General features: G+C 51.5%; 3 protein-coding genes and 3 pseudogenes across 3 annotated transcripts; 3 read left to right on the plus strand and 3 right to left on the minus strand.

Moving 5' to 3' along the window:
- The first annotated feature begins 19,338 nt into the window (after positions 1-19,338).
- LOC139008414 (annexin-2 receptor-like) lies at positions 19,339-19,914 on the plus strand. The gene has a single exon (XM_070411695.1). It carries the CDS (start codon positions 19,339-19,341, stop codon positions 19,912-19,914), a length of 576 nt encoding a protein of 191 aa, XP_070267796.1.
- Positions 19,915-20,102: 188 nt separating this feature from the next.
- On the minus strand, positions 20,103-20,846 carry LOC139008415 (egl nine homolog 1-like; annotated as a pseudogene).
- Positions 20,847-22,692: 1,846 nt separating this feature from the next.
- LOC139008416 (annexin-2 receptor-like) lies at positions 22,693-23,268 on the plus strand. Its single transcript, XM_070411696.1, has one exon. It carries the CDS (start codon positions 22,693-22,695, stop codon positions 23,266-23,268), a length of 576 nt encoding a protein of 191 aa, XP_070267797.1.
- A 186-nt stretch (positions 23,269-23,454) lies between these two features.
- LOC139008417 (egl nine homolog 1-like) lies at positions 23,455-26,080 on the minus strand (annotated as a pseudogene).
- Positions 26,081-48,908: 22,828 nt separating this feature from the next.
- On the plus strand, positions 48,909-49,633 carry LOC139008418 (egl nine homolog 1-like; annotated as a pseudogene).
- A 186-nt stretch (positions 49,634-49,819) lies between these two features.
- On the minus strand, positions 49,820-50,395 carry ANXA2R (annexin A2 receptor). The gene has a single exon (XM_070411697.1). The coding sequence runs from the start codon at positions 50,393-50,395 to the stop codon at positions 49,820-49,822; it is 576 nt and encodes a 191-aa protein (XP_070267798.1).
- Between the last annotated feature and the right edge of the window lie 19,773 nt (positions 50,396-70,168).

Genomic DNA, 70,168 nt, shown 5'->3' on the forward strand with positions numbered 1-70,168 from the left:
ATCTTGCTAGATACCCTCACCACCCCCTCACTTCTTCTTGGGTGGCATGCTGCTTTGGGTCGGGGTGAAACACTGGCCCACCAAGTATGCAATGCAACATCCTAAAAAACAACCCTAAGTGCACAGGAGTTAGCTGCCTGGGGGTGGCTCAGAGGCCCGGGGTTGCGAGTGTAGAGCGGGCGAGCTGGGAACTGGAGCAGGAAACCTGGGGTTGTAGGTGGGGTGATGCCAAGAGGTCTGCCAGGGCCTGGAAATATTCTGTGTGATAACCAGTCTCGTTTCCTGGGAGGGTAATTATACTGAGAACTGTGGACTGGAAGGCAACATATCTGTGCCCGAGTATGGACATCACAAAGAAGACGGCTAGAATGTTACATTCAGAGCTTGATATAAATATAGTAACACCATCTAGCCAACACTAAACATTCAGGAAGGCTGTTTTCAGGGCGGATAGCAACAATACAGGACGGATGAGAAAGGATCTAGCGAGCTCCTCTAGGCTTACTTTTGCTGGAAGCCACAGAAGGGGTCTGCCAGTGATGGCGCAATGTCGCGTCCACATCTCGCCTGCCTGAAACAGGGACCCATTCGCAGCCAGACTCTTCCCCGGCATCCGCAGGGGGAATCTGACCATGTCGTCTATTCTCCACACGGCAAGCTGGTCTTTTTAAATAAAAACAGTTCTATTTTGGTTACACTGCTGATCAAAACCAAAAAAAAGAAAGAAAAACCGTATGTGTTTTTCCACTGCTCTTAGGGTAAAATCTGAAACCCTTAGTAAAGCTCACAGGCACCCCAGCGTCTAGCTCCTGGGTGTCTCTCCAGCCTCTGCTCCTGGCTCGCAGGCCCAGGCGCTACAGTTAAGTTCCCTGAATTAGCCAAACACACCTTCCAAGCTCCGTGGCATGGGCTGTCCCCCACCTGGGCTTCTCCCCTTTTCCCTGCATCACTTGGCCTGCGAAGCCGCCTGGACGGCCAGGTCCCCGTCTCTCTCCCATGGCCCCTGCAGCTCCCTGAGTGACTTCATGTCCGTCTGTCCCGCCGGAAGCTAGGCTGCATGAGCTCAGGGATGTCGTGTGATTTGCTGACCATTTATCTCCAGCGCCTAACGTAAGATTTAATCACTGAATGAATGAAGGAGCGTGAGGTTTGAAAATCATTCAATTGGCTTCCTCAACTTTGGTGCGTAATCATTGGAAATAGGATGATGGGACAGTATTGGACATTTTGTTTTACATTTTTGACAAATGCTGCCAAATGCATACCGGGGCATATATTTACTTTAATGTGAATTTTGGGGAGTCAATCAAAATAAAAAGCCTATACAGGGGGGAAACTCTCTTTCATGCTTGCATGCTCCCAGAAGATTTGTTGAAAATAATTAGTCAACTCTTCTGAAAACGCATTCACACTATGTCACCTCGTTTGGGTCTCCACTGTAGACTAAGCCAGTTACTGTTTTGTTTCTTATCTTGTCCCAATGATATGCTCCATGAAAGCAGGACCCAGTCTCTCTTGTTCCCTGTATTTCCAGGACCAGCAATGTGTCTGATACACAGTAGGTGCCTAATGAGTCACAAGTGAATGACTGTTGTGACAATGTAACTGCACTGAACGGGAGGCATCTGATGCTGGCTGGGCCCCAAGCACAATCCCCAACAAGGCATTTTCCAAGAGGCATCAGCCTTTCCTGTCGGTTCCCTGCGAAGGCCAACGCCCAGCTCCTCCTGCTGGCACTTTTCCTTCCTTCTGGTTCCCCTAGACTTGAGCCTCTGTCTCAGGCCAACGAGGCTGTGGGGAGAGGAAGGGGGACTCGGGTTAGAGAAGCAGGAAAGCTTAAGAGCTGCTGAGCTCGCAGACTCAGGGCAAAGCAGATCGCAAACAGAGGCAGCAAACTCTCACCAGCCACGCAGCTCCACAGACAGAGCCTGGAGCACAATTCTCTACCTTCCTCGGCCTCCGGGTGTCGCTCCAACCCTGCCTCCCCCAAAGCAACTCTAACTTAATTCACCAGCGGTTTCCAAACTGCTTCGTGTGAAATGGTGGTGCCGAGGTCTGAAAACACTCCATCCCGGGAAATTGTTTTGGTAACATTTTATTGAAAAACTTTGAAGCCATCTAGGAAAAAGGGTGGGGGACCAGGAAAGGGATCAGCTCTCATCCTCATTTGGAGGGAGCAGGTCCGGCTCCGACCTCCGCGTCCAGCCCTGGACGGCGCTGCTCACAGCGGAGCCCGGGGAGAGCTCTGCGGGGCGGGGGGGCGGGGGGGGGGGGTTGCGGCAGGTGTTCGGGTTCCTGGGAGGTTCCCACGGCCACGTTCTCGCTGGTTCCGCGCACGTCCTCGGCGGAGGGCGCCTCCCTCGCGGCTGCCTGGGGATCCCCCTGGGTCCAGGCTGGGGCTGGGGACACCCCTGGGCGGGTCGCGGCTGTCCCCGAGCAGTTCCCGCGGGACAGCCCGCAAAAGCAGCGGAGCGCGTCCAGGGAGCCGGACCGCGCAAAAAGGGATCGCCCGGCGCGGGGGTAGCGGGGCAGCGGCCGGGGCCCAGGGCTCCGCGGCAGAATCCAGGCGCGCTTTCTGCAGGAGAAGCGGGGTGGGGGGGCATCACTGCGGCTCCGGCCTGAAGAAGCCTCCTTTTCTCCCTCCTCCCCAGCGGCGCTCCCCCTTTCTCTCTCTCTCTCTCTCTCTCTCTCTCTCTCTCTCTCTCTCTCTCTCTCTCTCTCTCTCTCATCCTTGACTGGATTTGAGCCTCAGGCCCTTCAATCCCCAGGCCGATGCAGTAGCCACTGAGCCAAACCAATCTGCACTCTTCTCCTCTCTTTTTTTTTTAGGGCCTAAAGTAGAGGGTTTCAATCACCTTCTTTTTCCTGGTAGATTCAACTAAGACCACTTGTTGACCTTAAAGCACTCTCATTTGCCTCTTGTTGATCACTGAGAGAAAGAATTCTAGGGGGCCCCTAGAGTTACATTGTGAAATCCCTACATGAGGAGAGAGAAAAGGAGAATATGTCATTTTTTTTCCATGTCTCTAATAGTCAGAAATATTGGGGAGAAAATTGGGGAGAACAGACAGGGAATAAGGTTATGGGTGCCTAGCTCCTGATAAGTCTTCTCAAACTCTGAAAGAGTAACAGGATAACTCCCTGTGGACTAAAAGGCATCTCTGGTCAGCCTCGGTCTTGAAGAAAGTCTTGGCTTAATAGTCCTTTTCCAGAGAGCAGGTTGCCTAACTTGGTGAAGAAGTTGCACCAGCCCTAACCGGTTTGGCTCAGTGGATAGAGCGTCGGCCTGTGGACTGAAGGATCCCAGGTTCGATTCCGGTCAAGGGCATGTACCTAGGTTGCGGGCACATCCCCAGTGGGGAGCGTGCAGGAGGCAGCTGATGGATGTTTCTCTCTCATCGATGTTTCTAACTCTCTGTCCCTCTCTCTTCCTCTCTGTAAAAAATCAATAAAATATATTTTTTTAGAAAAAGAAATGGGCCTTTGTAGGCATTTTCTTTCAGTGACCTAATAAATTTGGCAAGCATTCCAGCATCTTGCTCAAGTGTGTCCCTGCTTTTGGAGGATAGGGAAGGACTAAGCCAGGGTCCCCACAAGTCGCCTGACTTTGGGGCTGGTCAGGCGGTAGGGTCTCCTGTACACACGAGGTGAGTCCTGGGCCTCCAGGAGGCAGCCAGCGGTCCTGGGAGCACCACTCAGCCCACAACCGCTTCAGCTCCCGGGCCCCGCCCCTTTCCTCTGGGCTCGCCAGTTTCAGAACCCACCCCACCCCAAACTGGTGACTTACCAAAGCTTGTCCTTATCTCTGATAAAGAACCAAAATTCAACTCAGTAAATTTAAAGATTTAATTGGCTTTATTAAAAGATTCATGAACCAGGTAGCATCCCCTCCAGCAACTAGAACAGAACTCCCAGGGGCCACACAGAATGAAAGGTTTTAAGAGGGAGAGGCTGAGCCAAAGGTGCTATTAGCAAATGACAGGGTTATTTTGACTCAGACCACCTTCTGTGGAGGGGGAGGGGGAAGAACAGCAGGGGTTTCCTATGCAGATTGTATTTTGCGGGGAGGGTATCAGAGAGATGGAGAGGCTCCATGAGACAGATTACCTACCTGGTGCTTGACTGGAAAATTCCAGTCTGTTTCTGGGGGAGACTGAAATTGCCCTTAAGTCAGGTATTAAAGCTAAGTTCGGTATCATGGGATTTTAGCATGAGTGGTGCCATTTGGGGCCTGTGTGTGCTCTTTAACATGACCAAATAGAGCAGAACTATTTAATCCAATGTATCTGGGGTTGAAACCAGGCAATGCTTTAAACAAAGTGTAAATGCTCAATCCATGTCAACCAGAATTATTCTTAGAATCACTCAGCTCCTGTGATTTCTCTGGGTCAAAGGAATTCACTGAGATTGAACTCACAGGTGTCTCAACCTGTGACTTTCTCCCTCAGAAGCCAGTCCTGTGACCCTTCACCTCAGCTCTCTGGTCGCTGGCATCCCACCAGCCCACCCTTTCCTGCTTCCTGTTGGGATTCTAAGTGTCACTGCTCCACAGAGAGGAACGCTGAGGCTCAGCCACTGTGAAGCCCTGCCCTGTCCTCAGGAAATTGCAACTTTTTCTCAATGTCGACATTATCTTGTTGACAGTGCCCCTATTTGCACCAAAAAGGATTTTTGTGGTTCGCAACACCAGTAGATTCCACCACTTGTAGATGCCAGTGCCGCTCACTCTTTTCACCAAGTAAAAATAGTCTTTTTTTTTTTAAATCTTTATTGTTGAAAGCATTACAGATGTCCTCTTGTTTCCCCCATTGGCCCCACCACCCTGCTCCCGCACTACAGTCTGTGTCCTTGGATTAGGCATATAAATTCTTTGTTGGTCTCCGCACAGCCTGTGTTCCACGCCTCCATCTTCCTTGTGGCAATACCACTACTCTCACCGAGTGGGCCACTTCTCGGTAACAGCACCTCTGATGGCAACTCTGGCCCAGGAATATGCTGCAGGTTTCCGCGTTCCAAGGAGCAGAGCGTGTCTTCGTGGCAGCAGGGCCGGCAGTGGCCAGGCCTGGGTTCTCCTTCTGTCCTTTTGCTGGACACCTGCCCTCCCCCCAGCTTTCTCTCCCACAGCCCTGACAGCTTGGTCAGAAGAGTGTCAGTGGTTGAACAACATAAACATGAACAAAAATAGATCCAGAGACACAAAAGCATGGAGCAGACTGCAAACCTCAGAGGGAAGGCAGGGGAGGGTGGTGGGTGGGAAGAGAACAACCAATGAACTTGTATGTAAATATGCATAACCCAAGGACACACACAATAGGGGTGGTGAAGGCCTGAGCTTGGGGCGGGGACAGCCTGGGAGAGGTCACTGGGGGGAAAAGGGGACATATGTAATACTTTCAACAATAAAGAATAATAATAATAAAATAATAATAATAATAAAAAGCAGGACACCAGTGGTCTCTCTGCCACAGGACAGTGTGATTTCCCCACATCACTGATTTCTTCAGCTTAGCATTTTCCAATTAAAGGTATGGCACTGGCCCACTGCTATCTCTCCACCTCTTACAAGTTGGGAGAGAGCCTTCAATGTGAAGTCTCAGCCACAGCAAATGCTGTGCATGGCAAGTGCAGGCTTAGGCCTGACCCCAATTTCTTTTTAAAAATATATATATTTTAATTGATTTTATACAGAGAGGAAGGGAGAGGGATAGAGAGTTAGAAACATCCATGAGAGAGAAACATCCATCAGCTGCCTCCTGCACACCCCCTACTGGGGATGTGCCAGTAACCAAGGTACATGCCCTTGACCAGAATCCAACCTGTGACCCTTCAGTCCCCAGGTTGACGCTCTATCCACTGAGCCAAACAAGCCAGGGCTGGACCTGGATTTCTTAGTCCTTGAGGTCAATGTTTAGCCCTAGCATCAGGGTTTGATGGTGCCACTTAGATTTCTGAGTCTGGGGATATCAGGGTTAGCAATTCCTTCGAGTGGCAAGTGAGGATTTAGTCCAGCCAGAGATTCTTAGTCTAGCAAATTCTGGTTTTACAATAACAACTCTTGGTGGCTCCTGGGTGGGGTCACCTCTAGAATCACTTCCTTTGGAGCCCCACCCCACCCCTGTGTCATCTCTGTCAAGTCCTGGCACAGCCCCTGTCAGTATCCTGATTGGCAGCAATGCTCCTTATACCCCCTTGCAATTCCCTTAGTGTCATTAGAAGGCCCTTTTTTGGGCACAACTCAGACATTACTCCACGAAGGCACCATTCACTCCTCTATTGAAAGAAAGTGTGGCCCAATCAGTGTGGCTCAGTGATTGGGCAATGACCTATGAACCAGGAGGTCACAGTTTGATTCCCGGTCAGGGCACATGCCTGGCTTGCAGGCTTGATCCCAGGTAGGGGGCCTGCAGGAGGCAGCAGATCAATGATGCTCTCTTATCATTGATGTTTTTATCTTTCTCTGCCTCTAAGTTCCTCTCTAAAATCAATAAAAGTATATTTTTTGAAGATACGGAGAACTTTACTAGATATGAATATTTCATTGAGGGAGAAACAAACTGTTCTTGAACCTGATGTCTCAAAGCCAAGTCTAGTATGAAACTCAAAGGCCAAAATTAATAACTGAAAGTAATACTTTTAATATATTTTTATTACTTTTAGAGAGAGGAAAGGAGAGGGATAGAGGGATAGGAACATCTCTGAGGGAGAAACATTTACTGGCTGCCTCTTGCATGCTCCCCACTGGGAATAGAACCCTCAAATCTGGCAGGTGGCCTGACCAAGAATCGAACTGTGATCTCCTGGTCCATGGGCCCATGCTAAACCACTGAGTAAAACCAGCCAGGCAAAAAGGAATACATTTGAAAGAAAAATTAAATTAAATAATAGATTTAACTTTAATTAGTTCAAAATAAAATATCCTTACTCAGGATAATATAAAACATATAATTATATTACTACTAGAGGCCCGGTGCACAAAAATTTGTGCACTCGGGGGGGAAGAGGGGGTCCCTCAGCCCGGCCTGTGCCCTCTCGCAGTCTGGGACCCCTCGGGAGATAACGACCTGCTGGCTTAGGCCTGCTCCTGAGTGACAGAGGGCAGGCCCAATCCCTAGGTGCAGCCCCTGGTTGGGCTCAGAGCAGGGCTGATTGGGGAGTTGGGGCGCCGCCCCCTGTCATGCACAGAGCAGGGCGGATTGGGAGGTTGCGATGCCACCCTCAGTCAAGCTCAGGGTAGGGCTGATTGGGGGGTTGGGGCACCGCCCCCTGTCACACTCAAGGCAGGTTCAATGGGGAGGTTGGGGCGCCACCCCCTGTGATGCACAGAGCAGGGCCAATCAGGGGGTTGGGGCGCTGTCCCCTGTCACTCACAGAGCAGGGCCCATCAGGGGGTTGGGGAGCTCCCCCTCTCATGCACAGAGCAGGGCCCATCAGGGGGTTGGGGAGCTCCCCCCTGTCATGCACAGAGTAGGGCCGATAGGGGAGTTAGGGCACTGCCCCCTGTCACACACAGAGCAGGGTGGATCAGGGGGTTGGGGCGCCGCCCTCTATCACCCACAGAGCAGGGCCAATCAGGGGGTTGGGGCACCACCACTGTCACACTCAGGGCAGGGCTGATGGGGAGGTTATGGCTCTACCCCGTCTCACATAGAGCAGGGCCCGTGGGCGGGGGGAGGGGGGTTGGGGCACCACCCCCTGTCACACACAGAGCAGGGCTGATCAGGGGGTTGGGACGCCACACACTGTCACACACAGAGCCGCAGGGTGATCAGGGGGTTTGGGCGCTGCCCCCTGTCACGCTGATCTGGTGCCAGGAGGCCTCGTGGCTCCGCTGATCCCTGTGCTGGGAGGCATATTACCCTTTTACTATATAGGATAGAGGCCTGGGGGCTGGCTGGTTTGCCCTGAAGGGTGTCCTGGATCAGGGTGGGTTCCCCACTGGGGTGCCTGGCCAGCCTGGATGAGGGGATGATGGCTGTTTGCAGCTGGTCACACACCCTTCAGGGTGGGGGTCCCCACTGGGGTGTCTGGCCAGCCTGGATGAGGGGATGATGGCTGTTTGCAGCTGGTCACACACCCTTCAGGGTGGGGGTCCCCACTGGGGTGCCTGGCCAGTCTGGGTGAGGGGCTGAGGGCTGCTTTCAGGCTGGCGGGAAGCTCCCAACCGCTCCTTTTTTTCTTTTTTTCTTTTCTTCTGGGCCAGCTTTAGCTCTGGCTCTAGCTCTGAGGCTTCCGCTGCTGGTTTGTTTGCCGTTCTATAATCGAAACAATGTATAACTTCAGCTCTGAGATCCCAGCCGGCTATATTTGTTAGAATGTTTCAAACTGCCAGCTCAGAGTCCGGCAAGGCGGGGAACGTTGGAGTCTGCAGTCACGGGAGCAAGCAAGCCTCACGTTTGCTTCCAGCTGCCTGGCTGCCGGCCGCCATCTTGGCTGACAGTTAATTTGCATAAGGATACGCTGATTAGCCAATCGGAAGGGTAGCGGTCATACGCCAATTACCATTTTTCTCTTTTATTAGTGTAGATACTACTGACCTGGTGCACAGATTCATGCACATTGAAAGGAATTTAATTCGAAGGTGGCTGGCAGGGCTGGACTGGGTGAAATGGGCCAGACACGCCCTGGAACCAGCCTCCTCCGGTCCCTCCCTGGCCACTGCATCTGTGCGTCCAAGGCTGCACGGAGCACCAGGGCTCCAAAGGTGTCTGTGAAGTGAGTGGGGTCCCTCAGGCAGGTGGGGTCTTTCAGCCTGGCCTGCGGAGATTGGGCTGAAACTGGCCCAGAGGAGTCCTGGAGTTGGAGAGGGCACTCTGCAAAGTTGCTGTCCTACAAGGTGTGAAACACGAACGCAAGTGTGCAGTAAACCAGATTCAAAGCCAACAGTGACCCAGCAACAACATAACCCACGGTCGAAGGTAGAATCCAGAGGCATCCGGCTCCCTCATCTTTGGTTTCAGGGTGCATCACCCATAACCTCTGCTGCCAAGTCACTGCAGCTCAGCAGCTCCTGCGTTGAGCATCTGCCCCCTGGTGGTCAGTGCACGTCATAGCGACCAGTTGGACAGAGGGAAGGACACTTAGCACATTAGCCTTTTATATAGAGAGATTACATTTTATGTGGTTGTAGTTATATTTCCTTATAGTATTAAATAACTTATTGTGCTTCTTATGTCTTATAGGGATGGGGTTGTCCCCTCATCTGCTGGGGTTTCAGGACAATCCCACGCCCCCTGTTGGAGGAGAACATAATCCTGGGTTGCACCTGAAGTGGGCTTTTTCTCACTGACCTAGAGGCCACTTGCTTCTCCTCCGTCCTTCACCTTGCAAGGAGCGCTACTTGCACTAAAATCTAAAATCCTCCCATTTTCATCCCTTTTGTTCCCAGGACAGGGGAACAGGACAGGGGTCAAGGCAAAGCTCTCTGAGGCAGAAACCCTTGATCTCCAGTGTTGACTGGGTCCTCCTATCACCTGTCTCCCCAGGGTCTCCCAGTATCAGCGTCCAAGGCTGCACGGAGCTCCCGCTGTGAGCACTGTGGCTTGTTGGGGAGCCTTTGAGCTGATGCAGGGGCCAAGCCTTCCTTTGTACCAGCAGCCTCAAGGGTCATCAAGGGTCCTGGGCGATGCAAGCCACAGACCTAGCAAAACACCCAGGAATTCAAAGCGCAGTTACCAGTTCCCCACCCCTTAACAAATTCAAGAAAACCAGCAGACCCAGTGCAATACCAAAAATGTCACAGCTCCGACAGTCATTCCGACAGAACCACGAAGCGAGAAGCAATAGCAACCCGAACCCAGAGCTACCCACAAATCACAGGGCCAGCGGCAGGGCTGGCGGCGCAGGGACCGCGGGAAACCGGGGGTCTCCGTGAAAGCGCGCAGCCTCTGCCTTCTGGAGCCCAGAGCCCCGGGGCTGGAGAGAAACCACCGTAAGCCAGCGAGCGCTGGCAGAGAGCCAACAGCGGTGCGATTGCCAAACTCAGGGCGAGCAAGTGCGCTGCCCCAGGCGACCCACCCGCACTGAAACGTGCCGGTGCGCGGGGCACAGCGTCTGCGGGAACTGACCCAGATGGATCGGCCTCTGTACCAGGAGAAAAATGCAGTCCTCGCTGCAGTCCTCAGAACCGAGGCGGGTGCTGCCCCTCCCTGTGTGACAGCTACGGGGCGGGCTCCGCAACCAGCCCAAGTGCTGGCGGCGGGAGCAGGGGGAGCTCCGCGCAGCCGCGGCCCTGAACCTGCCAGACCACCGCGGAGACCGGCCGCGCGAGGACCGGTCAACACCGGAGACCAGGGGTTCCGCCTCGGGGAGCTCTGCCTGGACCGGTCCTGGTGCTGTGGTCACCATTTTTATTTTCCTGCAAACAGCGCTGTTTGCCCAGAAAAGGACGGAGGAGAAGCGAGTACCTGGAGGCCACGTTCCTTGGTCCCACCCCAGTGCGACCAAAGGACAGGGAACCAGGGGGCCTCCAATCCTGAGCCTGGAGCTGGTCCAGAAACACTGGGCGCTGCAGGTGCTGGGATGGGGGGGGCGGGGGCGGGGTTGGGATGGCTCGGGGGAGGGGTAAGCTCCAATCAGAGACTCCCCTACAAACCACCGCCCTGAGCACTTCCCACCACTGGGACCAGCCAGCTCCCCAAGAGGCCACCCGCTCTGCTACCTGGAGAAACACCAGGTGCCTGGGAGGCTGGATGAAAAAACAAAAATACACGGATTAAAATGCATTCCCACCCCTTTCCCCATGTCAATGATTTAAGGGTTTTTTTAATTACATTTCATTTAATTGTAAAAAAAAATTTTCATTGACTTTAAAAAGACGGATAGAGCGTCAGCCTGCGGACTCAAGGGTCCCAGGTTCAATTCTGATCAAGGGCATGTACCTTGGTTGGGGGCAGAAGTGTGCAGGAGGCAGTTGATCGGTGTTTCGGCAGTCATCAATGTTTCTAACTCTCTATCCCTCTCCCTTCCTCTCTGTAAAAAATCAATAAAATATATTTTAAAAAAATAAAAAGACTAGGGAGCGGGGAGAGAGACAGACAGACAGACATCCATTAGCTAGCCCTGCGGATTGAACCTGCCGTGCAGGTCTGGGAATCCAACCCAGGACCCTTTGGTGCTCAGGCTGACGCTGTAACCACTGAGCCACAACAGCTAGGGTGGTTTTCTTTAACTTCTGCACCATAAGGATTCCCACAGAGAACCCATTTTGGAGTAATTTTTGTCTTTTATATTTATATTTTTTTAAATATATTTTATTGATTTTTTACAGAGAGGAAAGGAGAGGGAAGAGAGTTAGAAACACTGATCAGCTGCCTCCTGCACATCCCCCACCAAGGATGCCCCTGCAACCAAGGTACATGCCCTTGACAGGGATCAAACCTGGGACCCTTCACTCCACAGGCCAACACTCTATCCACTGAGCAAAACCAGTTAGGGCTATTTTGTCTTTTAGAAGTTTCCTCATACCAATTAAAGAATGCATTCTACTTTCTCCCGGAACTTCCTTTTCTTTTTAAGGACAGCCCTTAAGCTGAACTATCTTAGGTAAGTTAGTTTCCCCAAAGTGGCCACTACAGTTCCAAACTTATCCAAAAGCTCACCCATTTCCCCCAAAGGCAAAGGATCCTGGTTTCTGGGTTGGCCAGGAGGAAACCCCCCTTCATCCCTGGATTTCCGAAAACATCTAAACTGAGGGACCCTGTTACTCACCGGCTCTTCCAACACACAGGGACTCACATGTTCCCTGGTTTCAGTAGACCAGGGTGGATTATCAAGAAGATTCAACAGAGATGGATCAGGGTCAGAGAGCTCCACACTAAGGGAGTGGAGCTCAGAGCTGAGCTTTACCCTGGAACTCCAAGGCCCTGGGGGAGGCAGACAGGGCAGTGGGCTCAGGGGTACCAGCACCCGCTACTCACCAGCCTGGGGGTCACCAGGCCTCCTGTCCCCACCCCGCTTCTTGGCCACAAGAACTGTTGAGAGAAAATTTGGAGCCCTTCCTTCCTAGGAAGACAATCTGAAAACCGGTGTGCAGCTCAGAGGCTGGGTTTAAGGGCAGCTTCTGAAGAGAACAGAGGAAGTAGCTTGCCCTTTGCAGTGATTGGTTGTCAGGACGGGACTTTCCTGAAGCCAGGGGATTGGAGAAAGGGAATATATCGGTGTCTCCGGTATAGCAAGGTTTCCTGCTCACAAATCGCTGTTTCCATTGTTCTCCCGTCTTCCTCTCTGAAAGTAAATAGTTTAAAAAGTGACTATATCGGCTCTGGGCAGAGAGCTCAGTCATTTATAGACTAGAGGCCCGGTGCACAAAAATTTGTGCACTCGGGCGGGGGGGGGGGGGGGTGGGGGGGGGGAGGTCCCTCAGCCCGGCCTGTGCCCTCTCACAGTCTGGGACCCCTCAGGAGATAATGACTTGCTGGCTTAGGCCTGCTCCCGGGTGGCAGAGGGCAGGCCCAATCCCTAGGTGCAGCCCCTGGTCGGGCTCAGAGCAGAGCTGATTGGGGAGTTGGGGCACCGCCCCCTGTCATGCACAGAGCAGGGTCGATGGGGAGGTTGGGGCGCCACCCCCTGTGATGCACAGAGCAGGGCCAATCAGGGGGTTGGGGCGCTGCCCCCTGTCACTCACAGAGCAGGGCCAATCAGGGGGTTGGGGCACTGCCCCCCCCCACACACACACACCTGGGCACAGAGCAGGGCCCATCCGGGGGTTGGGGAGCTCCCCCCTGTCAAGCACAGAGTAGGGCCGATAGGGGAGTTAGGGCACCGCCCCCTGTCACACACAGAGCAGGGCCCGTGGAGGGGGGGGTAGGGGGTTGGGGCGCCACCCCCTGTCACACACAGAGCAGGGCCGATCAGGGGGTTGGGACGCCACATCCTGTCACACACAGAGCTGCAGGGCGATCAGGGGGTTGGGGAGCTCCCCCCTGTCACGCTGATCTGGTGCCAGGAGGCCTCGCGGCTCCACTGATCCCAGTGCTGGGAGGCATATTACCCTTTTACTATATAGGATAGAGGCCTGGGGGCTGGCTGGTTTGCCCTGAAGGGTGTCCTGGATCAGGGTGGGGGTCCCCACTGGGGTGCCTGGCCAGCCTGGATGAGGGGATGATGGCTGTTTGCAGCTGATCACACACCCTTCAGGGTGGAGGTCCCCACTGGGGTGCCTGGCCAGTCTGGGTGAGGGGCTGAGGGCTGCTTTCAGGCTGGCGGTTTTGACTGAAGCTCCCAACCGTTCCTTTTTTTCTTTCTTTTTTTTTCTTCTGGGCCAGCTTTAGCTCTGGCTCTAGCTCTGAGGCTTCCGCTGCTGGTTTTTTTGGCGTTCTATAATCGAAACAATGTATAACTTCAGCTCTGAGATCCCAGCCTGTTATATTTGTTAGAATGTTTCAAACTGCCAGCTCAGAGGCCGGCAAGTCAGGCGGGGAACGTTGGAGTCTGCAGTCACTGGAGCAAGCAAGCCTCATGTTCGCTTCCAGCTGCCTGGCTGCCAGCCGCCATCTTGGCTGACAGTTGATTTGCATAAGGATATGCTGATTAGCCAATGGGAAGGGTAGCGGTCCTACGCCAATTACCATGTTTCTCTTTTATTAGTGTAGATAGGATTGTCCTGATCTACCCATTTCTTCCTTCGCTCAGGCTGCCCTGTGAGCCCCCACTGCCCGGCTTGCTCTCTCAAGAGCAAATCATTCCGGGAGAAACTGCCTCCACTAAACAGCGCGCACCATTGAAGGTGCAGCCCTGCCTGTCGCAGCCTCAGGAAACCGGTGCCTGCTGCTCCCTAAACCGGCACTTCAGGACTGGGAAGGCACTCTCCCTGCCAAGCAGGCATTTGCTGCGCTGAAGTCCCTTCCCCAGGAGGCAGGGTTTGCGTGGGTGAAATCACAGGCGGCTAAATGGAGCCTGCGGCCCGAATCCGCTCCTGCCAGGGGGTCACAGCCAGTCACAGCCCGCAGGGTCGGGGGGGCAGCGCGAAGGACGACGGAGAATCCCTTCCCTGGGGCTGGGCAGCACCCCTGGCGCTACAAAGAGAACCGAGAGTGGAACTGCTTCTGAGAAAAAGTCCGCTGGGCACACCTAGTCCCCAGCAGCCCAGACAAAAGGCCGAGGCCCCAGGGCTGCGGAGCACCTAATGGCGCCAGGACTAACCAAGTTGCAAACCAACACCTGCCACCCAGAAAGCGCGGACCCGGGGAACAGAGCGGTGCTAACACCCAAAGCGGGTCCCGGGGTAAAGTCCAATCAGAGATCACCAGGCTTGGAAATCCCCGGGGCGGACATTGCACAACATAAAGGGCCCAACACAACTGATTTCCCGTAAATGCTTTGAAAATCAGAAAGAAAGCGGAAGTCATCCCCTTACAATGGTATGAGACAGTCACTTTATTTTTTCCGTGCTGAAAACCCGGATCAAATCCGATAGAGTCATTTTTAATTTTTTTTCTTGAATTTTAGAGAGAGCCAGGGAAACATCCATTTGTTTTTCCACTTCTTTACGCATTCATTGTTGCTTCTTGTATGTGCCCTGACCCAGGGATTCAACCACAAACCGTGTTATACCCGGAGTATGTTCTAAACACCTGAGCATTCTAGCCAGCGCCAGAGAGAGGCAGGTTTTAAACAATTTATTTACTTTTAGAGAGAGAAGACGGGAGAACAATGGAAACAGTGATTTGTGAGCCAGAAACCTTGGAATACCCTGTGTCTATTTATACAGAACTGAGCTCTCCAAACAGACACCCATTGATATTTCTTTTTTTTAAAGTACATTTTATTGATTTTTTACAGTGAGGAAGGGAGAGGGATAGAGAGCTAGAAACATCCATGAGAGAGAAACATTGATCAACTGCCTCCTGCACATGTCCTACCCGGGATGTGCCGGCAACCCAGGTACATGCTCTTGACCAGAATCGAACCTGGGACCCCTCAGTCCGCAGGCCAACGCTGTATCCACTGAGCCAAACCAGTGCTGGCAATATATTTCTATCTCTCCCTTTCCCCTCCTCTCTGAAATCAATAAAAAATATATAAAAAATAAAAAGCATATACATATTATACATGCATAGATACATAAACATACAGACAGACAGACACTCACGAGTTTCCCTGGTTTCAGTAGAACAGGATGAATTATCAAGAAGCTTCAATAGAGATGGCTCAGGATCAGAGAGCTCCACACTAAGGGAGTGGAGCTCAGAGCTGAGCTTTACCCTGGAACTCCAAGGCCCTGGGGGAGGCAGACAGGGCAGTGGGCTCAGGGGTACCAGCACCCGCTACTCACCAGCCTGGGGGGTCACCAGGCCTCCTGTCCCCACCCCGCTGCTTGGCCACAACAACTATTGAGAGAAAATTCGGAGCCCTTCCTTCCTAGGAAGACAATCTGAAAACCGGTATGCAGCTCAGAGGCTGATTTAATGGGCAGCTTGTGAAGAGAACAGAGGAAGTAGCTTGCACTTTGCAGTGATTGGTTGTCACCATGGCCTTTCCTGGAGCCAGGGGCTTGGAGAAAGGGAATATATCGGTGTCTCCGGTATAGCAAGGTTTCCTGCTCACAAATCGCTGTTTCCATTGTTCTCCCGTCTTCCTCTCTGAAAGTAAATAGTTTAAAAAGTGACTATATTGGCTCTGGCCAGGGAGCTCAGTCATTTATAGATAGGATTGTCCTGATCTACCCATTTCTTCGCTCAGGCTGCCCTGTGAGCCCCCACTGGCCGCCTTGCTCTCTCAAGAGCAAATCATTCCGGGAGAAACTGCCTCCAATAAACAGCGCGCACCATTGAAGGGGCAGCCCTGCCTGTCGCGGCCTCAGGAAACCGGTGCCCGCTGCTCCCTAAACCGGGACTTCAGGACTGGGAAGGCACTCTCCCTGCCAAGCAGGCGTTTGCTGCGCTGAAGTCGCTTCCCCAGGAGGCAGGGTTTGCGCGGGTGAAATCAGAGGCTGCTAAACGGAGCCTGCGCCCCGAATCCGCTCCTGCCAGGGGGTCACAGCCAGTCACACCCCGCAGGGTCGGGGCAGCGCGAAGGGCGACGAAGAATCCCGGGGGTTGGGCAGCACCCCTGGCGCTACAAAGAGAAACCAAGAGAGAAACTGCTTCTGAGAAAAAGTCCGCTGGGCGCACCTAGTCCCCAGCAGCCTCAGACAAAAGGCTGAGGCCCCAGGGCTGAGGAGCATCTAATGGCGCCAGGACTAACCAAGTTGCAAACAAACACCTGCCACCCAGAAAGCGCGGACAGGGGAACTGAGCGGTGCTAACACCCAAAGCGGGTCCCGGGGTAAAGTCCAATCAGAGATCACCAGGCTTGGAAATCCCCTGGGCGGACATTGCGCAACATAACTGGCCCAACACAACTGATTTCCCGTAAATGCTTTGAAAATCAGAAAGAAAGCAGAAGTCATGCCCCTGCAATGGGATGAGACAGTCACTTTTTTTTATTCGTGGTGAAAACCCGGATCAAATCCGATAGAGTCATTTTTTAAAAATTTTCTTGAATTTTAGAGAGAGCCAGGGAAACATCCATTTGTTTTTCCACTTCTTTACGCATTCATTGTTGCTTCTTGTATGTGCCCTGACCCAGGGATTCAACCACAAACCTTGTTATATCCGGAGTATGTTCTAAACACCTGAGCATTCTAGCCAGCGCCAGAGACAGTCAGGTTTTAAACAGTTTATTTACTTTTAGAGAGAGAAGCCGGGAGAACAATGGAAACAGCGATTTGTGAGCCAGAAACCTTGGAATACCCTGTGTCTATTTATACAGAACTGAGCTCTCCAAACAGACACCCATTGATATTTCTTTTTAAAAAAATGCATTTCATTGATTTTTTTCAGAGAGGAAGGGAGAAGGATAAAGAGTTAGAAACATCCATGAGAGAGAAACATCGACCAGCTGCCTCCTGCACATCTCCTACCGGGGATGTGCCGGCAACCAAGGTACATGCTTTTGACCAGAATCGAACCTGCGACACCTCAGTCCGCAGGCCGACACTCTATCCTCTGAGCCAAACCGGTGCTGGCAATATATTTCTATCTCTCCCTTTCCCCTCTGCTCTGAAATCAATAAAAAATATATAAAAAATAAAAATCATATACATATTATACATACATAGATACATAAACATACAGACAGACACGAGTTCTCCTGGTTTCAGTAGAATAGGATGAATTATCAAGAAGCCAACAGAGATGGCTCAGGATCAGAGAGCTCCACACTAAGGGAGTGGAGCTCAGAGCTGAGCTTTATCCTGGAACTCCAAGGCCCTGGGGGAGGCAGACAGGGTAGTGGGCTCAGGGGTACCAGCACCCGCTACTCACCAGCCTGGGGGGTCACCAGGCCTCTTGTCCCCAACCTGCTTCTTGACCACAACAACTATTGAGAGAAAATTCGGAGCCCTTTCTTCCTAGGAAAACAATCTGAAAACGGCCATGCAGCTCAGAGGCTGGGTTTAAGGGCAGCTTGTGAAGGGAACAGAGGAAGTAGCTTGCCCTTTACAGAGGTTGGCTGTCAGGACGGGTGTCTTTGGTAGACCAATGTTTAGAAGGGGGCGGGGAGGGGCGGGGCTAAATGGGTATTGATTGACTTGCTTGCTCCAGGTTTAGTTGAAATGTAGGGCTCAAACACCGTTACCCGTCAGGTTTAGGCTCGAACACGATTACACATTCGGTTTAGGCTCCAACACGATTAAGTGACATAATTATGTCGATGTCTAGAGTAAAGCAATGTTTACTTTGTACGGACGGATAGCCCGAAGGCTGGTCTGCCGCCCAGTGTCCGTGCAGCGGAATTCCTCCAGCAGAAAGGCCGTTCTGCCGCCGGGTGTCTGTGAGAGGAATTTGTCCAGCAAAAAGGCCGATCTGAAAAAAAAAAAGAAAGAAAGAAAGAAAGGCCAATCTGCCGCTGGGTGTCAGTGCAGCTGCGTTCCTCAAGCAGAAAGGCCTATCTGCCGCCGGGTGTCCGACCCACGGTATTCGTTTAGCAGAAAGGCCGATTTGCCGCTAGGTGTCCGTGCAGAGGAATTCCTCCAGCAGAAAGGCCGATCTGAAAAAAAAAAAAAAAAAAAAAAAGGCCGATCTGCCGCTGTGTGTCAGTGCAGAGGAATTCTTCCAGCAGAAAGGCGGATCTGAAAAAAAAAAAAAAAAAAAAGAGGCCGATCTGCCGCTGGGTGTCCATGCCACGGTATTCGTTTAGCAGAAAGGCCGATCTGCCGCCGGGTGTCAGTGCAGAGGAATTCCTCCAGCAGAAAGGCCGATCTGAAAAAAAAAAAAAAAAAAAGAGGCCCATTTGCCGCTGGGTGTCAGTGCAGAGGAATTCCTCCAGCAGAAAGGCCAATCTGAAAAAAAAAAAAAAAAAAAGAGGCCCATTTGCCGCTGGGTGTCAGTGCCACGGTATTCGTTTAGCAGAAAGGCCGATCTGCCGCCGGGTGTCAGTGCAGAGGAATTCCTCCAGCAGAAAGGCCGATCTGAAAAAAAAAAAAAAAAAAAAGAGGCCCATTTGCCGCTGGGTGTCAGTGCAGAGGAATTCCTCCAGCAGAAAGGCCAATCTGAAAAAAAAAAAAAAAGGCCTATCTGCCGCCTGGGTGTCAGTGCAGAGGAATTCCTCCAGCAGAAAGGCTGATCTGAAAAAAAAAAAAAAAAAGAGGCCTGAAAAAAAAAATAAAAGAGGCCGATCTGCCGCTGGGTGTCAGTGCAGCGGCGTTCCTCCAGAAGAAAGGCCCATCTGCCACTCTGTGTCCGTGCCACGGTATTCGGTATTCGTTTAGCAGAAAGGCCGATCGGCCGCTTGGTGTCAGTGCAGAGGAATTCCTCCAGCAGAAAGGCCGATCTGAAAAAAAAAAAAAAGACCGATCTGCCATTGGGTGTCCGTGCCACAGTATTCGTTTAGCAGAAAGGCCGATCTGCCGCTGGGTGTCAGTGCAGAGGAATTCCTCCAGCAGAAAGGCCGATCTGCCTGGGTAATCGGTATTCCTTTAGCAGAAAGGCCGATCTGCCTGGGTAATCGGTATTCCTTTAGCAGAAAGGCCGATCTGCCGCTGGGTGTCCGTGCCATGGTATTCGTTTAGCAGAAAGGCGGATCTGCCGCCGGAAGTCCGTGCAGCTGTATTCGTCCAGCAGAAAGGCCGATATGCCGCCGGGTGTCCATGCACTGGGGGTCTGGGTATTGAATGGCTTGCTGGAGTGTTTAGTTGAAATTTAGGGCTCGAACACGATTAAGTAATTGGTATAGGCACGATGGAGGCTGGCACCCCCCCCCCCCCCCGGAGAGCATAAATATCCAGGCTGCAGGCAGCACCCAAGGCTTTGCCTCTGCATCAACTCCAGGCTCATGTCCTCCTGCCCCAAGATCTCTGCGATGGAGCCGCACTTTCTCCTGGACCACGACGCGCTGAGGCAGGCTTGGGATTCTGCAGACTCGGCTCCAGAGCGCCATCCTCCGTGGTCCCCGATCTCCCCAGACCAGCTACCTCCTGTCCTCGTGCCGCTGGCACAGTCCTCAAGCCACCACGGCGATGACCACCAGCCACTGCTGTCCAGTCCTTGTTGGCAGCTGCCCTCGGTCCTCCTGCGATACCGAGCACTCTTAGCTGAGGCCCAGAACTCCTCGGAAGAGAGCCCAGTGCAGCCCGGTGCTGGCCTCTTGCCAGGATTCGTGCCGATGCCAGGAGTACCCGCAGGAGCGCCTGACCCCACAGAGCACACGTTCGGGCAGCTTCCCGTGGCCCTGCGGCCCAACGCCCATGCTGGACAGGGACCAGTGGACATGGAGGCCTGGGACCACGTGCAGCCTTCAGGGTGCAGCCCAGCTCAGGGCCCCACCCGGTGGCGCCTGCACCTGCTTTGCTCGGGCTGCCTGCAGTGCATCCTTCGTGCTCTCTCCTCTTTGAGCCGCTGGGCTGCTGACTGCTGGGCGACAGTCCTGGACATTTAGGAGCCCGAGACGGTGGCGGGAGGGCGCCGACTGTGGACATGAGTCCTGAATCAAGTGTAAGTCTCTTTTAATATTAAATATTTTGTCCAGACCACGGAATTCTGCTTAATTTATAAAAATACTTAGACTTTTTAGGGCCAATAAAAGATGAGATCTCAGTGATGCTATCCGGAGGCTGAAAATTCACCTCACTTAATACACAGACGAACACGGATCAGGTCGTCCCTGCGGCTCATGAGCAGCCCAATGGTCTCCCAGCCGGGCTCCTTGCCCTCGCTCGATCCATGGATCTGATCGCCTCGGATGTACTTGGAAAAGTCGCTCTTCTGGCTGACCAGCTGGCTGTCCCTGAACTTGCCAGTGTCGAGCAGGGCGCTCACCTCCTCGCCGATCTGCGGCCCCGGGCTCCGCGCACAGGAGTTCGTCCACACGCAGATGCCTTGCTTGTCGATGCAGCGCACGATGTGCTCCAGCGCCAGCTTCAGCGCGGGCAGCGGCTTGTCTGCCTGATGTGCCGCACGCCGCCGGCCTGGCTGCGCCCCTCGCAGGCACGGTGTGTTGCTCGGCGGGCACTGGTTTGCCTTCTCCTGCAGCAGCGACGAGCGGACCAGCGGCTCCTCTTTCGCGGACTCCGCCTCAGCCGCAGCCACCGCCGCCGCGTCACGGTCCTGGGCGGCGTCAAGGCAGGCGCCGGGGCCGGAGGGAGGGAGCGAGGCCGGGGCTGGGGGGCCGGAAGGGGAGCGGCGCCCTCGCCGCTGTGGCACAGGAGCTCCTGCTTCTTCCAGACCTGGCGCTGGCGCTCCGAGCTGCGGCAGAAGGAGCTGCGGCAGCGCGGGCAGCGCAGCAGCTTCCCATCTTCCTGCACAGCTCGCAGCACTGCCGGTCTCGCTCGCTCCGGCTCAGCCGACCGGTCCGCCGCTGTCATTGGCCATGACGGCGGCGGCGGCGGCGGCCGGAAGAGCAGGAGGGGTGGCGGCCAGACCGAGGGGCAGGGCCGGTCACTGCGCCACGCGCCCGGCTCCCCTCGCCTCAGGCAGGCCGGCTCCCCGCCCTCGGCCCGCTGACCAACTGGAAGGACACCCCTCCACAGACCCTGGCTACCTTCTTGCTGGCAGCACGGAACAATGAAGCGGCCAATCACGCCGCCTTGGAACAAGCGTCCCTGAGCCTGCATTCGAATCTCCTAAAGGCTCTACAGATCATCTCTCCAAGCTTTGAGAAATGCCCACTTCTTTTTAAAATATATTTTATTGATTTTTTTACAGAGAGGAAGGGAGAAGGATAAAGAGTTAGAAACATCCATGAGAGAGAAACATCGACCAGCCGCCCGGTGTCTGTGCAGAGGACTTTGTCCAGCAGAAAGGCCGATCTGAAAAAAAAAAAAAAAAAGAGGCCGATCGGCCGCTCGGTGTCAGTGCGGCGGCGTTCCTCCAGCAGAAAGGCCAATCTGAAAAAAAAAAAAAAAAAAAAAAAGGCCGATCTGCTGGAGGGGGTCAGTGAGGCGGCGTTCCTCCAGCAGAAAGGCCCATCTGCCACTCTGTGTCCGTGCCATGGTATTCGTTTAGCAGAAAGGCCGATCTGCCCCTGGGTGTGGGTGCAGAGGAAATCCTCCAGCAGAAAGGCCGATCTGAAAAAAAAAAAAAAAAAAAAGGCCGATCTGCCGGAGGGGGTCAGTGAAGCGGAGTTCCTCCAGCAGAAAGGCGGATCTGAAAAAAAAAAAAAAAAAAGGTCGATCTGCAGCTGGGTGTCAGTGCCACGGTATTCGTTTAGCAGAAAGGCCCATCTGCCGCTGGGTGTCCGTGCAGAGGAATTCCTCCAGCAGAAAGGCCGATCTGAAAAAAAAAAAAGAGGCCGATCTGCCGCTGGGTGTCAGTGCAGAGGAATTCCTCCAGCAGAAAGGCCGATCTGAAAAAAAAAAAAAGAGGCCGATCTGCCGCTGGGTGTCAGTGCCACGGTATTCGTTTAGCAGAAAGGCCGATCTGCCGCTGGGTGTCAGTGCAGAGGAATTCCTCCAGCAGAAAGGCCGATCTGGAAAAAAAAAAAAAAAAAAAAAAAAAGAGGCCGATCTGCCGCTGGGTGTCAGTGCCATGGTATTCCTTTAGCAGAAAGGCCGATCTGCCGCTGGGTGTCCGTGCAGAGGAATTCCTCCAGCAGAAAGGCAGATCTGAAAAAAAAAAAAAAAAAAAAAAAAAAGAGGCCGATCTGCCGCTGGGTGTCAGTGCAGAGGAATTCCTCCAGCAGAAAGGCGGATCTGAAAAAAAAAAAAAAGAAAGGCCGATCTGCCCTTGGGTGTCCGTGCCACGTTATTCGTTTAGCAGAAATGCAGATCTGCCGCTGGGTGTCAGTGCAGAGGAATTCCTCCAGCAGAAAGGCCGATCTGCCACGGCATTCGGTATTCGTTTAGCAGAAAGGCCGATCTGCCGCTGGGTGTCCGTGCCATGGTATTCGTTTAGCAGAAAGGCCGATCTGCCGCCGGAAGTCCGTGCAGCTGTGTTCGTCCAGCAGAAAGGCCGATATGCCGCCTGGTGTCCATGCACTGGGGGTCGGGGAGGGTCGGGTCTTACTGGGTATTGAATGACTCGCTGGAGTGTTTAGTTGAATTTTAGGTCTCGAACACGATTAAGTAATTGGTATAGGCACGATAGAGGCTGGCACCCGCCCCGCCCCCCCCCCCCCCCCCCCCCCCGAGAGCATAAATATCCAGGCTGCAGGCAGCACCCAAGGCTTTGCCTCTGCATCAACTCCAGGCTCATGTCCTCCTGCCCCAAGATCTCTGCGATGGAGCCGCACTTTCTCCTGGACCACGACGCGCTGCGGCAGGCTTGGGATTCTGCAGACTCGGCTCCAGAGCGCCATCCTCCGTGGTCCCCGATCTCCCCAGACCAGCTACCTTCTGTCCTCGTGCCGCTGGCACAGTCCTCAAGCCACCACGGCGATGACCACCAGCCACTGCTGTCCAGTCCTTGTTGGCAGCTGCCCTCGGTCCTCCTGCGATACCGAGCACTCTTAGCTGAGGCCCAGAACTCCTCGGAAGAGAGCCCAGTGCAGCCCGGTGCTGGCTTCTTGCCAGGATTCGTGCCGATGCCAGGAGTACCCGCAGGAGCGCCTGACCCCACAGAGCACACGTTCGGGCAGCTTCCCGTGGCCCTGCGGCCCAACGCCCATGCTGGACAGGGACCAGTGGACACGGAGGCCTGGGACCACGTGCAGCCTTCAGGGTGCAGCCCAGCTCAGGGCCCCACCCGGTGGCGCCTGCACCTGCTTTGCTCGGGCTGCCTGCAGTGCATCCTTCGTGCTCTCTCCTCTTTGAGCCGCTGGGCTGCTGACTGCTGGGCGACAGTCCTGGACCTTTAGGAGCCCTGAGAGGGTGGCAGGAGGGCGCTGACTGTGGACATGACCTGAATCAAATGTCAACCTTTTTTAATATTAAATATTTTTCCAGACCACGGAGTTGTGCTTAATTTATAGAAATACTTAGACTTTTTAGGGCCAATAAAAGATGAGATCTCAGTGATGCTATCCGGAGGCTGAAAATTCACCTCACTTAATACACAGACGAACACGGATCAGGTCGTCCCTGCGGCTCATGAGCAGCCCAATGGTCTGGCAGCCGGGATCCTTGCCCTCGCTCGATCCATGGGATCTGATCGCCTCGGATGTACTTGGAAAAGTCGCTCTTCTGACTGACCAGCTGGCAGTCCGTGAACTTGCCCGTGTCGCGCAGGGCGCGCACCTCCTCGCCGATCTGCCGCCCGGGCTCCGCACACAGGAATTCGTCCACCACGAAGGCCGATCTGCGGCCCCGGGCTCCGCGCACAGGAGTTCGTCCACACGCAGATGCCGTGCTTGTCGATGCAGCGCACGATGTGCTCCAGCGCCAGCTTCAGCGCGGGCAGCGGCTTGTCTGTCTGATGGGCCGCACGCCGCCGGCCTGGCTCAGCCCCTCGCAGGCAAGGTGTGTTGCCCGGCGGGCATGGTTCGCCTTCTCCTGCAGCAGCGACGAGCGGACCAGCGGCTCCTCTTTCCCAGACTCCGTCTCAGCCGCCGCCACCGCCTCCGGGTCACGGTCCTGGGCGGTGTCACGGCAGGCGCCCGGGCCCCGGGGGTTGGGGTGGGGGGGAGCGAGGCGGTGGCTGGGGGGGCGCCCTCGCAGCTCTGGCACAGGAGCTGGTGCTGCTTCTTCCAGTCCTGGCGCTGGCGCTCCGAGCAGCGCAGCAGCTTCCCATCTTCCTGCACAGCTCGCAGCACTGCCGGTCTCGCTCGCTCAGGCTCGGCTCAGCCGCCCGGCCCGCCGCTGTCATTGGCCATGACGGCGGCGGCGGCGGCCGGGAGAGCAGGAGGGGTGGCGGCCAGACCGAGGGGCAGGGCCGGTCACTGCGCCATGTGCCCGGCTCCCCTCGCCTCAGGCAGGCCGGCTCCCCGTCCTCGGCCCTCTGACCAACTGGAAGGACACCCCTCCACAGACTCTGGCTACCTTCTTGCTGGCAGCACGGGAACAATGAAGCTGCCAATCACGCCGCCTTGGAACAAGCGTCCCTGAGCCTGCATTCGAATCTCCTAAAGGCCCTACAAATCATCTCTCCAAGCTTTGAGAAATGCCCACTTCTTTTTAAAATATATTTTATTGAGTTTCTACAGAGAGGAAGGGAGAAGGATAAAGAGTTAGAAACACCCATGAGAGAGAAACATCGACCAGCCGCCCGGTGTCTGTGCAGAGGAATTTGTCCAGCAGAAAGGCTGATCTGAAAAAAAAAAAAAAAAAAAGTCCTATGTGCCGTGGGTGTCAGTGCAGCGGCGTTCCTCCAGCAGAAAGGCCGATCTGTCGCCGGGTGTTCGTGCAATGGTATTCGTCCAGCAGAACGGCCGATCTGAAAAAAAAAAAAAAAGTCCGATCTGCTGCTGGGTGTTGGTGCAGGGGAGTTCCTCCAGCAAAAAGGCCGATATGCCGCTGGGTGTCCGTGCAGGGGAATTCTCCAGCAGAAAGGCCGATCTGCCGCCGGGTGTGCCAGGGTATTCGTCCTGCAGGAAGGCCGATCTGAAAAAAAAAAGAAAAAAGGCCGATCTGCCGCTGGGTGTCAGTGAAGCGGTATTCGTTTAGCAGAAAGGCCGCTCTGCCGCCAGGTGTCCGTGCAGCGGTATTCGTTTAGCAGAAAGGCCGATCTGCCGCCCCGGGCTCCACGCACAGGAGTTCGTCCACACGCAGATGCCGTGCTTGTCGATGCAGCGCACGATGTGCTCCAGCGCCAGCTTCAGCGCGGGCAGCGGCTTGTCTGCCTGATGGGCCGCACGCCGCCGGCCTGGCTGCGCCCCTCGCAGGCACGGTGTGTTGCTCGGCGGGCACTGGTTTGCCTTCTCCTGCAGCAGCGACGAGCGGACCAGCGGCTCCTCTTTCGCGGACTCCGTCTCAGCCGCCGCCACCGCCGCCGCGTCAAAGTCCTGGGCGGCGTCACGGCACCCCCGGGGCCGGGGGGAGGGAGCGAGGCCGGGGCTGGGGGGTGGGGGGGCTGCTCTCGCCGCTCTGGCACAGGATCTGGTGCTTCTTCCAGTCCTGGCGCTGGCGCTTGCCGGAGCCCGCCGGCACTACAGTCGAACAGTACCTGAAAGGGGGGTGAGTATTAAGAAAAGAGACAGACGCAAAGATGGGATCGGGAGGACTGACAGTTCAAGACTGTAGCCCCGAGTTTATTTCACACAGTCTTTTTATACATTCACTGGTTACATATGCTTTTAGCAGAACTTAAGCAACTTTCGATTTAATCAGCGCAAGTATCTCTAACGGTCTCGGCCAACTTCCTTTTTTCCAATCCTTCGTCTCAGTCGGTGGCTGAGACCGACTTTCATGATCTGAGCTCAGCTAGACTACTTCCTTATTCTCACAAGCTATACTGCTGCAGCACAATTTTCCTGCTTATTTGGCATTTAGCAAGCTAAATCAGTAACTTGAACTTTAGTGGGATAGAGCGTGTGACAGCCCACCTTGTGAAAGACTGTCTCCTCGGAACCTTGTCAAACCGAGACCGCTCCCCACAGGCGCTCCGAGCTGCGGCAGAAGGAGCTGCGGCAGCGCGGGCAGCGCAGCAGCTTCCCATCTTCCTGCACAGCTCGCAGCACTGCCGGTCTCGCTCGCTCCGGCTACGCCGCCCGGCCCGCTGCTGTCATTGGCCATGACGGCGGCGGCGGCGGCCGGAAGAGCAGGAGGGGTGGCGGCCAGACGGAGGGGCAGGGCCCGTCACTGTGCCAGGCGCCTGGCGCCCCTGGCCTCAGGCAGGCCGGCTCCCCGCCCTCGGCCCGCTGACCAACTGGAAGGACACCCCTCCACAGGCCCTGGCTACCTTCTTGCTGGCCGCAGGAAGCAATGAAGCTGCCAATCACGCCGCCTTGGAACAAGCGTCTCTGAGCCTGCCTTCGAATCTCCTAAAGGCTCTACAGATCATCTCTCCAAGCTTTGAGAAATGCCCATTTCAATGCTGCCATTTGATGCCTGTCTTAGCAAAGCAGGAGCAATTCCTGAATCCAAAGCCAACAGGCCTTCTTCTTTATAGATTCGGAACCAGGCATGAAACATTCCTTGGTCTCTTATCTCTTTGAAGCGGGCATCCATGCCTTTGGGTTAGGTGCACAGGAAAAGTTCCAACTTCCGCCACAAGAGGCAAGGCCGCCACATACCGAGGGTTTCCAAGGCAGACCACACATCTCCTGGCTTCCAGGGTCACCCTTCTGGTGCTGCTTGGGTTCATCAGAAGACCGGGAAACTGGGCTCCCACAGTCAGAAATGCCACTGCAGCGCCCTATATACTTTTTTTTCTAATGTTCAACCTCCTTTTATTGAAATACTGGTTTGTTTAGTATATTTACACCACACTTTATGAACACCTACACATAGTAGGTAAATTTTGTCAAATAAAAACGTTTTTCATAAAACGTTTCAAAGTTTACATAAAAACGAAGTACAGTGCATGAAACTGATGTTTTCTTCTTCTGTAAATCATCATCATCGTCAACATGTGGGTCCATTGGGGGAAGTGGTGAGAAATTCGCAGCCAGCCCCACATGTGGCCTTCAGACCAAAATGACCTGGTGCCATTACATGCTCCGCAGCCCTGGGGCCAAGGCCTTTTGTCTGGGACTGCTGGGGACTAGGTGTGCCCAGCGGACTTTTTCTCAGAAGCAGTTTAACTCTCCGTTCCCTTTGTGGCCCAGGGGTGCTGCTCAGCCCCGCGGAAGGGATTCCCCATTGCCCTTCCCACTGCCCCAACCCTTGCAGGAGCGCTTTCAGGGTGGCCGGCTACCGTTAGCCACGCTTATGCTTTCACCCACGCAAACCCTATCTCCACACCTGCTTAGCAGGGACAGTGCCTTCCCAGTTCTGAAGTCTAGGTTTTGAGAGGAAAAAGGCACTGGTTTTCTGAGGCCGCCTCGCGGAAGGCTGCCCGCTTCAATGGTGCGCTGTTTAGTGGAGGCAGTTTCTCCCGGAATGATTTGCTCTTGAGAGAGCAAGGCGGCCAGTGGGGGCTCACAGGGCAGCCTGAGTGAAGAAATGGGTAGATCAGGACAATCCTATCTATAAATGACTGAGCTCTCTGGCCAGAGCCGATATAGTCACTTTTTAAACTATTTACTTTCAGAGAGATGAGATGGGAGAACAATGGAAACAGTGATTTGTGAGCAGGAAACCTTGCTATACCGGAGACACCGATATATTCCCTTTCTCCAATCCCCTGGCTCCAGGAAAGGCCGTGGTGACAACCAATCACTTCAAAGTGCAAGCTCTGAATTTTCTCTCAACAGTTCTTGTGGCCAAGAAGTGGGGTGGGGACAGGAGGCCTGGTGACCCCCCAGGCTGGTGAGTAGTGGGTGCTGGTACCCCTGAGCCCACTGCCCTGTCTGCCTCCCCCAGGGCCTTGGAGTTCCAGGGTAAAGCTCAGCTCTGAGCTCCACTCCCTTAGTGTGGAGCTCTCTGATCCTGAGCCATCTCTGTTGAAGCTTCTTGATAATTCATCCTGGTCTACTGAAACCAGGGAAACGCGTGAGTCCCTGTGTGTTGTAAGAGCCAGTGAGTAACAGTTTAGATGTTTTAGGAAATCCAGAGGCGAAGGGGAGTTTCCTCCTGGGCCAATACAGGAACCAGGATCCTTTGCCTTTAGGGGAAATGGGGGAGCTTTTGGATAGTTTGGAACTGTAGTGCCTGCTTTGGGGAAACATTACCTTACCTAAGATAATCCACCTAGGGCTGCCCTTAAAAAGCAAGGATTCTGGATGGTCTGGGACAGTGGTCAGCAAACTCATTAGTCAACAGAGCCAAATATCAACAGTACAACGATTGAAATTTCTTTTGAGAGCCAAATTTTTTAAACTTAAACTGTATAGGTAGGTACATTGTTATTAACTTAGTTAGGGTACTTCTATGCTGGCCTTTGCTAAAAACGTCCTCAATCTGATTGAGGTACTTTGCTGAGGTTGATCCCTTCCAACTCTCCCATCCACACTAGTCTTGTGTGGGGAGCCAGGGAGCCGGCACAGTCATGGCATACTCAGCCCCAGGGCGCCTTATGTGCCATGCCAGCTCAGCCTGGTTCAGTGACCCTGAGTGTGGGGGCCGGGAGGAGGATTGAGAAAAGACAGACAAGAGAATGAAAGCTGGGTCTCGGTGGGACGCTGCTCCCTGATGAGGAGACAACGATGCCTTTCATTAGTCCGAGGCTTGGACCTGGCTAAAACACTGTAAGCGCCCCACATCTCCCCCTGTACTTTTGTTTTTAAACACGCCTATCTACATTATTGAAAAAACTCTAAATAAATTATTCAACATAATCAAAACATCAAAACAACAAAACCATAAACAGCAATTTAACAAGAGAACAAAACTCTGGCTAATAACAGCAAAACCAAGTTACAAACATGTCAACATTTTCAGGATATCTTAAAGTCCTTAGATTTTAGCTCCGCAAGATTCTACAGAAAACTGATAGTTCACCAACGTTAGCATAGCTTCCACTTGCTTTTCTAACATCTGCTTGGCCTTAGTCGCCATCTTCTTCAGCTGACTCCATGCTGATATCTCCCTGATGCAAAGATGTCTTTGATGCAAAACCAGTCCCCTGGATCAGGCTGTTTGGGCGGTTGACCAAAGCCTAGAAACAATGCAACTGCTGCAGGAGCTTACAATCTAGGTCTAAAACAAAAATTACTTCCTTACACATCATCCACCACAGCCATCTTCTGCTTTACAAAAGCTAGGAAATATCTGCCTTATTTTGTACCTCCTAATTACTTATTTTCTACCGCCTATTTTCTACCACTTGCTTCTTGCCGCTTGCTTTCTACCGCTTATTTTCTATTTCTACCGCTTATTTCTTACTGCTTATTTCCTACCGCTTAGACTTTAAAAAATGTTTCAATTAAGCATTATTCCCATGTTTTACACCGAGCTAATTTTACCACACTTAGGCTCCCTACCTTATTTTTGTTTTTTGGCCTTCTTACTTTTGCTTTTAAAACTTAACTTCTTATTTTCTTACTTTTGTTTTTTAAGCTTACTCTCTGCACGCGCCTTGGAGCCTCCTTTCACCTGACCGCTTTTTAAATTCCCCCGAACTCAGGCCTGTTCTGACGCCACTTGTTATGGCCAAAGGGGCCTGCTCTGGCGCCACTTGTTATGGCCAAAACTCAGGCCCTGGTTCCAGAACTCAGTCCCTGGTGGCGCAACATTTGTGCCACGCTAGCATGACCAAGGGTGATCCAGAGCAGGGGGCGGGGGGGGGGGGGGGGGGGGCGTGAAAGGATTAAGGAAAGACATACAAGAGAATGAAAGCTGGGTCTCGGTGGGACGCTGCTCCCTGATGAGGAGACAACAATGAAGACCACAAGCCGTCTTTACTTTATAGCAGATGCCATGAGGCAAAGTAGGGGCGTGATCACGTTCTTTACAGCATTCTCACTGAGTTTCAACCTCACTTAACTACATGCACCTGAACTCTATCACAAGGCACGTGGGGTTACATGTTTGGACCATAGGTTCAAGCTTACAACCACAGCCGTTGGCTATCATTGTGCTGGGAGGGCCCTGCCCTCCAGCTGGGACTTGCACCTGGCAACGAGAGGACCCTGTCCTTTCATTAGTCCGAGGCTTGGACCTGGCCAAAACACCGTAACCACCCCCCACACTCTTGTATACCTGTTTCCTCTATCTCCTTTCATTCATCCCCTATATATGTCCACCCCCCACTTCTTCTAAGGCCACTTCTTCACAATAGACTCACCCAGGCCGAAAACCGACTTCTGCGCATGGGCCACGAAGTTTCAATCACACTGTACATGCGCGCTCACACGTGGTATTTTGTGGAAGAGCCACACTCAAGGGGCCAAAGAGCCGAGTGTGGCTTGCAAGCCGAGGTTTGCTGACCAGTGGCCAGGGAGAAAATAGAATGCATTATTTGATTGGTATGAGGAAACTTCTAAAAGACAAAACAACTCCATAAATGGGTTCTCTGTGGGACTCCTTATGGTGCAGAAGTTAGAGAAAACCACCCTAGCTGTTGTGGGTCAGTGGTTACAGCATCAGCCTGAGCACCAAAGGGTCCTGGGTTGGATTCCCAGACCTGCACGGCAGGTTCAATCCCCAGGGTTAGCTAATGGATGTCTGTCTGCCTATCTGTCTGTCTCTCTCCCCCCCTCCCTAGTCTTTTTAAAGTCAATGAAAATATTTTTTTACAATTAAATGGAATGAAATAAAAAAAATTAAAACATTGACATGGGGAAAGGGGGTGGGAATGCATTTTAATCCGTGTATTTCTGTTTTTTCATCCAGCCTCCCAGGCACCTGGTGTTTCTCCAGGTAGCAGAGCGGGTAGCCTCTTGGGGAGCTGGCTGGTCCCAGCGGTGGGAAGTGCTCAGGGCGGTGGTTTGTACGGAGTCTCTGATTGGAGCTTACCCCCGCCCCCCCCCCACTCCCCCAACCCCCCCCCCCCCCCCCCCCCCCCCCCCCCCCCCCCCCCGCTTCCAGCACCTGCAGTGCCCAGTGTTTCTGGACCAGCCCCAGGCTCAGGATTGGAGGCCACCTGGTTCCTTGTCCTTTGGTTGCACTGGGGTGGGACCAAGGAACATGGCCTCCAGGTACTCGCTTCTCCTCCGTCCTTTTCTGGGCAAACAGCGCTGTTTGCAGGAAAATAAAAATGGTGACCACAGCACCAGGACCGGTCCAGGCAGAGCTCCCCCAGGGCAGAACCCCTGGTCTCCGGTGTTGACGGGTCCTCCCTCGGTGGTCTGGCAGGTTCATCCTTGCTGCTTGACACAGTCGCTGCAGGAAAGAAACATCTGCACAGCATATGTTTCAAGGGACCTGGCATATATAGCATAGTGTTCTTAAAATGTTTGCTCTCCTTAGTGCCATGTGTTTTAACCAAGGTCACCTCTCTGAGAAAGGTTGTATCCCCAGGTGGGGATTTTCCCCTGAGGTTAGGGAGGGGATACAACCCCTTAATTAAGTGCCAGGCGGGTAGTTAAGCTACATAATCTTTACTCCCTGGAATGGAGATAAGAAACGCCCTAACCTTTGTAATAGAAATTGACAGGATTAAAATCGGCTGGTATAAATACGGATGTAACAAGACAATAAACATCAGATCCTCATCAGTTCCTAACCAGAACTCCAACCAGAACTTTGGCTGGAGATCCTTGCTAGAGGTCCTGACTAGGCTGCTGATCAACTGAAGGCTGTCTTCGTGTCATTCCTTCTTCGCCGACTCCATCCACACCTTTGAGGACCCCTGGACCCGCTGGGGTTGGACTCCAGCAACTGGCGCCCAACGTGGGGCCTCTAGGTAAGTCCCCCCGTCCCCCCCCCCCCCCCCGTACTTGGGACGTACTTGGGACGGATCGGACTGCACCATAGGGTGCTGCAGACCCCTCCTATAGAGGATAAGTAGGGTAAGCGGGTAGTTAGTACAGAACTTAGATTGACAAGATGGGTCATACTGAGTCTAAAGAAAAAAGACTCTGTATTAATCTTTTAATGCGTCTGCTTGCTAGCAGAGGAGTTAAGGTTACTCCCAGTCAGATAGAAAGTTTTATAGAATATGCATGTCAATGGGTTCCTGAGGATGGAACTGTTAATTTAACAACTTGGACTAAAATAGGAGAGCAATTTATGAATTATCACACCTTCCATCCGCAGGACCAGAAGGTCCCGGAAAATACCTTTTCCCTCTGGAATTCAATTCGTGGCATCTTGGCACCAGAGGCAGAAACTATTGAACTTTCTCAAACTTTAAATAGTCCCTCGGATCCACCTAGAGAGGATACATCATTATTGTCTCCAGCTCAATCTAAGAGCAATTTAGCTATGCCTACTGATCGGAAGGAGAAGAAATATCATAAACATGATCATTGTTCCTTTCCAGTCAGTAGAGAGGAGAGAGGCCCTCCCATTCAAAACAGGCTCCCTAAATTAGAAAGGAAGCCTAAACCAGGTCCTGCGGCTCCTAGGAGCTCCATGTCTAAATTTCAAAGGGCGATAAGAGAAGCTGAAGCTAATGGAGATCTTGAATTCTCACTCTGCTTCCCAGTTGCATATGAGAATGAGTTTGATGAGGACGAAAACCCCACCTGGGAGGCTATACCTTACAAAATTCTTAAAGAATTAAAATTGGCCTGCTCTGAATATGGACCCCTAGCTCCTTACACACTAACCTTGGTAGAAACCCTAGCCAATAAATGGATGACTCCTTATGATTGGTCACAGGTTTGTAAATCCTGTCTCTCAGGAGGCAATTACTTATTATGGAAAACTGAATATGATGATCTTGCTAAGAAAGCTGTAGCCACTAGCAAAAATTCCAGAGGAGGAATAACACTAGACATGATATTAGGAGAAGGTGATTTTAACACGGCTCAGGAGCAAATGTATATGCCCAAAGAGGCACTTATTAAAGTAACCAGCAGGAAAAACAACCTCCCTTACAGAGGTTAAACAGAAGGTCGAGGAACCATATCAGGATTTTCTTTCTCACCTCATACAGGCAGTCAAGAGAGTAATCAATAATGAAGAGGCTGCCGATATCCTAATCAAACAACTGGCTTTTGAAAATGCTAATAATACCTGTCAGGCTTTATTAAGGCCGATTTGCAGAACAGGAACTATAAATGATTTTATAAAACAGTGTGCTGATGTAAGTCCAGCATTTATACAGGGTGTAGGTATAGCTGCAGCTCTCAAAGGGGAGATATACCCTCAATATGTACAGGGCATAGGACAAGCCAGCAATAATACAGGTAATAAGAGAAATATGAACTGCTACTCTTGTGGCTTATCTGGGCACTTTAGCAGAGAATGCCCAAATAGAAATAATAATACTCAAGCCAGATGGCAAGCTCCTCGACAGCCTGGAAATACATCAGGGAATAATATTAATCTTCCAAAAACCGTTTGTCCCCGATGTCAGAAAGGATTCCATTGGGCAAAGGAATGTAGATTGAAATACCATAAAAATGGTCGGCCTTTAAATTCTACAAATCGCTCCCAAGGAGGTTATATCCCATCACCTCAATTGGGAAACTTGAGAAGGGGCCGGCCCCAGGCCCCTGCAATAATAGGGGCATTGACCCTCAACCCCTCTGCTGCAAATTTCAATCCGTCAGTGACCTCTTCAGAGCAACCCCAGGCAGTGCAGGATTGGACCTCCATTCAACCACCCACGCAATACTAACCCCAGACTCGCCAGTAGCAGCCATTCCTACAGGAGTGTCTAGGCCGCTGCCTGAGGGAACTGTAGGATTAATATTAGGGCAGAGCTCCACCTCGTTACAGGGGATCTTAGTCATCCCAGGAGTTGTTGATGCAGACTACACAGGAGAAATACAGATTTTACTTTCCCCACCCACCACAACGATACAGATTCAGCCCAACCAGAGAATTGCCCAATTACTCCTGTTACCAATACATAAAATAGGGACAGCTGTTACCCAGGAAGCTAGAGGGGCCGGAGGCTTTGGATCTAGTGATGCAGCATTTTGGATACAAGAAATCCATGCTACTAGACCTACAAAAATTTTACAAATTCAGGGAAAACCAATTGAAGGTATATTGGATACAGGTACAGATGTTTCCTGCATAGCAGGGAAGGATTGGCCCTCTTCGTGGCCCACACACACCACCTCCACTTTCCTAGTAGGACTAGGCAAGGCATCTAATGTAAAAAAGAGTTCTCAGATTTTAACTTGGGCTGATGAAGATCAACATTCAGGAACATTCTGTCCCTATGTAATTACAACTATCCCCTTTACATTATGGGGAAGAGATATCTTGTCTCAAATGGGAGTTCTATTATATAGCCCCAGTGATAGAGTAACATCACAGATGCTAGACACGGGATCTAATCCAGAAAAGGGATTAGGAAAAGAAAGTAATACCTCACACTCCTCGACAGGATTTATAATTGGGGCCATTGCCCATAGGACTGCTGATCCCATAGTCTGGAAATCATCACAACCAGTATGGGTCGAGCAATGGCCCTTAACATCTGAGAAAATAACAGCAGCCCAACAATTAATTGATCAGCAATTAGCAGAGGGACATATAGAGCCATCAAATAGTACCTGGAACACACCCATATTTGTAATAAAAAAGAAATCAGGCAAGTGGAGACTTTTGCAAGATCTAAGGGCCATAAATGACACCATGGAAGATATGGGCTCCTTACAACCTGGATTGCCTCCCCTGTGGCAATTCCACAGGAGTATTGTGTTGTTGCTATTGACTTACAGGATTGTTTTTTCACTATACCTCTTCACCCAGCTGATTGTCAAAGATTTGCATTCAGCATACCATCAGAAAACTTTAAACAGCCTTATCAGATATATCAATGGAAGGTTCTCCCACAAGGGATGAAAAATAGTCCTACATTATGCCAAAAGCTTGTAGATCAGGCATTGCAAGTTATTAGAAAGAAATTTTCAGATCTATATCTTATTCATTATATGGATGATATTTTACTAGCTCATAAAGATCGGGCTACTTTACAGGAAATTCTTACTCAGACCGTCCTTGCTTTAGAAGAACATGGTCTAAAAATAGCCCCAGAAAAGATTCAGACTGAACCTTCTTTTTCCTACTTAGGCAGAATATTACATACCTCTACCATTACCCATCAGCCTTTACAATTAAGAAAAGATCATTTAAACACATTAAATGATTATCAGAAACTATTAGGTGATATCAACTGGGTCAGGTCATATCTAAAAATAACCACTCTTGACTTAAAACCTCTATTTGACATTTTAAAGGGAGATTCTAACCCAAAGTCTCCCCGACAATTAACTGTAGAAGGAGAAAAGGCTATAGCAAAAATAGAACAGGCCATCAATAAACAGCAACTACAGTATCTAGATTATTCCAAATCTTGGGCCTTAATTATTCTAGCCACTAAATATACTCCTACAGGATGTTTATGGCAGGAAGGACCATTAAAATGGATACATTTACCTGTCACTCCAAGGAAGATTGTACCATCCCATCCTTCCCTAGTGGCCACTCTCATTATCAAAGGTAGACGCCGCAGTATCGAACTCTTTGGAAGAGAAGTTACTGAGATAATAATACCTTATAAAAGAGAACAATTAGACACACTATTACAATTTGAAGAAGAGTGGCAAATAGCTATAGGTAACTTCCCTGGACAAATTTTACATCATTTGCCAAGATCACCTATATTGCAATTTCTCTCCCTACATCCGTTTATATTTCCTATTAAATGTTCAAAAGAGCCATTATCACCTCCTGTCTCCTTAGTATTCACAGATGGCTCCTCTAATGGTAAGGCAGTAACAATCATTGACTCAATAACCCATGTTCAACAAACCCTAGAGACGTCAGCCCAGAGAACAGAGCTTTTGGCAGTCATTTATGCCTTTGAACAATTGCAACAGGTTCCCTTTAACTTGTACACTGACTCTCAATATATAGTTAAATTATTTCCTCATATTGAGACCGCCTCTCTCCCACAAGGAAGAACAGCCTTTTCTCTTTGTTAACTCAGCTACAAACTTACATTCATAAACGAGAAAAGGCTTTCTATATTGGACATATTAGAGCTCATTCCTGCCTACCAGGACCCTTAAGCGAAGGAAATTATCAGGCGGATCTACTAACTCGCCCAATAGTTTGTACAGCTCTAGAAGAAGCCCGGCGGTCTCATGCCATTCATCATCAAAATGCTTCTGCTCTCCGTCTATATTATCGTATATCTAGAGAAGCTGCTCGAAGTATTGTGCGTGACTGCGGCCATTGTCCTACTCTCGCACAATGACCGGTGGACCAAAAGTGCCTTTGTGCAGGTCCAGGTCTCCAGAGGAGAGGTTCCAGCACACTGGAACCTATGCACACAGTTTGGGAAAAGAGAGTTTGGATGCATTGGAGAGAGGAAGAAAGCAGTTTTACTTTACCTGCAAGACCTCTGACCGCAAGGCAGCACAGCTTAAAGTCAGAGAGATCTTAGCTACAGCTGGTTATTTCTCTTGAGGGGTAGGGGTGGGGTGTAAGGGGAGGAGATGAGAGGGGAGTGAGCGTGTGTGAGTGAGCTTAGCATTCCCACCTGTGCAGACGCCTACAATGAGGCGCTTCTCAGACCTTGAACTTAGGCAGAAAGCTGGCTGGACTCTGCAAGCCAGAGAAAAACCAAACTTGAACTTCAGCGCCACCTTTGGGAAAACTAAAGAGAGGCTGACAGTGCTAGGTCCTGGTCCATCCCAGGATCCAGAGAAAGCATACAAGCTCAAGACTTCTGCCACAAGAGGGCGCAAGAAGCGTGGGGCAGGTGTACTCACAGGTCAGCCATAACCTCAGGAGCTCTGGTTTCCTTCCCCAAGTCAGGGAGGACTGGAAGAGGTGACTGCTGTTTCAAATGCAAAGACAGAGATGTAAATCTTCCCGGGACATGGATAATTAAGGAAACGTGACACTACCATGGGTCACAATAATCTTCCAGTAACCAACACCAAAGCCATGGAGATCTGTGAGTTACCCGATAAAGAATTCAAAATTGCTATTTTAGGGAAGCTCAGTGAGCTACCAGAAGACACAGAAAGACAATTCAAGGAAATCAGGAAAACAATGGTCAAGGAATATATAAAGAGAAGCAAAAAGTCTTCAAACAAGTGAAAATGGTAACAGTCAAATATTGAACCAATCCATCTGTGAACAGTTTTATAGCTTTAGCATGTATTTATCTATAATGATTTTGAGCCTCTCTTTATACACTCTTTAGCCAATTTGTATTACAGATTTCCCCACAATCTGAAAGCGCAGAGTTCCTATGCAACTTTTAAAAATGGAAATGGCACAAAATGAAGAAGCAATTACCATAAATTTATATGGAAAATGTTTGAGCCATAATAGCCTACCAAATTATAGCAAATAACATATAAAACCTAAAATAACACTAACATATAGTAAAAGCAGAATGATATTGTGAAACAGCTGGAAGCTGTTCTGAAAGAAAGGATTTACTGAACCAAATGCCAGCCAGACAAGGCCCAGGTCCCGGGGATGAGGCAGGTCCGCCTGGAAAAGAGGAACAAACCCCCTGTCCTGGCGTTGACTGGCTCTTTTATGGAAACTGTTTGGGGAAGAAAGATGAACGCTGTTCTGAATCATTTATACTGGCTGTAGATGAAGGGGGTGGGAGGTGAAGTGGGCTAGTTCTGGGGTAACTCCATAATCCCTAAGGTAGTATTTGGTCCTTTGGGTTGCTGGTGGGCAGCAGTGTGGGGCGGTCATGGGTAGGCAAGGAGAGAGGCACCTGGCCTTTTCTTTACATAGTCACGGAACTAGGCACTGAGAAGTTAACTCAGTTTTCCACATACACTCAGGAATGTAAGCAGTGTTTTCCTGGGTTTCCTCTGCAGTTGTTAACTGGTTAGCTTCTCCTGTCTCTTCCTTCCATCCTCTGGCCTGCTGTAATTTATTTATTTATTTATTTATTTATTTACATACCAGAGGGGATGCTGCTGGGGATCTGGTCACTTGCCAATGGACCAGGGACTCTTTTAATATATATATATTTCAGAGAGAGAAGGAGAGGGAAAGCTAGAAACATCAACGATGAGAGAGAATCATTGATCAGCTGCCTCCTGTATGCTCCCTACTGGGGATTGAACCTGCAACTTGGGCATGTGCCCTGACAAGGAATCAAATCATGATCTCCTGGTTCATAGGTCAGCGCTCAACCACTGAGCCATGCTGGCCCAGCTGGCCTGCTGTAATTTAATTTAGGGCATTTCAAATTTTTTTCTTGTCACTATGATACACATTACAGACTGTATAAAGTAGCAATAATGTGTGTGCAGGGTATTTCACTCCCTAAAAAGAGTGACTTGATTTCTCCTTAAGTATAGGATAATGCAATACCATGATTTGCACAGCCATCAATCCACTTAAGCAATAGACTTTTCTCTTTATCTATTACCGGATGCTGACTAAAGAAGACCATTGAGCAGAACCGAGTAGTAACTTCAGCAGCTTTTTGGATTCTTCCCCTCTGCTTGTTCAACGCATGCACAATGTCTTTATTTTATTCACCAGGATGGAAATGCTCAATTACATCAAATTTTACTCTAAGTTTCACCCCGCACAAGCTTTCATAGGCATTTTGGGGACCTTAGGACTCATCTTGCTCACAGATGCGCAAAGATGCTCACAGACACAGCTCAAAGCCATGGTAGCTTGATACTGAGATGCTGAGTGTAGGTCCTGAGAAAGGCTTGGTGAGGACTCTCACTGCTGCCTCCCTAACAGCTAAAAAAAAAAAAATTAAACAGTGGCATAAAGCAAGCTTTCAAAAAGCAAGGTTTACCTGTATTGTGCTAATTCTCTGTGAATTACCTAATCATATCCCTGAGCGTTCTCATTTGCATTTCCTGCTTTATCATTTTGATTTGTAGAGATTATATGTGCTGTCTGCATAGCTATTCATTACCTGTGAACGTTAGACTTTGAAATTATTTTCTCCCAGTTGTCATCTGTCAGTTTTTCCCATGTATTATACCTCCAAAGTGTTACTTCTTCCTGAGACTGTCTTTCTAATCATAGTTCTGATAGTGCACTCGGTCATTATTTCTAGCTACTTTGGGGAACTGTTGTCCCATTGTTTAATTTTAGTTCTACATAGTTTTTTCATAATTGGGATTTTATTGGCTGCTTTGAGGGTAAGTACACAGATAGATTTGTACACATTTCTTACCGTATGCACCAAAAACCTAAAAAGTCAAGGAGTTGTGATTCTTTCCTAAACAGTTATTCCAGTGACATCCCAGCGTAAAATTTAGAGGCATTTTTTCCTTAATAAAATATTAGGAACCGAGTTCTTAAATGGAAGCTTATACTGAAGCATGGACTTACCTAGAAGCTTCTAAAATAATTTCCCTGTAGTGTATCTCCTGGGTTCTCAGGATGCTCAAAACGATCTGTAACATCTAAATTTGACCGTTATTATAAATTTATGATTTAGGGGTGTTTTTTCTGTTAAAAAATTGTATATCTTAGATGTGTCTACTTAAAAGGACTGGGTACAATTATCAACAAAATAATTTTGAGCATATCAATGAAAAAATGGTGGTTTCTACATTTCCCAATAAATGGCACTAAGTTTCCTGGAAAAAAGACTGATTGCAGATCTGGGGAAAGAAAAATAAAATTTGCAACTGAGGCAGTTTATTTTACCAGAAAACAGGAAACCGGGGGTGTGAGGGAAGGGTGGGGAGTGAGATTAAAGGGCTTTCATGGACCTAAGGCAACAAAATTTGACTATCAAATAGAATAATAAGAACAACTAAACTTTTGTTGTTGTTTTGTTATCTTCACCTGAGGATTTTTTTTTCCATTGCTTTTCAGAGAGAGTAGAAGGGAGGGGCAGAGGGAGGAAAAGAGATAGAAATAGAGATAGAGATAGAGAAAGAGATAGAGAGATAGAGATAGAGATAGAGATAATGATAGCGATAGGAACATCTAAGTGAGAGAGAAGCAGTCACTGGTTGCCTCCCAGCCATGCCCAACCTGGGAACTGAACCCTGGACCCTTCAGTGCCTGGACCAATGCTCTAATCACTGAGTGACATTGGCCAGGGCAGTACAACTAAACTGAAACAACTGTCTCCAAATGGGTTCCAGAGGATGCAGGGATGAAGTTAAGCAGGCATTTTTTTTTTTCATTAAAGAGTAATACCTATGAAAGGAAAAAACAAAAAGGAGAATTGGACAAGTAAAGCTGTCAGGTTGCTATGCAGACGGGGCTCTGACAATCCTGAGTTGGCCTCACTCTCCTAACCTCCCAGCAGAGCTCCTTCATTCTCAGGCTCTTTGTCCCAATCCTCAACTCAGCGGAGTGTCCCAAGTAGCTCCCGAATCCTTGTGACTAGCTTGAGCTTTCAATCATCTGCCACCTTCACTATCTATTAAGTTGTTTGGCTTTTTTCTGTTGTTGTTTATTTATTACATCTATTGCAATCCCCCTTCAGCCCCCGCAGTTAAGCAAACAATATAAATTTGACTTTGAAGAGAAGCATCAGGTTTAGAATGTTTCTTTCTGGTCCCCAAATGCTCACAGAGCTGGCTGTATTCTGAATGGTCTCCTGACTGTGTTTATTCTCTCACTGGGATGGAAGGTCTGAAACCTGTAGCCAGTTCTTCATGTCTGCGTGTAAGGCACCCATCACAGCCCCTGGAACATGGAAGGATGACACACTGCTTCCTAAGGGTTGGGGATGAATGAACTTGAGGACAGGGAGATAAACATGACATTGACATCCAGACATACCTGCCTCAACCAGCTATTTGACCCAGACAAAGGCTGGCTGTATTGCAGTGGAATACACTGTGGATACTATATGCTGAGAGAGACAGACAGACAGACATCCATTAGCTACCCCTGGGGATTGAACCTGCCATGCAGGTCTGGAAATCCAACCCAGGACCCTTTGGTGCTCAGGCTGATGCTGTAACCACTGACCCACAACAGCTAGGGTGGTTTTCTCTAACTTCTGCACCATAAGGATTCCCACAGAGAACCCATTTATGGAGTTATTTTGTCTTTTAGAAGTTTCCTCATACCAATCAAATAATGCATTCTATTTTCTCCCTGGCCACTGGTCAGCAAACCACGGCTTGCAAGCCACATGCGGCTGGCTCTTTGGCCCCTTGAGTGTGGTTCTTCCACAAAATACCACGTGCGAGCTCGCATGTACAGTGTGATTGGAACTTCGTGGCCCATGCGCAGAAGTCGGTTTTTGGCCTGGGTGAGTCTATTTTGAAGAAGTGGCCTTAGAAGAAGTGGGGGGTGGACATATATAGGGGATGAATGAAAGGAGATAGAGGAAACAAGTACACAAGAGGAGTGCAGATGGGAGAGTTGGAAGGGATCGACCTCAGCGAAATATCTCAATCAGCTTGAGGACGTTTTTAGCAAAGGCCAGCTTAAGAGTACCCTAATTAAGTTAATAACAATGTACCTACTCATATAGCTTAAGTTTAAAAAATTTGGCTCTCAAAAGAAATTTCAAGATAGAACCAGGCAAGAGAACCCAACCATGCTGATCAACTGAACGCTGCCTCCATGTCATTCCTTCATTCTTTGCCAACTCCGTCTACACCTTTGGGAACCCCTGGACCTGCTGGGGCTGGACCCCAACACTGCCCCAGTGCTGGAGCTCAGAGCAGATAAGTCCATCAGGGAGTAAGTTAGTGCTCGGGCCCTTTAGGAGGAATACCTGGGACTTCAGCAGCCTTCTCTACCTCACTCAGCTATAATCCAAGCTGGTTCTTACAGCCAGAAGTTATGGAGACTTCTCTTCCCAGCACTGGAACCCTGAGCTGGGAATCCTGTTCTGGAGTTGGGACTCCTTGCTCCTCAGAGAGAACCTTTGAAGCTGAGATATCCCTCCCAATTTTTAATCACCGCACATGAGTGTGGGGCCAGCCTGTTCCGTGCCTCCGCCCCTCATAATAGTCTCAGCATGACTTCTTCTGTATATCCTTAGTTCTAGGACTTCTGTTCAGCTAGACTTCCGGTGGTTCTCAAGGATAGTTTCTCTATAGTTTAGTTGTAATTTCGCTGTGGCTGCAGGAGAAGGCAAGCACAGTATTTACACATTTTGCCATTTTGACCAGATAAGGTTGCTTCTAACTTTCATACTTTCCAGTTTATTACTCAGGGTATTTAAAGAAACAGACCTAATTAGATATCTCTCTCTCTCCCTCCCCCCTCTCTCTATCATTATTTATATACTTAATGTTTATTTTTTTCATATAGGTAGAGATAGAGATGAGGAGATTTATTATGAGGAATTGGCTTACATGGAGGCTAAAAAGTTTCACATCTGCTGTCTGCTGATGGAGACCTTAGAAAGCTTGTGGTGTGTGATTCAGTCCAAGTTTGAAGGCCTGAGAACCAGGAGTGCCAATGTTCCTGGGCAGAAGAAGATGGATGTCTCAGCTCAAGCAAGAGGACAAAGTAGGCCTTCCTCCACAGTTCATTCTCTTCAGGCCCTCTGTTGCTGAGAGATGCCCCCTGCATCATGAGGACCATCTTCTTAACTCAGTCCACCAACTCAAATGCTAATCTCTGCTGGAGACACCCCTCACAGATTCCCCCAGGAAACGTTGTTTTACCAGCTCTCTGGTTGTCTCTGAGCCCCAGTCAAGTTGGCACATAAACTTAACCATCACAACATTCTATTGTTAAGTGGCAATGGCCTTGGGATGCAGCTTTCTGCCTCCAGGTTTCCTTGGAATTTTCATTCACATTTCAGAGTGCAGACTGGAGTCAAAGAAAAGCATAAAAGCAGATGAGGGTAGTGAGCCAGTGAGAGGTGCTGTGGGAAGGTGTTTCCTGCCCTTTCTACCTTGTCCCTCTTCTTCTTCATCCCCTTTTCTTCCCTTTCTCTCTCCTTTCGTGCCTAAAGTAGGGAGGCAGTTAGCCAGGAGAACAAAGGGAAAGAGAGACTGACATTTCATAGAGGGCTGGTGTGATTTTGATGTTTTGTATAGTCAATATGATTGAAAAATCCAAAAATTTCACTTAATACGGCAGGACACACACACACAGTAATTAGTCCACCATGCCAAAGAATTTCGCTTTTTCAGTGGCTGTTGGGGAAGCAACAGTCATTTCACTCAGCAACATTCTATCATCAGATTATGGGAGAGGAATTTCATTGCAGGCATTTCATCTTTCCTGTAAAAATTTAATTCCAGTAGAAAGAGTTCTGTATCTGATAGGGAAAGAAAAGACAGAGGCAAATTACTCACCAATAAAAATGGCCTAATACATAGGCCATAGGGACCTATTTCAAATACAAATTCGTAAAAATTAAACCAGTGAAGTCGTGCTTTGAGTATGGTCATTTGCAAAACGACGGACCTCATTTATTTCTCCTTTTCTAAGAAGAGGCAGCCCGTGCTGCTTTGATCCAAGTGCAGCCTGAGTGTCAGGAACTAGCAATGTTTTCAGAAGCGATTAGCTGAGAATGAAGGGCAACCTCTGATCATGGGGAGGGGTAGTGAGTGGGCTCAGAGACAGTGCACCTTGATCTGTTTTTGCACACCTACCTATAATTTGTAAATCAGCCATACTGATCCTGGCAAGAGGAAGTCTACAAATAAAGTGATGCACTTGTTATTTTTGGAAAGGTTTTCATTGCGGGGGAGGGGAGTAGAACATACACTGGCTAGAAATGAGCTAAGCTGCAGAGGACATGTGTATCCAGCACTGTGATGAAGGGAGGAGCGCAGAGCCTTCCCTAACTGCCGGTATTATTGGAAGGCATCTCTCTCCCTTTTCAGTAGGGGAGAATCCTAACTAGGCTTGGGTCCTATTCGATAACCAGGGCATACCATTGCAACATATTTATAGACATTCTTGCATACATTCAAAGAGCAGACACTTCTCACTTTGAAGCGAAGGATTAATATAGGTCCTAGGTTACCCACCTAAGAGAAAGCACCTTGAAAAAGGAATATTAATTTACCAACTGAAGGCATTCTTATTAAAACCATGTATTTTATGCTTGTATAAAAAGAATTTAGCACTCTGTTATAAATGTTGACCATCTCAGCACTCCCCAAGGAGGATGGATGTGAGACTAACAACCATCCATCAATTAAAAAACTGTTACCCCACCACCTAGCTCATGTTAGATTTTGACCTTTCTTGCTGTCTTCACATATTCCTGTTATTTTCAACATCCTATTTTTCAAAACCCAGCTCCTTCACTCGTCAGCTGTGTGGCCACGGGAAGTTCTTAGACCGCTCTGAGCTTTTGTAAAATGAGGTAATAATCCCTACTTCAGATACAGTACACCCCACACGAGCAATACACCCAAACTCCTCTTTTCCTTTGCTCCCACATCTCTTCTATTCCTGGTCTGTGCTATATCTCATTACTGAACAACTTCTCTAACTTCCAATGCATTAACTTCTGTCTCACACCTCAAGATGAGAAAAAAAAAGATAAGAATAATCATGTGGCCAAAACCGGTTTGGCTCAGTGGATAGAGCGTCGGCCTGCGGACTGAAGGGTCCCAGGTTCGATTCCCGTCAGGGGCGTGTACCTTGGTTGCGGGCATATCCCCGGTGGGAGATGTGCAGGAGGCAGCTGATCGATGTTTCTAACTCTCTATCTCTCTCCCTTCCTCTCTGTAAAAAATCAATAAAATATATTTAAAAAAAAAAAAAAAAAAAAAGAATAATCATGTGGCCGAAACCGGTTTGGCTAAGTGGATAGAGCGTTAGCCTGCGGACTGAAAGGTCCCAGGTTCGATTCCTGTCAAGGGCATGTACCTGGGTTGTAGGCACATCCCCAGTGGGAGATGTGCAGGAGGCAGCTGATCGATGTTTCTCTCTCATCGATGTTTCTAACTCTCTATCTCTCTCCCTTCCTCTCTGCAAAAAATCAATAAAATATATTTAAAAAAAAGAATAATCATATGAACGCTGACAACTCAAGACTCTCCAGGGACATTTCCAGATGGGAATCATGTCCATGGTAAAGTCTACAATCCACTAGATGACAGCATTTCACATTCAAATGGCAACTATTTCTACGTCACTACACAAAAGAATGGGGTCATTGAAATTTGGAGATCTACAGTGAATTTTCTCTCATTGTTGCCTCTGTGTAATTTCATCCACAGGAAAAAAATAAATAGATAAAAGTCTTTGCCACCTCAAAAAAAAAATTTCAAGCGTTGTACTGTTGATATTTGGCTCTGTTGGCTAATGAGTTTGCTGACCACTGTCCCAGACCATCCAGAATCCTTGCTTTTTAAGGGCAACCCTAGGTGGACTATCTTAGGTAAGTTAATGTTTCCCCAAAGCAGGCACTACAGTTCCAAACTATCCAAAAGCTCACCCATTTCCCCCAAAGGCAAAGGATCCTGGTTTCTGTGTTGGCCCAGGAGGAAACCCCCTTCGCCTCTGGATTTCCTAAAACATCTAAACTGTTACTCACTGCCTCTTCCAACACACAGGGACTCACGCGTTTCCCTGGTTTCAGTAGAATAGGATGAATTATCAGGAAGCTTCAACAGAGATGGCTCAGGGTCAGAGAGCTCCACACTAACGGAGTGGAGCTCAGAGCTGAGCTTTACCCAGGAACTCCAAGGCCCTGGGGGAGGCAGACAGGGCAGTGGGCTCAGGGGTACCAGCAGCCTCTACTCACCAGCCTGGGGGGTCACCAGGCCTCCTGTCCCCACCCCGCTTCTTGGCCACAAGAACTGTTGAAAGAAAGAAAATTCAGAGCTTGCCCTTTGCAGTGATTGGTTGTCACCATGGGCTTTCCTGAAGCCAGGGGATTGGAGAAAGGGAATATATGGGTGTCTCCAGTATAGCAAGGTTTCCTGCTCACAAATCACTGTTTCCATTGTTCTCCCATCTTCCTCTGAAAGTAAATAGTTTAAAAAGTGACTATATCGGCTCTGGCCAGAGAGCTCAGTCATTTATAGATAGGATTGTCCTGATCTACCCATTTCTTCGCTCAGGCTGCCCTGTGAGCCCCCACTGGCCGCCTTGCTCTCTCAAGAGCAAATCATTCCGGGAGAAACTGCCTCCACTAAACAGCGCGCACCATTGAAGGGGCAGCCCTGCCTGTCGCGGCCTCAGGAAGCCAGTGCCTGCTGCTCTCTAAACCCGGACTTCAGGACTGGGAAGGCACTCTCCCTGCCAAGCAGGCGTTTGCTGCGCTGAAGTCGCTTCCCCAGGAGGCAGGGTTTGTGCGGGTGAAATCGCAGGCGGCTAAACGGAGCCTGCGGCCCGAATCCGCTCCTGCCAGGGGCGTCACAACCAGTCACACCCAGCAGGGTCGGGGCAGCACGAAGGGCGACGGAGAATCCCTGAGGCTGGGCAGCACCCCTGGCGCTACAAAGAGAACCGAGAGTGGAACTGCTTCTGAGAAAAAGTCCTCTGGGCGCACCTAGTCCCCAGCAGCCTCAGACAAAAGGCCGAGACCCCAGGCTGCGGAGCATCTCTTGGCGCCAGGTCATTTTGTCTGAAGGCCACATGTGGGGCTGGCTGCGAATTTCTCACCACTTCCCCCAATGGACCCACATGTTGACAATGATGATGATTTACCAGAAGAAGAAAACATCAGTTTCATGCACTATAAACTTTGCATTAATGAAAAACGTCTTTATTTGACAAAATTTACCTACTATGTGTAGGTTTTCATAAAGTGTGGTGTAAATATACTAAACAAACCGGTATTTCAATAAAAGGAGGTTTAACATTTGAAAAAAAAAGTATATAGGACGCTGCAGTGACATTTCTGACTGTGGGAGCCCAGTTTCCCGGTCTTCTGATGAACCCGAGCAGCACCAGAAGGGTGACCCTGGAAGCCAGGAGATGTGTGGTCTGCCTTGGAAACCCTCGGTATGTGGCGGCCTTGCCTCTTGTGGCGGAAGTTGGAACTTTTCCTGTGCACCTAACCCAAAGGCATTGATGCCCCCTTCAAAGAGATAAGAGACCAAGGAATGTTTCATGCCTGGTTCCGAATCTATAAAGAAGAAGGCCTGTTGGCTTTGGATTCAGGAATTGCTCCTGCTTTGCTAAGACAGGCATCAAATGGCACCATTGAAATGGGCATTTCTCGCCGAAACCGATTTGGCTAAGTGGATAGAGCGTTGGCCTGCGGACTGAAAGGTCCCAGGTTCGATTCCGGTCAAGGGTATGTACCTGGGTTGCCAGCACATTACCTGTAGGAGATGTGCAGGAGGCGGCTGGTCGATGTTTCTCTCTCATGGATGTTTTTAACTCTTTATCCTTCTCCCTTCCTCTCTGTAGAAAATCCATAAAATATATTTTAAAAAGAAGTGGGCATTTCTCAAAGCTTGGAGAGATGATCTGTAGAGCCTTTAGAAGATTCGAATGCAGGCTCAGGGACGCTTGTTCCAAGGCGGAGTGATTCGCAGCTTCATTGTTCCGGTGCTGCCAGCAAGAAGGTAGCCAGGGTCTGTGGAGGGGTGTCCTTCCAGTTGGTCAGCGGGCCGAGGGCGGGGAGCCGGCCTGCCTGAGGCGAGGGGAGCCGGGCGCGTGGCGCAGTGACGAGCCCTGCCCCTCGGTCTGGCCGCCACCCCTCCTGCTCTTCCGGCCGCCGCCGCCGCCGCTGACAAGGCCAATGACAGCGGCGGCCGGCGGCTGAGCCGCAGCGAGCGAGACCGGCAGTGCTGCGAGCTGTGCAGGAAGATGGGAGGCTGCTGCGCTGCCCGCGCTGCCGCAGCTCCTTCTGCCGCAGCTCGGAGCGCCAGCGCCAGGTCTGGAAGAAGCACGAGCTCCTGTGCCACAGCGGCGAGGGCGCCCCGCCCCGCCCCGCCCCCAGCCCCGGCCTCGCTCACGCCTCCCCCCCTCCCCCCGCCCTCCGGGCCCCGGCGCCTGCCGTGACGCCGCCCAGGACCGTGACGCGGCTGCGGTGGCGGCGGTGGCGGCGTCTGGGAAAGAGGAGCCGCTGGTCCGCTCGTCGCTGCTGCAGGAGAAGGCGAATCAGTGCCCGCCGAGCAACACACCGTGCCTGCGAGGGGCGCAGCCAGGCCGGCGGCGTGCGGCCCATCAGGCAGACAAGCCGCTGCCCGCGCTGAAGCTGGCGCTGGAGCACATCGTGCGCTGCATCGACAAGCACGGCATCTGCGTGTGGACGAACTCCTGTGCGCGGAGCCCGGGCGGCAGATCCGCCTTTCTGCTAAACGAATACCGCTGCACGGACACCCGGTGGCAGATCGGCCTTTCTGCTGAGGGAACTCCGCTGCACTGACACCCAGCGGCAGATCGGCCTTTCCGCTTGAGGAACTCCGCTGCACTGACAACCAGCGGCAAATCGGCCTCTTTTTTTTTTTTCAGATCCGCCTTTCTGCTGGACGAATACCTCTGCACGCACATCCGGCGGCAGATCGGCCTTTCTGCTAAACGAATACGGTGGCACGGACACCCAGCGGCAGATCGGCCTTTCTGCTTGAGGAACTCCGCTGCACTTACAACCAGCGGCAGATCGGCCTTTTCTTTTTTCTTTTTTCTTTTTTCTTTTTCAGATCGGCCTTTCTGCTGGACAAATTCCTCTGCACAGACACCGGGCGGCTGGTCGATGTTTCTCTCTCATGGATGTTTCTAACTCTTTATCCTTCTCCCTTCCTCTCTGTAAAAAATCAATAAAATATATTTTAAAAAGAAGTGGGCATTTCTCAAAGCTTGGAGAGATGATTTGTAGAGCCTTTAGAAGATTCGAATGCAGGCTCAGGGACGCTTGTTCCAAGGCGGCGTGATTGGCAGCTTCATTGTTCCCGTGCTGCCAGCAAGAAGGTAGCCAGGGTCTGTGGAGGGGTGTCCTTCCAGTTGGTCAGCGGGCCGAGGGCGGGGAGCCGGCCTGCCTGAGGCCAGGGGAGCCGGGAGCATGGCGCAGTGACCGGCCCTGCCCCTACGTCCGGCCGCCACCCCTCCTGCTCTTTCGGCCGCCGCCGCCGCCGCCGTCATGGCCAACGACAGCGGCGGGCCGGCGGCTGAGCCGGAGCGAGCGAGACCGGCAGTGCTGCGAGCTGTGCAGGAAGATGGGAAGCTGCTGCGCTGCCCGCGCTGCCGCAGCTCCTTCTGCCGCAGCTCGGAGCGCCAGCGCCAGGTCTGGAAGAAGCAGGAGCTCCTGTGCCAGAGCGGCGAGGGCGCCCCCCCCCACCCCGCCACCCGCAGCCCCGGCCTCGCTCCCTCCCCCGGCCCGGCGCCTGCCGTGACGCGGCGGCGGTGGCGGCTGCTGAGGCGGAGTCCGCGAAAGAGGAGCCGCTGGTCCGCTCGTCGCTGCTGCAGGAGAAGGCAAACCAGTGCCCGCCGAGCAACACACCGTGCCTGCGAGGGGCGCAGCCAGGCCGGCGGCGTGCGGCCCATCAGGCAGACAAGCCGCTGCCCGCGCTGAAGCTGGCGCTGGAGCACATCGTGCGCTGCATCGACAAGCACGGCATCTGCGTGTGGACGAACTCCTGTGCGCGGAGCCCGGGCGGCAGATCGGCGAGGAGGTGCGCGCCCTGCGCGACACGGGCAAGTTCACGGACCGCCAGCTGGTCAGCCAGAAGAGCGACTTTTCCAAGTACATCCGAGGCGATCAGATCCCATGGATCGAGCGAGGGCAAGGAGCCCGGCTGGGAGACCATTGGGCTGCTCATGAGCCGCAGGGACGACCTGATCCGTGTTCGTCTGCGTATTAAGTGAGGTGAATTTTCAGCCTCCGGATAGCATCACTGAGATCTCATCTTTTATTGGCCCTAAAAAGTCTAAGTATTTCTATAAATTAAGCACAACTCCGTGGTCTGGAAAAATATTTAATATTAAAAAAGGTTGACATTTGATTCAGGTCATGTCCACAGTCAGCGCCCTCCTGCCACCCTCTCAGGGCTCCTAAAGGTCCAGGACTGTCGCCCAGCAGTCAGCAGCCCAGCGGCTCAAAGAGGAGAGAGCACGAAGGATGCACTGCAGGCAGCCCGAGCAAAGCAGGTGCAGGCGCCACCGGGTGGGGCCCTGAGCTGGGCTGCACACTGAAGGCTGCACGTGGTCCCAGGCCTCCGTGTCCACTGGTCCCTGTCCAGCATGGGCGTTGGGCCGCAGGACAACGGGAAGCTGCCCGAACGTGTGCTCTGTGGGCTCAGGCGCTCCTGCGGGTACTCCTGGCATCGGCACGAATCCTGGCAAGAGGCCAGCACCGGGCTGCACTGGGCTCTCTTCCGAGGAGCTCTGGGCCTCAGCTAAGAGTGCTCGGTATCGCAGGAGGACCGAGGGCAGCTGCCAACAAGGACTGGACAGCAGTGGCTGGTGGTCATCGCCGTGGTGGCTTGAGGACTGTGCCAGCGGCACGAGGACAGAAGGTAGCTGGTCTGGGGAGATCGGGGACCACGGAGGATGGCGCTCTGGAGCCGAGTCTGCAGAATCCCAAGCCTGCCTCAGCGCGTCGTGGTCCAGGAGAAAGTGCGGCTCCATCGCAGAGATCTTGGGGCAGGAGGACATGAGCCTGGAGTTGATGCAGAGGCAAAGCCTTGGGTGCTGCCTGCAGCCTGGATATTTATGCTCTCCGGGGGAGGGGGGGGGGGCGGGTGCCAGCCTCCATCGTGCCTATACCAATTACTTAATCGTGTTCGAGCCCTAAAATTCAACTAAACACTCCAGCGAGTCATTCAATACCCAGTAAGACCCGACCCTCCCCGACCCCCGGTGCATGGACACCAGGCGGCATATCGGCCTTTCTGCTGGACGAATACAGCTGCACGGACTTCCGGCGGCAGATCCGCTTTTCTGCTAAACGAATACCATGGCACGGACACCCAGCGGCAGATCGGCCTTTCTGCTAAACGAATACCGAATACCGTGGCAGATCTGCCTTTCTGCTGGAGGAACGCCGCTGCACTGACACCCAGCGGCAGATCGGCCTTTTTTTTTTTTTTTTTTTTTTTTTTGGTCAGATTGGCCTTTCTGCTGGAGGAATTCCTCTGCACTGACACCCAGCGGCAGATCTGCCTCTTTTTTTTTTTTTTTTTTCAGATCGGCCTTTCTGCTGGAGGAATTCCTCTGCACTGACACCCGGCGGCAGATCGGCCTTTCTGCTAAACGAATACAGAATACCGTGGCACGGACACAGAGTGGCAGATGGGCCTTTCTGCTGGAGGAACGCCGCTGCACTGACACCCAGCGGCAGATCTGCCTCTTTTTTTTTTTTTTTCAGATCGGCCTTTCTGGTGGAGGAATTCCTCTGCACTGACACCCAGGGGCAGAACAGCTTCTTTTTTTTTTTTTTTTCAGATGGGCCTTTCTGCTGGAGGAACGCCGCTGCACTGACACCCAGGGGCAGATCGGCCTTTTTTTTTTTTTTTTTTTTTCAGATGGGCCTTTCTGCTGGAGGAATTCCTCTGCACTGACACCCAGGGGCAGATCGGCCTTTTTTTTTTTTTTTTTTTTTTTCAGATGGGCCTTTCTGCTGGAGGAATTCCTCTGCACTGACACCCAGGGGCAGATCGGCATTTTTTTTTTTTTTTTTTTCAGATCGGCCTTTCTGCTGGAGGAATTCCTTCCTCTGCACTGACACACAGGGGCAGACGGCCTCTTTTTTTTTTTTTTTTTTCAGATCGGCCTTTCTGCTGGAGGAATTCCTCTGCACTGACACCCAGCGGCAGATCGGCCCCTTTTTTTTTTTTTCAGATCGGCCTTTCTGCTGGAGGAATTCCTCTGTACTGACAACTGGCGGCAGATCGGCCTTTCTGCTAAACGAATACCGAATACCGTGGCACGGACACAGAGTGGCAGATGGGCCTTTCTGCTGGAGGAACGCCGCTGCACTGACACCCAGCGGCAGATCGGCCTTTCTTTCTTTCTTTCTTTCTTTCTTTCTTTCTTTTTTTCAGATCGGCCTTTTTTGCTGGACAAATTCCTCTGCACTGACACCCAGCGGCAGATCGGCCTTTCTTTCTTTCTTTCTTTCTTTCTTTCTTTCTTTTTTTCAGATCGGCCTTTTTTGCTGGACAAATTCCTCTGCACAGACACCCGGCGGCAGAACGGCCTTTCTGCTGGAGGAATTCCGCTGCACGGACACTGGGCGGCAGACCAGCCTTCGGGCTATCCGTCCGTACAAAGTAAACATTGCTTTACTCTAGACATCGACATAATTATGTCACTTAATCGTGTTGGAGCATAAACCGAATGTGTAATCGTGTTCGAGCCTAAACCTGACGGGTAACGGTGTTTGAGCCCTACATTTCAACTAAACCCTGGAGCAAGCAAGTCAATCAATACCCATTTAGCCCCGCCCCTCCCCGCCCCCTTCTAAACATTGGTCTACCAAAGACACCCGTCCTGACAGCCAACCTCTGTAAAGAGCAAGCTACTTCCTCTGTTCCCTTCACAAGCTGCCCTTAAACCCAGCCTCTGAGCTGCATGGCCGTTTTCAGATTGTCTTCTTAGGAAGAAAGGGCTCCGAATTTTCTCTCAATAGTTGTTGTGGCCAAGAAGCAGGTTGGGGACAAGAGGCCTGGTGGCCCCCCAGGCTGGTGAGTAGCGGGTGCTGGTACCCCTGAGCCCACTACCATGTCTGCCTCCCCCAGGGCCTTGGAGTTCCAGGATAAAGCTCAGCTCTGAGCTCCACTCCCTTAGTGTGGAGCTCTCTGATCCTGAGCCATCTCTGTTGAAGCTTCTTGATAATTCATCCTATTCTACTGAAACCAGGAGAACTTGTGTCTGTCTGTCTGTATGTTTATGTATCTATGTATGTATAATATGTATATGATTTTTATTTTTTATATATTTTTTATTGATTTCAGAGCAGAGGGGAAAGGGAGAGATAGAAATATATTGCCAGCACCGGTTTGGCTCAGAGGATAGAGTGTCGGCCTGCGGACTGAGGTGTCGCAGGTTCGATTCTGGTCAAAAGCATGTACCTTGGTTGCCGGCACATCCCCGGTAGGAGATGTGCAGGAGGCAGCTGGTCGATGTTTCTCTCTCATGGATGTTTCTAACTCTTTATCCTTCTCCCTTCCTCTCTGAAAAAAATCAATGAAATGCATTTTTTTAAAAAGAAATATCAATGGGTGTCTGTTTGGAGAGCTCAGTTCTGTATAAATAGACACAGGGTATTCCAAGGTTTCTGGCTCACAAATCGCTGTTTCCATTGTTCTCCCGGCTTCTCTCTCTAAAAGTAAATAAATTGTTTAAAACCTGACTGTCTCTGGCGCTGGCTAGAATGCTCAGGTGTTTAGAACATACTCTGGATATAACACGGTTTGTGGTTGAATCCCTGGGTCAGGGCACATACAAGAAGCAACAATGAATGCGTAAAGAAGTGGAAAAACAAATGGATGTTTCCCTGGCTCTCTCTAAAATTCAAGAAAATTTTTAAAAAATGACTCTATTGGATTTGATCCGGGTTTTCACCACGAATAAAAAAAAGTGACTGTCTCATCACATTGCAGGGGCATGACTTCCGCTTTCTTTCTGATTTTCAAAGCATTTATGGGAAATCACTTGTGCTGGGCCCGTTATGTTGCGCAATGTCCGCCCAGGGGATTTCCAAGCCTGGTGATCTCTGATTGGACTTTACCCCGGGACCCGCTTTGGGTGTTAGCACCCCTACATTCCCCGGATCCGCGCTTTCTGGGTGGCAGGTGTTTGTTTGCAACTTGGTTAGTCCTGGCGCCATTAGGTGCTCCGCAGCCCTGGGGCCTCGGCCTTTTGTCTGTGGCTGCTGGGGACTAGGTGCGCCCAGCGGACTTTTTCTCAGAAGCAGTTTCTCTCTTGGTTTCTCTTTGTAGCGACAGGATGCTGCCCAGCCCCAGGGAAGGGATTCTCCGTCGCCCTTCGCGCTGCCCCCCCCCACCCCCCACCCTGCGGAATGTGACTGGCTGTGTCCCCCTGGCAGGAGCCCGCGCAAACCCTGCCTCCTGGGGAAGCGACTTCAGCGCAGCAAACGCCTGCTTGGCAGGGAGAGTGCCTTCCCAGTCCTGAAGTCCCGGTTTAGGGAGCAGCGGGCACTGGCTTCCTGAGGCCGCGACAGGCAGGGCTGCCCCTTCAATGGTGCGCGCTGTTTAGTGGAGGCAGTTTCTCCCGGGAATGATTTGCTCTTGAGAGAGCAAGCCGGGCAGGGGGGGCTCACAGGGCAGCCTGAGTGAAGAAATGGGTAGATCAGGACAATCCTATCTATAAATGACTGAGCTCTCTGGCCAGAGCCTATATAGTCACTTTTTAAACTATTTACTTTCAGAGAGGAAGACGGGAGAACTATGGAAACAGTGATTTGTGAGCAGGAAACCTTGCTATACCGGAGACACCGATATATTCCCATTCCCCAAGCCCCTGGCTCCAGGAAAGTCCCGTCCTGACAACCAATCGCTGCAAAGGGCAAGCTACTTCCTCTGTTCTCTTCACAAGCTGCCCTTAAACCCAGCCTCTGAGCTGCATACCGGTTTTCAGATTGTCTTCCTAGGAAGGAAGGGCTCCGAATTCTCTCTCAACAGTTCTTGTGGCCAAGAAGCGGGGTGGGGACAGGAGGCCTGGTGACCCCCCAGGCTGGTGAGTAGCAGGTGCTGGTACCCCTGAGCCCACTGCCCTGGCAGCCTCCCCCAGGGCCTTGGAGTTCCAGGGTAAAGCTCAGCTCTGAGCTCCACTCCCTTAGTGTGGAGCTCTCTGATCTGGAGCCATCTCTGTTGAAGCTTCTTGATAATTCACCCTGGTCTACTGAAACCAGGGAACATGTGAGTCCCTGTGTTGGAAGAGTCGGTGAGTAACAGGGTCCCTCAGTTTAGATGCTTTAGGAAATCCAGGGACGAAGGGGGGTTTCCTCCTGGGCCAATGCAGAAACCAGGATCCTTTGCCTTTGGGGGAAATGGGTCAGCTTTTGGATAGTTTGGAACTGTAGTGCCTGCTTTGGGGAAACACTAACTTACCTAAAATGGCCCTCCTTAAGGGCTGCCCTTAAAAAGAAAGGAATTTCCGGGAGAAAATAGAGTGCATTGTTTGATTGGTATGAGGAAACTTCTAAAAGACAAAATAGCCCTAACTGGTTTTGCTCAGTGGATAGAGTGTTGGCCTGTGGAGTGAAGGGTCCCAGGTTTGATCCCTGTCAAGGGCATGTACCTAGGTTGCAGGGGCATCCTCGGTGGGGGATGTGCAGGAGGCAGCTGATCAGTGTTTCTAACTCTCTTCCCTCTCCTTTCCTCTCTGTAAAAAAAATCAATAAAATATATATTTTTAAAAATATAAATATAAAATACAAAATTACTCCAAAATGGGTTTTCTGTGGAAATCTTTATGGTGCAGAAGTTAAAGAAAACCACCCTGGCTGCTGTGGCTCAGTGGTTACCGAGTCAGCCTGAGCACCAAAGGTGCCTGGGTTGGATTCCTTGACCTGGATGGCAGGTTCAGTCCCCAGGGGCAGCCAGTTGATGTCTGTCTGTCTGTCTCTCTCCTCCCTAGTCTTTTTAAAGTCAATGAAAATATTTTTTTACAATTAAATGGAATGAAATAAAAAACTTTAAAAGTTGACAAGGGGGAAAAGGGGTGGGAATGCATTTTAATCCGTGTTATTCTGTTCCTTCATCCAGCCTCCCAGACACCTGGTGTTTCTCCAGGTAGCAGAGCGGGTGGCCTCTTGGGGAGTTGGCTGGTCCCAATGGTGGGAAGTGCTCAGGGCGGTGGTTTGTAGGCGAGTCTCTGATTGGAGCTTACCCCTCCCCCAGGCACCCCCTACCCCCCACCCCTCCACCCGCATTCTAGCACCTGCAGCGCCCAGTGTTTCTGGACCAGCTCCAGGCTCAGGATTGGAGGTCCCTGGTTCCTTGTCCTTTGGTCGCACTGGGGTGGGACCAAGGAACATGGCCTCCAGGTACTCGCTTCTCCTCCGTCCTTTTCTGGGCAAACAGCGCTGTTTGCACGAAAATAAAAATGGTGACCACAGCACCAGGACCGGTCCAGGCAGAGCTCCCCGAGGCGGAACCCCTGGTCTCTGGTGTTGACGGGTCCTCGCGCGGCCGGTCTCCGCGGTGGTCTGGCAGGTTCAGGGCCGCGGCTGCGCGGAGCTCCCCCTGCTCCCGCCGCCAGCACTTGGGCTGGTTGCGGAGCCCGCCCCGTAGCTGTCACACAGGGAGGGGCAGCACCCGCCTCGGTTCTGAGGACTGCAGCGAGGACTGCATTTTTCTCCTGGTACAGAGGCCGATCCATCTGGGTCAGTTCCCGCAGACGCTGTGCCCCGCGCACCGGCGGGTTTCAGTGCGGGTGGGTCGCCTGGGGCAGCGCACTTGCTCGCCCTAAGTTTGGCAATCGCACCGCTCTTGGCTCTCTGCCAGCGCTCCCTGGTTTACGTGGTTTCTCTCCAGCCTGGGGCTCTGGGCTCCAGAAGGCAGTGGCTGCGCTCGGCGTTCACGGAGACCCGCGGTTTCCCACGGTCCTGGTGCCCCTAGCCCACCCGCTGGCCCTGCGCTTTGTGGGTAGTTCTGGGTTGGGGTTGCTATTGCTTCTCGCTTCGTGGTTCTCTCGGAATGACTGTCCGGGGCTGTGACATTTTTGGTATTGCACTGGGTCTGCTGGTTTTCTTGAATTTGTTAAGGGGTGGGGAACTGGTAACTGCGCTTTGAATTCCTGGGTGTTTTGCTAGGTCTGTGGCTTGCATCGCCCAGGACCCTAGATGACCCTTGAGGCTGCTGGTACAAAGGAAGGCTTGGCCCCTGCATCAGCTCAAAGGCTCCCCAACAAGCCACAGTGCTCACAGCGGGAGCTCTGTGCAGCCTTGGACGCTGATACTGGGAGACCCCAGGGAGACAGGCGTTAGGAGGACCCAGTCAACACCAGAGACCAGGGTTTCTGCCTCAGAGAGCTTTGCCTTGACCCCTGTCCTGGGAACAAAAGGGATGAAAATGGGAGGATTTTAGATTTTCCTGCAAGTAGTGCTCCTTGCGAGATAAAGGGCGGAGGAGAAGCAAGTGGCCTCTAGGTCAGTGAGAAAAAGCCCACTTCAGGTGCAACCTAGGATTATGGTCTCCTCCAACGGGGGCGTGGGATTGTCCTGAAACCGCAGCAGATGCGGGGACAACCCCATCTCTATAAGACATAGGAAGCACAATAAGTTATTTAATACTATAAGGAAATATAACTACAATCACATAAAATGTAATCTACACTAATAAAAGAGAAACATGGTAATTAGCGTATGACCGCTACCCTTCCCATTGGCTAATCAGGGAGATATGCAAATTAACTGTCAGCCAAGATGGCGGCCGGCAGCCAGGCAGCTAGGCAGCTGATGCGAACAGGGAGGCTTGCTTCCTTCAGTGACAGAGGACTCCAACGTTCCCCGCCTGCCTTGCCGGCCTCTGAGCTTCAGTTGGAAACATTGTAACATTTATAGAAGATAAACAAAACCCCAGAAACCTCCTGTCAGTCAGCCAGGATCTCAGAGCTGGAGTGGCAACATTGTTTCGAATACAGAAAACAAAGGCCAGAAACATGCTTTCAGCCGAGCCTCAGAGAGAAAGCTGGCTCTCAGCTCCAGTGACAGCCATAGAAGGTAAATAAATGCCAGAATTAAAAAAAAAAGAAAAAAAGGAGAGGTTTGGAGCTTCAGTCACCCACCAGCCTGAAAACGGCCCTCAGCCCCTCACCCAGACTGGCCAGGCACCCCAGTGGGGACCCCCACCCTGAAGCAACAAGATAGCGGCTAATTTGCATACTGAAGGCAGGCGGCAGCAGGCAAGGCTGTCTGCAGTCTGGGACCCGGATCTGTGACCCTGCCGGGCGGGATCAGTGGAGACGCGGGATCAGCGTGACAGGGGGCAGCACCCAAACCCCCTGATTGCCCTGCGGCTCTGTGTGTAACAGGGGGCAGTGCCCCAACCCCCTGATCGGCCCTGCTCTGTGGATGATAGAGGGCGGCGCCCCAACCCTCCCCCCCCATGGGCCCTGCTCTATGTGAGACGGGGGAGAGCCATAACTTCCCCATCAGCCCTGCCCTGAGTGTGACAGTGGTGGCGCCCCAACCCCCTGATTGGCCCTGCTCTGTGTGTGACAGGGGGCGGTACCCCAACTCCCCTATTGGCCCTACTCTGTGTGTGACAGGGGGGAGCTCCTCAACCCCCTGATTGGCCCTGCTCTGTGTGTGACAGGGTGCTGCACCCCAACTCCTTCCCGCCCCCACTGACCCTGCTCTGTGTGTGACAGGGGGCAGTGCCCCAACTCCCCTATTGGCCCTACTCTGTGGGTGACAGGGGGGAGCTCCTCAACCCCCTGATTGGCCCTGCTCTGTGTGTGACAGGGGGCAGCTCCTCAACCCCCGATCGGCCCTGCTCTGTGCGTGACAGGGGGGAGCTCCCCAAACCCCTGATTGACCCTGCTCTGTGCATGACAGGGGGCAGCACCCCAACCCCCTGATCGGCCCTGCTCTGTTCATGGCAGGGGGTGGCACCGCAACTTCCCCATCGACCCTGCCTTGAGTGTGACAGGGGGCGATGCCCCAACTCCCCAATGGGCCCTGCTCTGAGCCCGACCAGGGGCTGCACCTAGGGATTGGGCCTGCCCTCTGCCACCCGGGAGTAGGCCTAAGCCAGCAGGTCGTTATCTTCTGAAGGGTCCCAGACTGCAAGAGGGCACAGGCCGGGCTGAGGGACCCCCTCTCCTCCCCGAGTGCACAAATTTTTGTGCACCGAGCCTCTAGTCTATATATATAAAAGGCTAATGTGCTAAGTGTCCTTCCCTCTGTCCAACTGGTCGCTATGACGTGCACTGACCACCAGGGGGCAGATGCTCAACGCAGGAGCTGCCGAGCGCCAGTGACTTGGCAGCAGAGGTTCTCAGGTGATGCACCCTGAAACCATAGAGGATGGAGCCGGATGCCGCCTGATTCTACCTTCGACTGTGGGTTATGTTGTTGCTGGGTCACTGTTGGCTTTGAATCTGGTTTACTGCACACTTGCGTTTGTGTTTCACACCCTGTATGACAGCAACTTTGCAGAGTGCCCTCTCCAACTCCGGGACTCCTCTGGGCCAGTTTCAGCCCAATCTCCGCAGGCCAGGCTGAAAGACCCCACCTGCCTGAGGGACCCCGCTCACTTCACAGACACCTTTGGAGCCCTGGTGCCACCCCAGGTGCAGGCCAAGGAGGGATGGTAGGATTTGGCTCCAGGGCATGTTTGGCCCCTTTCACCCAGTCCTGCCCTGCCAGCCACCTTCTAATTAATTTCCTTTCTTTTTTAAAAAAAAATATATTTTATTGATTTTTTACAGAGAGGAAGGGAGAGGGATAGAGAGCCAGAAACATCAATGAGAGAGAAACATCGATCAGCTGCCTTCTGCATACCCCCCCACTGGGGATGTGCCCGCAACCACGGTACATGCCCTTGACCGTAATCGAACCCGGGACCCTTCATTCCGCAGGCTGACGCTCTATCCACTGAGCAAAACCAGCCAGGGCTAATTAATTTCCTTTCAATGTGCATGAATCCGGGTACAAGGTCACTAGTATAGTAATATAATTACATGTTTTAAGTTATCCTAAGTAAGGATATTTTATTTTGAACTAATTAAATTTAAGTCTATTATTTAATTTAATTTTTCTCACAAATGTATTCCTTTTTGCCTGGCAGGTTTTGCTCAGTGGTTGAGCATGGGCCCATGAACCAGGAGATCACAGTTCGATTCCTGGTCGGGCCACCTGCCAGATTTGAGGGTTCCATTCCCAGTGGGGAGCATGCAAGAGGCAGCCAGTAAATGTTTCTCCCTCAGAGATGTTTCTATCCTTCTATCCCTCTCCTTTCCTCTCTCTAAAAGTAATAAAAAGATATTAAAAATATTACTTTCAGTTATTAATTTTGGTCTTTGAATTTCATACTAGACTTGGCTTTGAGACATCAGGTTTAAGAACAGTTTGTTTCTCCCTCAATGAAATATTCATATCTAGTAAAGTTCTCCGTATCTTCAAAAAATATACTTTTATTGATTTCAGAGAGGAACTTAGAGGCAGAGAAAGATAAAAACATCAATGATAAGAGAGCATCATTGATCTGCTGCCTCCTGCAGGCCCCCTACTTGGGATCAAGTCTGCAACCCAGGCATGTGCCCTGACCTGGAATCAAACTGTGACCACCTGGTTCATAGGTCACTGCTCAACCGCTGAGCCACACTGATTGGGCCACACTGTCTTTCAACAGAGGAGTGAATGGTGCCTTCATGGAGTAATGTCTGAGTTGTGCCCAAAAAAGGGCTTTCAAATGACACTAAGGGAATTGCAAGGGGGTATAAGGAGCGATTGCTGCCAATCAGGATACTGACAGGGGCTGTGCCAGGACTTGACAGAGATGACACAGGGGTGAGGTGGGGCTCCAAAGGAAGTGATTCTAGAGGTGACCCCACCCAGGAGCCACCAAGAGTTGTTATTGTAAAACCAGAATTTGCTAGACTAAGAATCTCTGGCTGGGCTAAATCCTCACTTGCCACTCGAAGGAATCACTAACCCTGATATCCCCAGACTCAGAAATCTAAGTGGCACCATCAAACCCTGATGCTAGGGCTAAACATTGACCTCAAGGACTAAGAAATCGGGTCAAGCCCTGGCTTGTTTGGCTCAGTGGATAGAGCATCAACCTGGGGACTGAAGGGTCACAGGTTCGATTCTGGTCAAGGGCATGTACCTTGGTTACTGGCACATCCCCAGTAGGGGGTGTGCAGGAGGCAGCTGATGGATGTTTCTCTCTCATGGATGTTTCTAACTCTCTATCCCTCTCCCTTCCTCTCTGTATATAATTAATAAAAATATATTTTTTTAAATAAAGAAATCGGGATCAGGCCTAAGCCTGCACATGCCATGCACAGCATTTGCTGTGGCTGAGACTTCACATTGAAGGCTCTCTTCCAACTTGTAAGAGGTGGAGAGATAGCAGTGGGGCCAGTGCAGTACCTCTAATTGGAAAATGCTAAGCTGAAGAAATCAGTGAAGTGGGGAAATCACAGCTGTCCTGTGACAGAGAGACCACTGGTGTCCTGCTTTTTATTATTATTATTATTATTATTATTATTACTAGAGGCCCGGTGCACAAAAATTTGTGCACTTGGGGAGGGCGGTCCCTCAGCCTGGCCTGTGCCCTCTCGCAGTCTGGGACCCCTCGGGGGATGACCACCTGCTGGTTTAGGCCTGCTCCCCGGGGAATTGGGCCTAAGCTGACAATCAGACATACCACTGGCAGCCCGGGGACCCTCAAGGGATGTCCACTTGCCAGCAGGGAGCAGGCCTAAGCTGCAGATGGATATCCTTAGCTCACTGAGGAGGCGGGAGAGGCTCCCATCACCACCGCTGTACTGGCAGCCATCAGCTTGGCTTGTGGCTGAGCAGAGCTCTCCCTGTGGGTGCGCACTGACCACCAGGGGGCAGCTCCTGCATTAAGCGTCTGCCCCCGGGTGGTCAGTGTGTGTCATAGTGACCAGTCATTCCCAGTTGTTCTGCTGTTAGGGTCAGCTTGCATATTACCCTTTTTTTATATAGGATTATTATTCTTTATTGTTGAAAGTATTACATATGTCTTATTTTCCCCCCATTGACCTCTCCCAGGCTGTCCCCGCCCCCAGCCCAGGCTTTCACCACCTCTATTCTATGTGTCCTTGGGTTATACATATATGCGTACAAGTTCATTGCTTGATCTCTTCGTACCCACCCACCCTCCCCTGCCTTCCCTCTGAGGTTTGCAGTCTGCTCCATGCTTCTGTGTCTCTGAATCTATTTTTGTTCATGTTTATGTTGTTCAACCACTGACACTCTTCTGACCAAGCTGTCAGGGCCTTGGGAGAGAAAGCTGGGGGAGGGCAGGTGTCCAGCAAAAGGACAGAAGGAGAACCCAGGCCTGGCCACTGCCGGCCCTGCTGCCACGAAGACACGCTCTGCTCCTTGGAACTGGGAAACCTGCAGCATATTCCTGGGCCAGAGTTGCCATCAGAGGTGCTGTTACCGAGAAGTGGCCCACTCGGTGAGAGTAGTGGTATTGCCACAAGGAAGATGGAGGCGTGGAACACAGGCTGTGCGAAGACCAACAAAGAACTTATATGCATAATCCAAGGACACAGACTGTAGTGCGGGAGCAGGGTGGTGGGGTCAATGGGGGAAACAAGAGGACATCTGTAGTGCTTTCAACAATAAAGATTGTTTTTAAAAAGCCTATTTCTACTTGGTGAAAAGAGTGAGCGGCACTGGCACCTACAAGTTCTGGCATCTACTGGTGTTGCCAACCACAAAAATCCTTTTTGGTGCAAATAAGGGCACTGTCAACAAGATAATGTCCACACTGAGAAAAACGTGCAATTTCCTGAGGACAGGGCAGGGCTTCACAGTGGCTGAGCCTCAGCATTCCCCTTTGGAGAGGTGACACTTAGAATCCCAACAGGAAGCTGGGAAGAGACCAGAGAGAAGAGGTGAAGGGTCACAGGACTGGCTTCTGAGAGAGAAAGTCACAGGTTGAGACACCTGTGAGTTCAATCTCAGTGAATTCCTTTGACTCAGAGAAATCACAGGAGCTGAATGATTCTAAGAATAATTCTGGTTGACATGGATTGAGCATTTACACTTTGCTGGGCATTGTTTAAGGCAGTGCCTGGTTGCAACCCCAGATACGTTGGGTAACATAGTTCTGCTCTATTTGGTCATGTTAAAGAGCACACACAGGCCCCAAATGGCACCACTCATGCTAAAAGCCCATGATACCGAACTTAGCTTTAATACCTGACTTAAGGGCAATTTCAGTCTCCCCCAGAAATGTCATCTCAATCAAACAGACTGGAATTTTCCAGTCAAGCACCAGGTAGGTAATCTGTCTCATGGAGCCTCTCCATCTCTCTGATACCCTCCCCCCAAGATACAATCTGCATAGAAAAGCCCTGCTGTTCTTCCCCCTCCCCCTCCACAGAAGATGGTCTGAGTCAAAATAACCCTGTCATTTGCTAACAGCACCTCTGGCTCAGCCTCTCCCTCTTAAAACTTTTCATTCTATGTGGCCCCTGGGAGTTCTGTTCTAGTTGCTGGAGGGGATGCTACCTGGTTCATGAATCTTTTTTTTAAAATATATTTTATTGATTTTTTGCAGAGAGGAAGGGAGAGGGATAGAGAGTTAGAAACATTGATGAGTGAGAAACATTGATCAGCTGCCTCCTGCAGATCTCCTACTGGGGATGTGCCCGCAACCAAGGTACATGCCCTTGACGGGAATCGAACCCGGGACCTTTCAGTCTGCGGGCCAACGCTCTATCCACTGAACTAAACCGGTTTCTGCATGAATCTTTTAATAAAGCCAATTAAATCTTTAAATTCACTGAGTTGAATTTTGGTTCTTTATCAGCGATAAGGACAAGCCTTGGTAAGTCACCAGTTTGGGGTGGGTGGGGGTGTTCTGAAACTGGTGAGCCCAGAGGAAAGGGTCAGGCCAGGGAGCTGAAGCGGTTGTGGGCTGAGTGGCGCTCCCAGGACCGCTGGCTGTCTCTTGGAGGCCCAGGACTCGGGTCCGCTGTCCACACCCCGTGTGTGCAGGAGACCCTACCGCCTGACCAGCCCCAAAGTCAGGCGACTTGTGGGGACCCTGGCTTAGTCCTTCCCTATCCTCCAAAAGCAGGGACACACTGGAGCAAGATGCTGGAATGCTCGCCAAATTTATTAGGTCACCGAAAGAAAATGCCTACAAAGGCCCATTTCTTACAGGACTTTTACACTCAGAAGTGTTACTGTGAGAACATTTGTGGCAGAGGATGGTTCACTAACGGGTCTCAGTGGAGGCAGCCTGTGGGGGTCCTGGGCCCCGCGCCTCGATCTGCTGCCGCTGCCTCCCGAGGAACTGGGGGCACCTGAGAGCCTTGCTGGAGGGTCCCTCACAAGTCTGTTCCTGAGGTCCCTCCCGCTGCGAGGCGACAGGCGGAGGGAGTGTGCAGGGCGAGCATCAGCCGGGCTTCTGGGCGGCAGCCTGCACCCCTGGATCCTGGGGGTAGGATCATCCATTGCTGGGGGGGTGGCGGCTCTGGATCCTGGATCCTGGGCGTCCGGTCCTCCACCCCTGGGGGCGTCTCTGGCTCCGGGGACTTGGGCCTCGGGTCGGGTCGGGGTGGGCGGCTCTGTGCTCCTGCTCCGATGGGAAGTGTTCTGCGCGCTGGGCCCTGGCAGCAGGCACTTCTCAGGCTGAAGCCCACAGGGACCTGAATGTAGTTCCTAGTTGGCGTCCTGGTCATCCGAAAGGAGGGGGCCCAGCACAGAGTGGAGGAGTTCTGACCAGGGCTCGGGGGCCGGCAAGGGCAGGAGCGGTTCCTGTTTCTCTGGCTCCTGGGTCTTGGAGGTGGGGTCCCCCACTCCTGGGGGTGTCTCTGGCTCCTGGGATTTGGGCTTCCCGTCTGGTGTAGGCAGCTCTGTGCCCAGACTGCACGTGTTCTGTGCGCTGGGCCCGTGCTGCAGGCAGTGCTGGCGCAGAAGCCCACAGGGACCAGAATTCAGTTCCTGGTTGAAGTCCTGCTGGTCCCCAGTGAGGCGGCCCAGCCGAGGGTAGAGAGGGAGTGGCCGGGGCCCGCGGTGCTGGAAGGTCTGGAATGGTCCCTGCGGCTCCTCCACGGAATCCCAGGCCTCACGCACACAGCGGGGAAGGCTGTGCTCCATGGTTCAGCTGCTGAGAGAAGGTTTCCAGTGACTCCTTCCCTGCACATTTATACCCCCCTGGGCTCCTAGGGGTCCAATGGGAGGGGAGTCAGGCTGGGTGGTGCCAATTGTGCGGAAGGTGGGACATAATGAGATTGAGGGGGATCCGATCACCCTGGGTGGGGCTGGATAGGATTAAGGTGTCTTGCTTGAGAGCCTTAAAGTTTGTCTCTTTGTTTAAAGAAAAACCACAGTTAATCGGATATGCTATTTGGAAGGTTATCTTCTATAAAAAACATTCAATGTACCCAGCAACTTCTTTATCCCAGCGTCTACTGATGGGCAGGTAGATTGCTTCCAGCGCTTAGCTCTTGTAAAAGGTGCTGCAAAGAACATAGGGGAGCTTATATCTTTTCCAATTTCACTAACCGTTTTCTTAGACTACAATGTCATTCATACAGCAATGGCTGAGGGTAAATAATTATTTCTCCTTATTAATCTGCTGAAGAAAGATAGATCCACGCAACATCCAAAGGCAATGAGGCCTTGCTGAGTTTTCAGTATCATTAGGAACTGACCACCCGCTTTCTAGGATGTTTGTGTAGTTTGGTGCTCAGTGCTCAGATGCCCCTTGAAGCAGGCGATGCCACACCATCTGGGCAGTGTCTCCACCCCTGGAGGCGTCTGGATCCTGAAAAAAAAAAAAAAGGCAAGATTGAAGGGCTTTCATTGACCTAAGATAACAAGATTTGACTATCAAATAGGATAATAGATGAACTGAACTTAAACACTGCCTCCAGCAGGGGTCTGGAGCATGCAGGGATGAAGTTAGGCGAGCAAATATTGTGTATTAATGAGTAATACCTATGAAAGGAAGAAAGAAGAAGGGGAATTGGACAAGGACAGCTGCTAGGCTGCTATGCAGATGTGACAGTTTCTGACGGGCCCAGTTTCTTCCGCTTTCCATACCCAGTGGGCAGCGAAAGTAGAGTCACTGTCCTCCGCCCTCCAGCTCTGTTTCGGTGGAGACTTTCTCAGGAGTTGAGTCCTGGGCACAGGCTTTGTGAGGCCGCCACCCGTCAAGGACCAACCAAGCCAGGCAGTGGAACAAGGGTCTTTCATGAGTAATTCTTGCCTCAGCACCCACCCCTGGGCCCGTCAGAAACTCTGTCACATCTGCCTAGCAGTCTAGCAGCTGTCCTTGTCCAGTTCCCCTTCTTCTTTCTTCCTTTCATAGGTATTACTTGTTAATACACAATATTTGCTTGCCTAACTTCATCCCTGGGTCCTCCAGACCCCTGCTGGAGGCAGTGTTTAAGTTCAGTTCATCTATTATCCTATTTGATACTCAAATCTTGTTATTTTAGGTCCATGAAAGCCCTTCAATCTTGCCTTTTTTTTTTTCTTTTTTCCGTTTGAGCACCATACTAATCTTTCAGTTTCCTCGCTTTTCTTGCCACAGATCTGCAATCAGCCTTTTCCCCCAGGAAACTCATTTCCATTTGTTGGGAAATGTATGTGGAAACCACCATTTTTATACTGAAGGGCTCAAAACTATTTTGCTGATCATTGCACCTGGTCCTTTTAGGTCAGTGATTCCCAAAGTGGGCGCTACCGCCCCCCGGTGGGCGCTGCAGCGATCCAGGGGGGCAGTGATGGCCACAGGTGCATTTGGGGGTGATGAGTAACTGCTATTAAAATTTTAAAAAAATTAATTTCCAGGGGCTGAGTAATATTTTTTCTGGAAAGGGGGTGGTAGGCCAAATAAGTTTGGGAACCACTGTTTTAGGTAGACAAAGCTAAGATGCACGTTATTTAGAAAAAAGGGGGAGAAAACACCTCCTCCCAGCAGGGGAGCATCCTGTATCTGCCTGGAACTGTCTGGCCTGGGGCTGGTGCCCTGGAAGCCCATGGCTGTCATTCAGATGGCACAGGACTTCCCCCAGACCCCCTTACCCTTAACCAGCACCCTCCCCACCCTGCCCATGTACCCTTCAAACCTTCAAGAAACATTTCCTCTGGACAAAAATCGTGCACCTATGGATGAGGACAGTGGGTGGGGAGTGAGGGCGGAGGGTGGGGCGGGAACTGGGAGGAGGGGAGTTATGGGGGGGGGGGGAAGAGGAACAAATGTAATCTGAATAATAAAGATTTAATTTTAAAAATCAAAAAAAAAAAAAGAAACATTTCCTGATTCCTGCGCCCTGCACTCAGCCGGAGGGCCACACTCAGACAGGCCAGCTCCCCTGGGTGTGACCCTGAGGGTCCCTTCCCTCCCCTGAACACCCAGGACTTCCCTGGCCCCCCGCCCCTGCCCAGGCCCCTCCATCTCCTGCCATCCGGACGCCCCAGGGAGAATCATTGCCAAGTGGAGGCGGGAAGAAGGATTCGGGTTTAATCGTGGTCCACGGGTTCCAGAAGCGAACAGAGAGAGAAGTAGAGGCGAAAGCCACGTCAGGACCTGAGCACGTTATGGACCGAACTCGGGGAGGGATCTGTCCCAGGAAAGTCTGTGTGTCCGCAGGAGAGAAAGAAGCAGCAGGGCTGCCTACAAGGCAGTCTCGGGGTCCCCAGGGGTGCGGCTCCTCGAGCTGTTGGCTGCCTTCCGTCTGCTTCCTGGGGTGCCAGCTGGGTGCTGGGCGCTGGTGCGGGCGGCTGGGGCTCAGCGTGGCGCCAGGAGCCGGGTCCCCCGTTCCTTCTGGGGCTGGCGCCTCCTGGCTGCTTCAGGGGCCACGGGGCTGTGCGGCCAGCGCCTGGGCCTCCCCTCGAGGGGACTGCGGGTCCTGGAGGCGCGGGTCCTGCCTCATTCCTGGCCCCTCTCAGCTCCGGGGCCCTCCGCGTCCCAAGGGCCAGGCTCCGGGAGCCAGAGGCGGGGGTGGCAGGAGGGGCGGCTCCGCGCAGGGAAGGTGTCCATGGCCCCGGCCCAGGACTGCGCGCGATTCCGGCCCAGCGGCCGGGTGGGCTCCGGGCACACACACCGCCAACAGGACTGGTCTCCCCAGGCGGGTGGATGCGCTTCCATGGCTGCAGCCTCCTGGGCGGCGGAGAGGGAGGTGGGTGCAGGGGAGGAGGGCCTGCCTGGGGCAGGGGTAGAGGCGCCTAATACCGTCCCGGCGGGAAAGGAACGCCCACCTGGGCGGGAGGGACCCTCCTGTGCATTGCAGATTGCGTCAGCGCCAGATGGAATTAAGGGGTGTTTCCCGCATTCTGGGGCGACCTACGGATAATCTGGGGGTTTCCCTGAATGAATTAGGGGGAGGGGCGAAGGAGGCTCCCTGGGGAGAAAGGTCCTGCCATTTCTCTTCCCTGTAGAAGCCGCTGCTAGTCCTCGCCCTCCAGGAACAGTCGCAGGTCTTCTCTCAGCCGGTGGGAGAGGCCCCTCTGGGAGCAGAGATGAGACTGGGAGGTTGGATCCTCGGGGATCACAGAGCTTTTTACCTCTGGGGCTGGATTGAGATTCCGAGCCCTCACTCAGGCACGTGAGGCAGGAGGGCAGTGAAGGAGTCGTGTGGGAGGAGTGGGTAAAGGGGAGTCCAAACCTTACCTCTAATTGTGATATTTCATCTACGTGAAAGGAAAACTTCAAATACGCTGCGCTTTCCATACCCAGTGAGCAAACACTTCCAGGTAATGCCACGTTTTCCCAGTGGTTTTCTCCGCCCAAATCCCTATTCTGTTTTCTGTAATTTTGTGCATTCTATTACTAGTGATTCCCCTTTCTCCGCTCTCTTCCTTGTCTTGCAATTCTTCCCATTAGGAACATTTTTATGTGTTACTGTGTATCGGTTTTGTAACACATGCTTTCGTGGGCATGTATCTGAAATTCAGAGGAAGGCATCAATGCAGGTACCTGATGTGTTCCTCATTCTCCACTCATTTGCAAGTTTCTAAGCTCCAGGAATGTCCATTTGTATCTGTGGCTCCCAAGGGACCAAGAGTCCTCCCTGGAGCCAGCACCACCCACCACCGGCCCTGCCTCCTGGTTCCCCAAGACAAAACAGGCGCAGGCGGGAGAGAGAAAGGACTCACATTGTTTTTGGTCACCGTCCTGTGTAGCTGATGGACAGTTCTCTGACTCTGAGGATAAAACTGCCTCCTGGTCATGGAGTAAACACAGTGGTGTTACTGCGACATCCTGTGCTGGGGAGGATGGAGCAGCGAGGGGACCCAGGGGAATGGCAGGGGTCCTTGGGGGCCAGGGTCTTCTGGGCCACTGAGCTCGGATCCACTATTTTGGGAGGTGCAGTGGCGGCTGTTGGAGAAGGAAAACGCTCTAAAGCAGTGGTTCTCAATCTTCCTAATGCCGGGACCCTTTAATACAGTTCCTCATGTTGTGGTGACCCCCAACCATAAAACTAGTTTCGTTGCTACTTCATCACTGTAATTTTGCTAATGTTATGAATTGTAATGTAAATATCTGATATGCAGGATGTATTTTCATTGTTTCAAATTGAACATAATTAAAGCACTGTGGTGAATCACAAAAACAAAAACAATATGTAATTATATATGTGTTTTCCGATGGTCTTAGGCGAGCACTGTGAAAGGGTCATTTGACCCCCAAAGGGGTCGCTACCCACAGGTTGAGAACTGCTGCTCTAAAGGGTCTCCACCCTCGAGGTCTCAGAGGCCACCTGCTTATCTTGGATCCTGGTCACCCTGCAGCCCAGGGAGGTAAAGTGTGGGTTTCCCCCATCTCAGCGCAGAAGCCACAGGGAACAGAAAGTTCTTCCGAGGGGATGGGGGGCTTGACTTTGGTCCCTGAGAGCGCACAGGTGTGGACTGATCGGCAGCCAGGGTGGCGGGGCTGTGGATCTCAGGGCTGTGGTCCAGACCCAGCTCTCACCCCAGGGAGGGCTGCGCGCTCCTGTCAGTCCCACCAGGACACAGGGGATTCGCGTTTCAGAGGCCCCCAGCCGGTGTGTTTTTATGCTCCTCTGGTCTCTGGGGTTCCTAACCAGAAAGGAGCAAGTGGGGTGGCCACATTAATCCTGGGAGAAAAAGGAATCCCCCGCTCATTTGGGGTTAAATGATCCAGAGTCAAACTCTCTGCGGGACAGGTGGAATTAGGGCTGGAATAAGGGCTGGACCCAGGGACAGGGCGGGACCTGTTTTGCCAACACTGGTTGGTAGAAAGCCCCCAATCACCCCCCTAGTGTTGGGCAAAGGACCACAACCAGGTCTGCAAGCACAGGGAGGCCTGTGGGTGGGCTGGGAGGCCTGGGATGGGAAGGTTTCTTTCTCTCAATGGATTCTTTTCCCTCAGTACATCATATCCACAGTGTATTCCACTGCAATACAGCCTTTCTCTGGGTCAAATAGCCTGTTGAGGCAGGTATGTATGGACGTCAATGGCATGTTTATCTCCCTGTCCTCAAGTTCATTCATCCCCAACCCTTAGGAAGCAGTGTGTCATCCTTCCATGTTCCAGGGGCTGTGATGGGTGCCTTACACGCAGACATGAAGAACTGGCTACAGGTTTCAGACCTTCCATCCCAGTGAGAGAATAAACACAGTCAGGAGACCATTCAGAATACAGCCAGCTCTGTGAGCATTTGGGGATCAGAAAGAGACATTCTAAACCTGATGCCTCTCTTCAAAGTCAAATTTATATTGTTTGCTTAACTGCAGGGGCT

The sequence above is a fragment of the Myotis yumanensis genome, unplaced genomic scaffold, assembly GCF_028538775.1.
Source record: "Myotis yumanensis isolate MYYU_CA2020_CCGP unplaced genomic scaffold, mMyoYum1.0.hap1 SCAF_4, whole genome shotgun sequence".
Classification (NCBI taxonomy): Eukaryota; Metazoa; Chordata; class Mammalia; order Chiroptera; family Vespertilionidae; genus Myotis; species Myotis yumanensis.

Excerpts from the sequence above, each read along its gene's own strand:
- LOC139008416 (XM_070411696.1), top strand. The coding sequence starts at position 22,693 with ATGGAGCCGCACTTTCTCCTGGACCACGACGCGCTGCGGCAGGCTTGG.
- LOC139008414 (XM_070411695.1), top strand. The coding sequence starts at position 19,339 with ATGGAGCCGCACTTTCTCCTGGACCACGACGCGCTGAGGCAGGCTTGG.
- ANXA2R (XM_070411697.1), bottom strand. The coding sequence starts at position 50,395 with ATGGAGCCGCACTTTCTCCTGGACCACGACGCGCTGAGGCAGGCTTGG.